Source organism: Zingiber officinale, chromosome 9A, assembly GCF_018446385.1.
Source record: "Zingiber officinale cultivar Zhangliang chromosome 9A, Zo_v1.1, whole genome shotgun sequence".
NCBI lineage: Eukaryota > Viridiplantae > Streptophyta > Magnoliopsida > Zingiberales > Zingiberaceae > Zingiber > Zingiber officinale.
Window position 1 is genome coordinate 112,646,584 of NC_056002.1, and position 72,089 is coordinate 112,718,672.

The window sequence follows — 72,089 nt, forward strand, 5'->3', positions numbered from 1 at the left end:
AACAAATGTTGTTCCGTCTATTTAAACGATCTGTTCTATTGTAGTGCACCTCTGATAAACGGACTCTATATTCTAGACCTTGAGAGCTCTATCTATAACATAAATACCAAGAGGTTCAAATCAAATGACATGAACCAAACCTACCTCTGGCACTGTCGCTTAGGTCATATAAATGACAAGCGCTTATCCCAGCTCCATAAGGATGGTTTGCTGGACTCATTTGATTTTGAATCATATGAGATATGCGAGTCATGCCTACGAGGAAAGATGACCAAGACTCCCTTTAGTGGGCACAGCGAGAGAGCGACTGATTTGTTAGGACTTATACATAGTGATGTATGTGGCCCTTTCAATATCGCTGCTAGAGGTGGTTATAGGTACTTCATCACATTTACTGATGACTTCAGTAGATATGGTTATGTGTACTTGATGACACATAAGTTTGAATCCTTTGAAAAGTTTAAAGAATTCAAGAATGAAGTATAGAACCAGCTTGGCAAGAGTATTAAGATACTTCGATCCGATCGAGGTGGAGAATACCTTAGCCATGAGTTCCGTGACTATCTAGCTGAGTGTGGGATTCTATCCCAACTCACTCCTCCTAGAACACCACAGTGGAATGGTGTATCCGAAAGGAGGAATCGTACCTTATTAGATATGGTACGATCTATGATGAGTCACACAGATCTTCCAACATACTTTTGGGGCTATGCTTTAGACACGGCAGCTTTTATACTCAACCGAGTTCCATCCAAGGCCGTGATAAAGACACCATATAGGATATGGATTGGGAGAGATGCCCAGGTGTCTTTCATGAGGATTTGGGGTTGTGAGGCTTACGTTCGACGTCAAGTCTCAGACAAATTAGGACCCAAATCCGACAAGTGCTTTTTCATTGGATAACCCAAGGAAACTAAGGGATATTACTTCTACATTCCCAGTCAGCACAAGGTAGTTGTGGCAAAGACTGGGGTCTTTCTAGAAAGGGACTTTGTTTCTAGAAAGACTAGTGGGAGCGCGTTCGATCTTGAAGAAGTTCAAGATGCGAACAATAGCACTGATGCCTCGATGGAAATTGAACTGGAACCACAAAGTGTTGTAGATGATGTTGTTCCACAAGGAGTTGAGGAACAACAACTAGTTCAAGTAGACATACCTCTTCGCAGGTCTGATAGGGTACGTCGTCAGCCTGAGAGATACTCATTTCTCTTGTCTGACCATGATGAAGTTATGCTCATAGAGGATGAGCCTACCACCTATCAGGAAGCTGTGATGAGACCAGATTCCAAGAAATGGCTAGAAGCCATGAGATTCGAAATGGAATCCATGTACACCAACCAAGTATGGACTTTGGTTGATCCACCTGAAGGGGTAAAACCCATTGGGTGTAAGTGGGTCTTTAAGAGAAAGACTGACATGGATGGACTTATCTATAAGGGTCGCTTGGTAGCTAAAGGTTTCAAGTAGATTCATGGTATTGACTATGATGAAACCTTTTCTCTAGTAGCGATGTTTAAGTCCATTCGGATCATGCTTGCTATTGCAGCCTACCATGACTATAAGATATGGCAGATGAATGTCAAAACTCCGTTTCTGAATGGAAACCTGCTCGAGGATGTGTACATGATACAACCTGAGGGTTTTGTAGATCCACAACATACTAGCAGAGTATGCAAGCTGCATAGGTCCATTTATGGACTAAAGCAAGCTTCTCGGAGCTGGAATCTTCGATTCGATGATGTAATCAAACAGTTTGGTTTCATCAAGAACGAAGATGAGCCTTATGTCTACAAGAAGGTTGTAGGGGATATAGTTGTCTTCCTCATATTGTATGTGGATGACATACTACTCATTGGGAAGGACATCCCTATGCTTCAGTCTGTCAAGACCTGGCTAGGGAGTTGCTTCTCAATGAAGGACTTAGGTGAGGCATCCCGCATTCTAGGGATACAGATCTATAGAGATAGATCTAAGAGATTGCTTGGCCTAAGTCAGAGTACATACATTGACAAGGTACTGCTACGGTTTGCCATGCAGAACTCCAAGAAGGGATTTCTGTCGATGTCACATGGCGTGAGTCTTCAAGACTCAAGGTCCCTCTTCTAGAGAGGAGAGACCGCATGGATCAGATCCCTTATGCCACCCATAGGATCGATCATGTACGCCATGTTATGTACTCGACCCGATGTCTCGTATGCTTTGAGCATGACGAGCAGATACCGATCAGATCCAGAAAGTCATGGATAGCGGTCAAGAATATTCTTAAGTACTTAAGAAGGACTAAAAATATTTCTTGATATATGGAGGCGATGATAAGCTAGTTGTAAAGGGTTACAGTGATGCTAGCTTCCGACCGATCGTGATGACTATAGATCGCAATCGGGGTTCGTATTTTGCATTAATGGTGGTGCCACACCGGTGGAAGAGTTCAAGAAGGATACGAGTCGATTCTACAAAGTACATTGTCGCATCGAGGCAAAGAAGGAGGCAGTTGGATCCGCAAGTTCATCACTGAACTTGGGGTGGTTCCTAGCATTGCTGATCCCATTGAGCTCTATTGTGACAACAATTGAGCTATAGCACAGGCGAAAGAACCTCGCTCACACCAGCGGACCAAACACATACTACGGCGCTTCCATCTCATTCGAGAGATCATCGCGAGAGGAGATGTGAAGATTTGCAGAGTACCTACAGAGGCTAACATCGCAGATCCCTTGACCAAGGCTTTGGCACAGAGGAAGCATGATGGTCACACTAGGTCATTGGGGCTTAGAGCCTATACTGATTGGCACTAGTGCTAGTGGGAGATTGTTAGCTAGAGCCCTAGAGCTAATCATTTGATGATTGTATTTTGGACTTGTTGTATCATATTCTATATAAATAAAGGCATTTGGTTTTTGGTTATTATACTTACTTGTATTGGTGCGAAATAAACTAAGTATAATAACGTCCTTGAGTAAACGGTTCTCACCTATATCAATCGGTTAGTTGAACCGATAGTGAGATAATATAGGGAACACTACTCTAAATCATTCCTAGTCAAGTATTAACATTTAGGGACAATGTTAATGTAATAAGACTAGCATGTAGTGTTAGGATCCATGGATTGCGGCTAGAGAGGGGGGGTGTGAATAGCCGCCCCCAAAACGTTCGTTTCGTTCTACAAGTCAAGGTTAACGCAGCGGAAATAAAAATAATAGAAACAAAACCGGAGATATCAAACCTCAACACGCGTCGATGTAATGAGGTTCGGAGATATACTCCTACTCCTCGGCGTGTCCGTAAGGTGGACGAAGCCTATCAATCCGTCGGTGGATGAGACCCCGGAAACCCGGCTAATAATCACTCCTTCTGGGTGGAGAAACCTCGCCACAATGTCTTGCAACAGCAAGATAAACAGGAGTACAAGAATACAGCAGGAAACTAAGTACAATACAAAAATGTAATAACCCTAGCTTGCCTTCTTGTCGACTGGATGAAGCAGCAACTTCACGGGAATCCAACCACAGCACCAACTGTCCAGTTGAAGTCCCAGCCGAGGGAAGCTCACGCGAAGCTTCAGCGAAGAAGAGCTCAACAAAGCTCAAGCAGAAAATACTTCAGCAGTCAGTAGGAAGAAGAGGAAGAAGTAGATCTGTAGAAGCCCTCAGCCTCTTTTATACCTGCATCCACTTGCGAAGAAGAAGCCAGAAGACAGCAGAAGACAGAAGACCGTTGTGAGCCAACGGATAGTTCTGGACCGATCAGGCTCCAACCTGATCAGTCCACACTGTCCCTGATCGGTCTTGGGGACCGATCAGGCTAAGCCTGGACCGATCAGTCTATGCTCTTCTTAGAGAGGGCACTCCTCAGCAGTACTCAACCTAGTCCTTCCTTTTCTCCCGAACTTCCTTTCGATAGGCGTTATTCTTCCTGAAGAAGAACCAGACCATACTGAGTTTGTTTTTATTCAAACTCCGAATATATGTATACCGATCTGACTCTGGATATTCTTGCCAAGTGTACCTTAAATTCAAACATCCGTCAACCTTGACTTGTTGGTACATCATGCTTAGCATCCGGTCACTCCCTTGACCTGCTAAGACTCCCCACCAAGTGTCCGGTCAATCCCTTTGACCCACTTGGACTTTTCTCTTCGTGCCAAGTATCCGGTCACTCCCTTGACCTTCTTGACCTTCACAACACCAGATGTCCGATCAGCCTTGATCCATCTGGATTTTTCCTTGCCCGGCTTCACTCACCAGGACTTCCCAACTGCCTGGCTTCACTCACCAGGACTTTCACCAACTGTCTGGCTTCACTCACCAGGACTTTCACTTTCACCTAGCTTCACTCACTAGGGTTTTCACCTGGCTTCACTCACCAGGATTTCCAATCTGCCTGGCTTCACTCACCAGGACTTTTCCGTCTGCCTGGCTTCACTCACCAGGACTTTCCATCTGCCTGGCTTCACTCACCAGGACTTTCACCTGCGGTCCAGAGAACGAGCTACCGAGCCCTCTCTGACCACAGTTCGGGGAATGAGCTACCGAGCCCTTCTCCGACTTCCATCCGGTCCAGAGAACGAGCTCCCGAGCCCTCTCTGACCACAGTCCGGAGAACGAGCTACCGAGCCCTCTCCGTCTTCCCATGTGCCAAGCTCCCATACTTGGACTTCTCCGTGCCAAGTCTCCATACTTGGACTTTTCCCGTGCCAAGCTCCCTGCTTGGACTTTTCACCATGCCAAAACTTCCTGCTTGGACTTTTCCGAGTCAGGTCAACTCACCTCGGGTCAACCAGGTCAACCTTGACCACGAGTTGCACCCACAATCTCCCAAGCTTGTATCCTTGTAAAACATCAAGATACAACTTTTCTGTTCACGTCAAACATTGTCAAACATAACTCGTCAAACATCAAAACACAACTCGAGTCAAGTCAACTCGAGTCTGGTCAACCAGGTCAACCTTGACCTAAGGTTGCACCAACAATCTCCCCCTTTTTGATGTTTGACAATACCTTTAAGTTAGACTAATCCAATAGTCTCTTCATGCCACTAGGTAATGAAACATAAGTTACAACCTTACATTCTTCTTCTAAGAAGGCAACCTCCTTCTTAGATAATGAAGGCCTAACTTAAACCCTTCATTCTTCCCCTATTGGCACACATCAACAAACTCTCCCCCTGAAGAGTAAGTTATCGTTGTTCACAACTTCACTCGTTGTGATCAACAAACTCTCCCACTAACTCCAATGTTCTTCCTTGAACATTCTCTAGACATTCTCCATTCTCCCCCTTTTTGACACACATCAAAAAGAGTGAATCAAGGTCAAAAGTTTCTTCCTAATGAAAGTCTCATACCTTTCATTGAAACCCTTAATTTCCCCCTTGATACTAATGTCAATAGTCAATTTAGTGATAATCCCATATCACTCATGACAACTCCCCCTAAAGGTCAACTCCCCTTGACCAATAGGTAAAACTCCCCCTAAAAGTCAACTTCCCCTTGACCATTGCACCAACAATGTCTTGGAGAGTTTCAAACCTTTAGAAACCTAAAACACCACTTCCCGAGCTGAAATTTCAGACAACCAGTCGAATTTCAGCAAGTTGGCACGCCCTGATCGGTCACCAGACCGATCAGCTCCTGGATCAGTCCCAGATCGATCCACGCAGTCTGGACCGATCACTGATCGGTCACCAGACCGATCCGATTTCTCTTGATTTCTTCTCCCGAAATTCAGAAACCTCTAGAAAATCACAGAAAATTTCAAAAATTGTAAAATTTTGAGGATACATTCCTCATAACATATACTATCATGGAAAAATAGTTTTCTATGAAAATAACTTCCATTTTCAAATCTTGATACAAAGTTCAAACGTCTTTGAAATAGCTCAAAGTTAACTCATCTTTGTATCACTTTGCTCAATGATGAATGCTATCACTAGAAAAGCTTCATCAAGGTTTTTCAAATCAATTTTGAAATGATTTTAAACCATTTAATTTAGGACCACAATCTTAAGGCTAAATGTACATGACTTGTACACAAGCTTTCCATATGATCCCCAATTAGAATTAGGCTCATCTAGGTACAAGAACTATGCACCTTGATCCTAACTCACAATCCTAATATCTCACACACATCTAAGGTGTGTCAAACACATCCAAGTCAATTTTGATGTGAGATATGGGTTTAGGTTAGCTTAATCTAAGTTCTCATGCATTTTTCTAATTAACAATTTGATCTCCATATCAAATTGTGTTTTAGTCCTTAAATCAATTTCATTGATCATTAATGCACAAGATGATGACATGGCATATAATTGTATCATAAATGGAAACATGTGCCAATGTCATGATGTCATGGCATAAAGTATGAAACTTAAATAAAGCATGACATTTAACTAACCTAAGCATTATCATGACATTTTAAATGATCATAAAATAAATATGATGTCATGACATGGCATATGGCAAACAATATATGGCAAATAGCACATAAAGGTATAGAAAATACCTAATTCTAGCCTTAGTTGCCATTTTTGATAATTTTGATCATTTTACCATAGGTTTTATATTCCTAAGAGTAATAGTCCTAAAATCATATACCAAGAATGTTTAGATCACTATGTGCCAATTAAACTGACCTAAGAGAACTCCTCAAATGTAGTTGGCACATTCTAATCACCTTAGGAATAATTCTTAATTTCATTTTCAAGGCTTGATCACACCTTGAAAATTCCTAAAGTGCCACCTTTTGCCATGATTAGGTTAACTACCTATTCAAGTAAGGTTGGCACACCCTAATTCATCTAGCGTGATGAAATCACGCTCCTAGGAACCCAATACCTATTGGAGCTCATTGGGTTCACTAAGTATTCACTAGGGATGACTTCCCTAGCAACCCTTCTAATGACCCTCCTAGGCTTTGAAGCCTTGGTCATTTGGGACTCATCAAGATCAACTCTAGGGGTGACTCCCCTTGTGACCTTGGTGATGGTCTTCCTTGCCCTAGATTTTGTTCCATAATCTAATGGAACATTGTGATAAGTGGGCTTGACCACTTGTGACTTAGGTTTGTGACCCAAACCTTTCATGTCCTTGGGCTTTGGTTTTTGCCCCTTAGACCCTATATTTGACTTTTCCAAATTTTTAAGGGTCTTTTCTAACATGTCAAGTCTTGACCTCAAGACTTGATTTTCCTTCTTTAATATCTCAAGACTTGATTTGTCATTTTTCTTTGAGGCAATCCTAGGCATGTGTCTAGTTGATTTGGGATTCCTACCTAGGTTTTCCTTAGCCTTAGATGGGTTAATTCTAGGGTTGGCTTTCCTAGTGTTATCCTTATCTAGGCTCACATGTTTGGCACCTAAGCATGTGTATCGATTTCTAATGTTATCATGCTTACCATTATTAACAATAGCAATAAGGCTACTAGCATGTGTCTTATTATTATTGCAATAATGTGCCTTAGAGATTACCTTAGGGTTTGCCTTAGCTCCCCCTATCGATGTGCTCGTCTTCTTGTCCTTGTGAGGTTGCCTCCCCCTCGGACATTGGCTCCGATAATGTCCCCTTCGCTTGCATTGGAAGCACACCACGTGCTCCTTGCTCTTGCGTATCGGGACTCTGGCTTCCTTGATCTTTGGCGTCGGTGGAGTCTTCCTAACCCTCTTTGGACATTTACTCTTGTAATGTCCAAATTCCCTACACTCAAAGCACATTATGTGTAATTTTCTAGAAACTAAATGACTTGAGTTACCTAGAGTTGAGGATGGATGAACGCTCTCTCCTTCATCCCTTCCGGAGGTAGAAGCTTCTTCTTCTTGCTCTGAACTTGAAGAAGAACTCTCCTCCTCTTCTTCTTTAGATGTTGAGTGGCCCTCAACTTCTAAATCCATTCCTCCATGAAGTGAGCTACTTGGCTCACTTGACTCCTCTTCATGGCTTGAAGTGGAGTTCCCCTCATGGAACTTAGCCAAGTTGTTCCACAATTCCTTGGCATTGTTGTATCCACCTATCTTACATAGAATGTCATTAGGTAATGAGAATTCAAATACTTTCATTACCTCATCGTTGATTGTGGAATGGTGGATTTGTTCCCTTGTCCACTTCTTCTTCTCGAGTGGTTTTCCTTCCTTATCCATTGGAGGCTTGAAACCTAATTGAACACAACTCCAATTTTCAAGGTTAGTCATAAGAAAATACCTCATTCTTACCTTCCAATACGCGAAGTCGTCGCGGTCATAGAAAGGTGGAATGGTGATGTCTTCTCCGAGTTGATCCATCTCTAGCTTGTGCTCCCCCGGGAGTTGATCCAACGAAGAGCGACCTAGCTCTGATACCACTTGTTAGGATCGATGGATTGCGGCTAGAGAGGGGGGGTGTGAATAGCCGCCCCCAAAACGTTCATTTTGTTCTACAAGTCAAGGTTAGCGCAGCGGAAATAAAAATAATAGAAACAAAAGTGGAGAAATCAAACCTCAACACGCGTCGATGTAACGAGGTTCGGAGATATACTCCTACTCCTCGGCGTGTCCGTAAGGTGGACGAAGCCTATCAATCCGTCGGTGGATGAGACCCCGGAAACCCGGCTAATAATCACTCCTTCTGGGTGGAGAAACCTCGCCACAATGTCTTGCAATAGCAAGATAAACAGGAGTACAAGAATACAGCAGGAAACTAAGTACAATACAAAAATGTAATAACCCTAGCTTGCCTTCTTGTCGACTGGATGAAGCAGCAACTTCACGGGAATCCAACCACAGCACCAACTGTCCAGTTGAAGTCCCAGCCGAGGGAAGCTCACGCGAAGCTTCAGCGAAGAAGAGCTCAACAAAGCTCAAGCAGAAAATACTTCAGCAGTCAGTAGGAAGAAGAGGAAGAAGTAGATCTGTAGAAGCCCTCAGCCTCTTTTATACCTGCATCCACTTGCGAAGAAGAAGCCAGAAGACAGCAGAAGACAGAAGACCGAAATAGTTTGTTAGAATTTCGTGTAGCTATTCTTGAAGCACGTCTCAACTTATTAGAGACGAACTTGCTCTTCTTCGAGAGGGCACTCCTCAGCAGTTGACTCAACATAGTCCTTCCTTTTCTCCCGAACTTCCTTTGGATAACGATTGTTCTTCCTGAAGAAGAACCAGACCATACTGAGTTTGTTTTTATTCAAACTCCGAATATATGTAATACTAGTCTTATTTTGCCCAAACCAAGTCCCAAGCCTTCCAAACCAACATCCGGTCAACCTTGACCTGTTGGTACATCATGCTTAGCATCCGGTCACTCCCTTGACCTGCTAAGACTCCCCACCAAGTGTCCGGTCAATCCCTTTGACCCACTTGGACTTTTCTCTTCGTGCCAAGTATCCGGTCACTCCCTTGACCTTCTTGACCTTCACAACACCAGATGTCCGATCAGCCTTGATCCATCTGGATTTTTCCTTGCCCGGCTTCACTCACCAGGACTTCCCAACTGCCTGGCTTCACTCACCAGGACTTTCACTGCCGCTTCACTCACCGGGACTTTCACTTTCACCTAGCTTCACTCACTAGGGTTTTCACCTGGCTTCACTCACCAGGATTTCCAATCTGCCTGGCTTCACTCACCAGGACTTTTCCGTCTGCCTGGCTTCACTCACCAGGACTTTCCATCTGCCTGGCTTCACTCACCAGGACTTTCACCTGCGGTCCAGAGAACGAGCTACCGAGCCCTCTCTGACCACAGTTCGGGGAACGAGCTACCGAGCCCTTCTCCGACTTCCATCCGGTCCAGAGAACGAGCTCCCGAGCCCTCTCTGACCACAATCCGGAGAACGAGCTACCGAGCCCTCTCCGTCTTCCCATGTGCCAAGCTCCCATACTTGGACTTCTCCGTGCCAAGTCTCCATACTTGGACATTTCCCGTACCAAGCTCCCTGCTTGGACTTTTCACCATGCCAAAACTTCCTGCTTGGACTTTTCCGAGTCAGGTCAACTCACCTCGGGTCAACCAGGTCAACCTTGACCACGGGTTGCACCCACAATCTCCCAAGCTTGTATCCTTGTAAAAAATCAAGATACAACTTTTCTGTTCACGTCAAACATTGTCAAACATAACTCGTCAAACATCAAAACACAACTCGAGTCAAGTCAACTCGAGTCTGGTCAACTAGGTCAACCTTGACCTAAGGTTGCACCAACATGTAGGTCAACTCGATGACTTGATCTCACAAGTCATGGATATAGAGATATCAAGTTGACACATGGGTATGCATTGGAGAATGTATACTGAATGACCCGCCACGAGAAAGTATCATGGATCGTTATATGAGTGTCATATAATTTCTCATGTGGCTATTAGTATGACTACTAGTCCTTAGACCTGAAGTCACCATGGATCCCTACATAAGGAGTTATGTACTTTGGTTTCGTTAAACGTCACCTGTAACTGGGTGGACTATAAAGGCGATTACTAGGTATGTAACGAATTATACACAGGGATGTGAGTGATGTAGATGGGATCTATCCCTTCTATATGACGGGAGCGACATCGATATTCTTGATAGAAAGACCACGAAGTGCATGGCCATGCCCAAATGAGTCAATATAGGATATTGAGCTCATTTGATTGAGTGAGTCTACTTGGAGTTCAAGATTTAGATTGATTAGAGGATGACACGATCTATGTCTCACATTGATCAATCTAGATATCTAGGATAGAAGGACACTTGTCATATTTTGTGAGGAGTCACAATTAGTAGTCACAAGGTGATGTTGGATCTCAACATTCTTGTAACTTGGGTAGTAATGATGTGTTGCTATATACCGCTCATTACTTATGCTCCTAAATGGGTTTAGGGGTATTGCTAACGTTACAAGAACCTATAGGGTTACACACTAAGGGCAATTAGATGGAGATTAGGTTCATTAGATGAACCTAAATGATTACGTTCATATGATGAACCAAATTGGATTAAGAGTAATCCAAAGTAGGCTAATTGAGTTGGACTCAATTTGGTTCATGTGTTAAGTGAGTCTAATTTGGACTTAGACCCATTTAATTAATTTAATTTAATGAATAGAGATTCATTAAATTAAAATTGACTTGAACTAATGGTTAGATTAGATCAACCAAGGGAGAGAAGTGGTCAAGTTTGACTTGACTTAAGTAGGAAGATGAAGAGTCAAGTTTTGACTTGACTTTGACTTGACCAATGCCACATCATCAAGGCTTCTTCATTTAGTCAAGTTTGACTTGACCAAATGCCACCTCATGGAGGAGATCAAGAGACTTGACTCTTGATATTCCATGGGGGTTACATGTCTTGAAGTGGCCGGCCACTTTTAGGTGGAATGAAAAAATTGATTTTTCATTCAAGTGGTTGTAACTCCATCTTCTTCTTCCTCTTGAGTTTTCTTCTTGCTCTCCCTCTCCTCCCTACTGATCTCTAAGGTTGCTAGCACATCCTTAGAGATTTTTCTCCATCTCTTGCTTGTGTGGATACACATAGAGAAGTGTCTACTTTGACACTTTCGAGATCCGGCGAACCGAGGACAAGCGGGATTGCGAAGGGCTTCGCATTAAGGGTATATTCTTTCTTCATGTAGATCTAGGAGTAGATCTAAGTTGTAAACTCGTACTCATAAATTTTGTTCTATACTCTTCGCACGGATCCGTTGGCTAGGGTGATTCGGGGTTTCCGCGAAAAAGCAATTTTCGCGGCCCGAAAAACCCAACAGTAAGCTCGGTCCAACTCTGCTTGAAGGGATCTGATGATGATCTGCTGCTGAGAGATGGTGTATTGTTTATCATCAAGGCACGTACGGAGGAGAGATAACTCGGCCTCATGTTCTCTCTGCAGACGATCCTGGAGGCTAAGTTGGTGTTGCAGGTCAGACTGGTATTTGTCTTTCATCGCCTTTTCGGCGTGAACCCGAGATTTAGCAAGGCGATACAGGGCGTCTGCGTCCCGCAATGAAGCAAGTTGACGGTCTCGCTCCGCTGTCATGTTTTTCAGCTCGCGCTCCTTCTCTGCAAGCTGTTGGGTGAGTTGATGTATCCGCATTTGGGGGGTTGGCTGATCAACTTCATCGGAAGAAGGCGAATGCATTGTGTCAAGGGGAAGCAGGGAGAAAGCAGAGTGACAAAAAGCAAGAAGAAGGCAGGGGAAGAGAAGGATAAGCAGGGGAAAAGAAGGATGCTAGAAGTGATCACCTTGAGGTCTTTTTATAGAGGAGAGTGAATACTCAAGATAAAGCAATTGCGCAGGCGCCGTACCACAAGCAACCACTAAAACAATTAGGTAGGCGCAGTACCCTAGACAACCACTAAAGCAATTGCACAGGTGTCGTACCACAAGCAACCACTAAAGCAATTATGTAGGCGCAGTACCCCAGGCAACCACTAAAGCAATTACGCAGGCACCGTACCCTAGGTAGCCACTAAAGCCATTATGCAGATAGGGTATCCCAGGCGACAGGACATAAAGGTGGGTAAGATAGGTAAAGCAGGAGGCAGAGAGCACAGAGGTGTGTATGGGTCTAGTAAGTCAGACTTGCATCTTCCTTCGACTAGACTTGAGGGGGAGGCTTGTGATACGGTGCATGGATGTGGGGTCTGTAAGATGATATGGCATGGAGTCAAAGCCATAGAAGGGTCAAGAGTTATGTCAGCCTGGAGGTCAGAAGTCTGGCCCTCGTGGCTGGTCAAAAGTTAAGCCAACCTAGAGGTCAGAAGTCTAGCCCTCGTGGTTAGTCAAAAGTTACACCATCGTGGAGGTCAAAAGTCAGAATTACAAGAAGGTCTAGATTCCGGCACACGTGGCTAAAGTCAAAGCTTCAGTTGAGGTACTGGTCAAAGGATAGTATTCACAAGTTGGGTTGTATCCGGGGCCAGATCTGATCTCAGGAGGGAATCGAAAAAAGGACCTGACCCCCAGGACCAAAGTCAATGAAGGGTTGGTCCCAAGGGTCAGGTGCAACCAGGGATTGGGGGTGACTCGGGATCAGCTTATTGATCAGACGTATATACCGAATATGATTGTCGTCATGGAGGCGGGTCATGGATCCGACCCAACGTGCAGGTCGGGACGATCATACGTGCAGGTCGGGACGTTCATACCATGGATAACAACATGCTTATACGGGTCAGGGATCCGACCCAGCGTGCAGGTCGTGACGATCATACCATGGATAACAACAGATGGACACAGGTCAGGAATCTGACCCAACGTGCAGGTTAGGACGATCATACGTGCAGGTCGGGACGATCATACCATGGATAACAACAGACGGACACAGGTCAGGGATCCGACCCAACATGCAGGTCGAGATGATCATACGTGCAGGTCGAGACGATCATACCAGGGATAACAATAGACAGACACATGTCAGGGATCCGACCCAACATGCAAGTCAAGACGATCATACGTGCAGGTCGGGACGATCATACCAGGGATAACAACAGACGGATTCAAGTCGTGGAGCGAACCCAGCGTGCAGGTCGGGGAGCCGACCCAGGGTGCAGGTCGGGACCTTCATACCATGGGTAACAACAAACAAATGCAGGTTGGGAAGCTGACCCATCGTGCAGGTCGGAAATCAGTAGATCGTCGAGAGGTACATACTTCGAATGACACAAACGAAGGTGGGTCAGGAGGCCAGACACTACATGACAAATAAGCCTGCAAGGAATCGTAACCACCTGTCAGAGAACAATCATCACATGTCAGGGAATATTCTAACAGTGAAAGGCTCATACCCCTCTTGGTTCCTCCGCCGGCCTATGAGAGAAAGCCACGTGTCGACCACCGCCAGACAGAGCCTGACACCCGACATTCCCTGACATTCGCCAGGTTCCAGAAGCCTCAGTTGCAGTATAAAAAGGGATGCTTTGTCCCTTACACAGGTACGATCTCTCGTCATTTTCTTACCAATCTTTTACTTTTTCTTGCTTTCTCTGTGATTTCTGGGGGAAAAGTACCTGACTTGAGCGTCGGAGGGCCTGACCCGGGGACTTTTTCCCTGGTCTCTGGTCTCTAACGACCGTGTGACTCATCTGAGTGTGTGCAGAGCAATAGTGTCATCATCCTGATCCTTTCTTTCCTTCGTACAACTGCTCGTGTGCACCTGTCTAGGGGGTACCTTGCAGACTCAGCATCTCGTCGACTCTTCGTCAACCTTTAGCACAACAAAATCCACTTTCATCTTATTTAGTTTCCGGACGGGATCAACGATCATTTTTGTTGGTTCCATGCATGAGGCAGATAAGAAAAGAAGTTCTTCCGCTTCTCTCTTTATGTTGATCTAAAGTGTAAAACTGTCAAAAATCTCACCACAACGACACGATGGCAGAAATTAATCTCACATTAAAGAGTGATCATAATGAAACTTTCTTCTAACTTGGTGTAGCCGACTCTGCGAAGCATAACACACGTCAAAAGACTTATTGGGAGTTACCTTTAATGCCTAAGTCATCATGAAACCCCAAAATAATATCATATAAAGAGATAAAAAGTGAAGTAATATAAAAACGGAGTAAAAGATGAGATCATAGAAAGAAATAAAAAGCGAAGTAATATAAAAAACGGAGTAAAAAGATGAGATAATAGAAAGGGATAAAAAGTGAAGTAATATAAAAATGGAGTAAAAAGATGAGATCATTGTATAATAGCTGGCGCAAAATACTTTTTTAGCATGTTGGGATCACCCCAAGGCTAAATATCCAAATATGTGGATATTTTAAAAAAATTATACAATCACACCTCAAATTTATATTAGGGGGCGTTTGATTCTCTCTTAGGAATCAGAATGGGAATGGGTATCATAGTATTATGAAATGGGAATGGGTATGAGCTTGGGTATCATTCTTAAAAATGATGTTTGGTTAGTTAAATATTTTCAATCGGAATGAACCTAAATTTCCTTTTTTACCCTTACAGGAAAATAAGAGAAAAAATTAGATGAGAGAGAAAGTTGAATGTGAGAGAAACATATGATGAGAGAAAATGATGAGAGAGAAAGTATAATGAGAAAGAAAGTGTGTTGGGAAAAAATGAAGAGAGAGGAAGTATGATCAGAGAAAATGAGGAGAGAGTGCATGATAGGAGAGATTGAGAAGAGAAAAAAGTATGATGAGAGAGAAAGTATGATGAGAGAAAGAGTGATGGGAAAAAAATAAAGAGAGAGAAAGTATTATAAGAGAAAATGAAAGAACGAGGAGAGAGAAAATATGATGAGAGAGAAAGTGGGTTGAGAGAGAAAGAGTGATGGAAAAAATGAAGAGAGAGAAAGTATTATGAGAGAAAATGAAAAAGTGAGGAGAGAGAAAGTATGATGAGAGAGAAAGTAGGTTGAGAGAGAAAGAATGATGGGAAAAAATGAAGAGAGAGAAAGTGTGATGAGAGAAAATGCGAGATTGGGATAGAGAAAATATGATGAGAGAGAAAGTGTGCTTAGAGAAAAAGTGTGATTAGAGAAAATAAAGAGAGAGTGTGTGATAAGAGAGAATAAAGAGAGAGAAAGTGTGATGAGAGAAAATGAGGAGAGAGCGTATGGTGAGAGAGATTGAGGAGAGAGAAAGTATGATGAGAGAGAAAGTACGATGAGAGAGAAAGTATGATGAAAAAATAAGTAGAAAATGTATAATGGGAGAGAAAGTGTGATAGAAGAGAGAGAAAATAAGGAGAGAGAGAGTATATGATGGGAGAGAATATAGAGAGAGAATGAGGAGAGAGAAAGTATCTTGAGAGAGAAAATGTTATGATAAAATAAGGAGAGAGAAAATATGATGAGAGAGAGTGTGTGAAATTAAAAAAAATGAACAAATATACTAAGGGTATTTTTGTCTAAAACTTAATTCACAATCTTATTCCATCAAAACCCAAGGGAGGGGGTGGGTTTCATCCATACCCAAATTTTTGGGTTTCATTCCAAAATCTTGATTCCATTCCCATTAACCAAACACAAAGTTTGAGAATGAATCCATTCCCTCATTCCCAAACCCATAAACCAAACGCTACCTTATACTATTTTTAGTAGAATTGCCATAAATCGGTTAAGAAAATCTAAATTCGATTCCTATTTGATTTACTTGTTCTTTCGGCATGATTTATAGTTTTCCTTAATTATGTACTTTTCAGATTTGATCAATGTAGTTCGTTTTATAAATATGGACGTAACTTTAAAATGAAAAATAATAAAGATTATTATGAGTGCTTTTTTTTCTTCTAATTTTCTTGATTATTCTGTGTGAATCAATAGATCAATCCTGTTTTCCTTGGAGCTATTCTATGTGAATCAACGAATTAATCTTCGTCGTCCTATTCGCTTCTGCCTCATCACACTACAAACATACCTATGATTAACGACAGGGGTACCGACCGAATCACAACTCCGTCGGAGTTTACCGACTGAATCTACTTCTGTCGGTAGGTTCCGACGGAAATTAAGTTAGTTGATATTTACCGACGGAATTATGGTTCCGTCGGTAAGTTCCAACGGAATTAATAATTCCGTCGGTAAATACCGACGGATTTGGATAATCAGCCGGTAATTACGGACGGACCTAATTTTAGTCGGAATGCCGCGCGATGAGATAACGGATTTACAATATCCGGGTTTAGGTTTTTGTATATTTCCGACGGAATTAATATTCCGTCGGTAAATAGGTACAGCTAACGGGTGCGGGCGTAAACATTACCGACGGAAATCTAATTCCGTTGGTGGATCCGGGTTTAGGGTTTATGTAATTTCGACGGAATTAATATTCCATAGGTATATAGGTAGAGCTAACGGGTGCGGGCGTAAAAATTATCGACGGAAATCTAATTCCGTCGGTAGACACCGACGGATGTATGTTTCCATCGGTGAGGTTCCGCCCGTACCCGTTATCTTTTAAATTCGCTAAACCTTGCCCGTTAACTAGGCGTAATCAACGACGGAAATAGTGCCCCGTCGGTAATTACCGACGGAATCATATTTCTGTCGGTAACTCACGATTTAGGGCACAGTTCGGCTTGGCTTTCCTCTTCGCGCGAACCTCTTTTTCCTCCGATTTTCCAGCGGCGGCGATTCTCTTGGCGATTTTGTAGCGGCTCTCTCCAGCAATCTAGGCGCCCTCTCCTCCCGTTCACCGCGATCCGACGATCTCTCAGGTATGCTCTTCTCCTCTCTCCTTTTGGTTTTCACACAGCCGGCAGTTGCGCCCTGCTCGCGGATCGCTGCCGGCGGCCTTCTCGCGAGCGGCAGGGTGCTCGCGGGCGCAGGGTGCTCGCGGCCGCCGATCTACTCGCGGTCGGCGGCTTGCTCGAGGTCGGCGGCCTGCATGCGGCTCGCGGCCGGCGGCCTGCTCGCGCCCGGCGGCCTGCTCGCGCCCGGCGGCCTGCTCGCAATTGTAGCTGTGCTTTGCTACTGTTCGTAGCTGAGCACAATCAAAACCCTAGAAAATTTAAGTGTCGTGACATATTTTGATCCATTTGGCTATTGTACTTGCATAAAATGTAGTGACCAACAGGTGTTTGATCGATGCTTCTCATGTATGATTATTTCATTTGATGATGCTATAAGGAACAACATGTTTATAATAGTTTCATTTATTTGCTTTAGTGTAGAGGAGATTTTCGGTAATATGATATAATGATCGTGAGATGAAATTGTGTACATAATTCTTTATTTAAGCTTATTTCAAGTGATACAACAAGTTTAATAATGTTTCAAATTATATTCTCTTTAGGTTATAACAATGTATATGAACAAAGCTTGGATGTACAATCGATTAGACAATGGTTTTATCAGAGATGATTTTATTGCTGAAGTTGAACAGTTTGTGAATTTTGCTAAAAGTCATCCAGAATGTATGAATGGTGCTGAGTTACGGTGTCCGTGCAATCATAAAAAATATCAAAATAGAGCATTTCGTGATGAGGATACTGTAAAAATGCACATATGTAGAAATGGTTTTGTGCCAAATTACTACAATTGGTATTGTCACGGAGAGCCTTATTTATATGAACTAATTGGGTCATCTGGTGGTTCATATTCTGGGACTATTGTTACAGCTCCTGAAGCATCAAATAATATTGATATTTCAATGCAATCAATGGTTCAAGATGCGATAAATGCAGTTGATTATTCGAATATAGATGAAATATCAACCCCTGAATATCAGCAACTATATGAAATGTTAAAGGCTAGTGAAAGAGAAGTGTGGGAAGGCATTCCTTCTGGTCATTCACAACTATCAGCTACAGTAAGGTTATTGAATATGAAAGCAGAACATCATTTCTCAGAAAGATGTTACGATGACATTTGTCAATTGATATCAGAGTTGCTCCCTACTGATAACATAATGACTGATAGCTTCTATGAAATAAAGAAATTGATCAGAGGTTTAGGTTTGCCTGTAGAGAAGATTGATTGTTGTATAAACAACTACATGATATTTTGGAATGAAGACAGTGATTTGAATGAATGTAAAATTTATACTCACCCTCGTTTTAAGCATCATACTCGCATACCAGGGAAGAAGAGGAAAAATATTGCTTGGAAAGTGATGTATTATTTTTCGTTAACTGCTAGACTTCAACGCTTGTATGCATCTGCAGCTACAGCTGACCACATGTTGTGGCATCATGAGTGATCCGGTGGTAAGGACAGGGGACCCACGTCGGCGGCGGTCAACGGCACGTGGAGGACAAAGGTCAATAGGAGCAACCCCGAGATCCTACCGAGTAGACAGGACCTCTGACCGACCGGCCGGATATCCCCTAAGCCGAACGGAGTATAGCTCGACCGCAGGTCGAGCTTCCGACGCTCAAGGTAAAATAGCTTATGGGCCGAGCGAACAGGCCGCTCGGTTGAAGCATAGATCACAGAGGTGTGATCCCATCCGAGCATGGAACCGAGGATCTTCCCGCTCGGTCCGATGCATACACATGCCCGAGTGCTAGGAGCGCCGAGCGGCAGGACCGCTTGGCCCTGAAACCGACAAGAGACTCAAAAGGACGAAAGAGACAGCTGATAACATCATCCTCGAGACGCCTATCGCTGACAAACAACATGGTTGGCGGCCGGACCAGACAGAGTATCGTACGGTGAAAGTTTCCACCGTCACGTCAGGGATATGCTCGGACGATTGTGAAAGGGTATCAGACATGTTTTTCTGACACACTCATTTGGAGGTATATTTGGGGAAGCGTGTACGCATCGAGAAGCGTGCCCGCGCCTCCCCGGGGTCCTATATAAGGACCCCAAACTTCGACGGAGGTATACAAAATTCTCATCATGTAGCCACAGTTACTCTGCCTCTTTTCTTCTTCACCTGACTTGAGCGTTGGAGGGTCGTCGCCAGGAACCCCTTCCCGGATCGGCTTCTTTGCGGGTTCGCCGGAGATCCACATCACCAGTCGGAGACAGCGGAGAGCGCCACGCCCCAGCATCTGTCGACTCAGCGCTCGGACAGGATCAATGAGCATGAGCATGAGCACGAAGGAGGTATAATGTGTCATCCTTGTGATTCTCCTGCATGGAAACATCTTGATACTGTGTTTCCCTCCTTTGCAATGGAACCACGAAATGTGAGATTGAGACTTTCTGCAGATGGATTTCAACCATTTGATCAGTCAGGACAACAATATTCATCTTGGCCAGTTATATTAACACCGTATAATTTACCACCATAGATGTGCATGAAAGATGAATTTATGTTCCTTACCGTGCTTATTCCTAGTCCAGCCAATCCAAAAGATAAGATAGATGTTTTTTCCAACCTCTAATTGTCGAGCTTAATGAATTATGGAATGCAGGGTCGGTTACTTATGATATTGCAAGTAAAACTAATTTTACATTGCATGCGGCCTTGTTATGGACGATCAGTGATTTTCCAGCATACTCAATGTTGTCGGGATGGAGCACGGCTGGTAAATTAGCATGCCCACATTGCATGACAAAGTCTGATGCATTTTCATTGCCTTGCAGTGGGAAGGTATCTTGGTTTGATAATTATCATAAATTTCTACCACTGGATCACCCTTTTAGGCAAAATAAGAAAAATTTTCTAAAGAATGTTGTAGTCAGAAAACCTCCCCCAGCAGTCCATGCTTCAAGTGAAGAAATCATTGAACAAATAGATAGTTATGGATTCCTCCCAGTATCTCAGCCTAATTCTGATGAGATAAATAAATATCTTGTGAGGATGTGCAAGTGTGGTTGGAAGAAAAGGAGCATATTCTGGGAGTTGCCTTATTGAAAGTATCTACTCATTCGACACAATATAGATGTGATGCATATTGAGAAAATTTCTTTGATAATATCTTCAACACTATGATGAATGTACCTGGAAGAACTAAGGACACTGCAAAATCACGTGAGGAATTAAAAGAACTAGTCAATAGACCAGAGTTGCATCAGAATGAAACAACCAATAAGTTTCCAAAAGCTTGTTATACATTGGACAAAGATGGTAAACAAGCTTTATGTAGTTGGTTAAAATAAATCAAATTTCCAGATGGATATGCTTCGAATATGGCTCGATGCTTTGACATGAACAAATTAAAGATGTTTGGAATGAAGAGTCATGACTGTCATGTGTTCATGCAAAGACTTATTCCAATAACTGTTATGATTTACTTCCCAATAATGTTTGGCAAGCACTTACAGAGTTGAGTCTTTTTTTCAGAGATTTGACAGCGAGGTGTATTATGACAGTTGATATGATTCAGCTAGAGACTGACATTTCTCTCATACTTTGTAAGTTGGAGCGCATATTTCCACCAAGTTTTTTTTATTCAATGGAACATCTACCGGTACATTTACCATATGAGACACGAATAGCTGGTCTTGTGCAGTACAGATGGATGTACCCATTTGAAAGGTTTTTGAGAAAATTAAAAAATAATGTTCGTAATAAAGCAAGAGTTGAAGGGTCAATATGTAATGCTCATCTGGTGGAGGAAGCATCTTCTTTCTACTCTTATTATTTTGCTGATAATGTTAAAACCAGACACCGCAAATGTCCTAGAAATTCCAATGATACTCAAAATATAGATCCATCAATGCTTTCTATTTTTAAATTTCCTGGTAAACCAATGGGTGCATCTGTTTCTAGATGGTTAACTCAACAAGAACACCATGCTGCAAGAACATATATACTCTTAAATTGTGATGAGGTCAAACCCTACATAAAGTAAGTTAACTTCTCTAATCAAGCTTTTATTTCGTTGTACTTAATTGCTTGATATCCTAATTTTCTTATAATTACCTTCTTTCAAAGCTTGTATGAGCAACAATTATATCTTTAAAATCCATCAATGACTGCAAGTGAGGTTGCTGAAAAGTTAGAGACCGAATTTGCATTATGGTTTCAAATATATGTGAGTTACAGAAATTTTCATAATTCTTTATTAAAATAAGTAAAGTCCTAATTTTTCTTATTACTATTTTGATAGGTGAAAGACCGAAGAATATCTAATGTACAAGATGATAGAATATTGAATCTTGCATCTGGACCCCTACGCCAAATAATGGTCTATTCGGGTTACTATGTTAATGGTCTCAAATTCCATGTGAGACAACGAGATTCGCAGAGATTAACTTTTAATTCTGGTGTCTGTACATGTTAAAGGATCTATTGACACCAATAACACTAGTTTGATTACTACGGTAGACTTGAGGAAATTATAGAGGTTGAGTCTCCTGTATTACCGATAAAAAGGTGTGTTGTTCAAATGTTCATGGTATGATCCAACCCCAAGAACAGGTACCAGAATACATCCAAATTATAATTTAGTAGAAGTTAATGCAAACAGAAGGTTCAATAAGTTTGAACCTTTCATTTTTGCAATAGAAGTGGGTCAGGTTGTTTATCTTGAATATCCTACAAAGAGAAGAAGAGCTAGTGAATGGTTGTCTGTTTGTCGATTGAAGTCTCGTTCTACCATAAAATGTCGAACACTATTACTGCCCAAAACCATGATGCATTTCAGAATGACGAAGTAGAGAGACATTCGGTTGATTCACAACTCCAATCTACATCACAATTACTTGTAGATGGTAATGTCACTAACGAGGAGATAGATGATGGAGAGAAATCCAACAGTGAGGATTTTGTTGAACTGACAGAGTCTAGCGATGACGACTTACAAACTGTTAATGTTGAGTGGAAATGCTTCCAGAGTCTAGCATTGATTAAATTTTAGCATTATTATTCATTTAGTAAGTTATGCTTTAATCATGTTTTGTTGCTTATTTATCATATTATTAAAGACTTATTATGATGTGTTGTAATATGTTTTTGTAGATATAAGGTATTATGGCAGATCTTCCAGCACCACTCCGTGGATCCACTGTCCTTAGGGTTGTTGGAGAGTCGTAAGTATTTTTTTATTATTAGTAATTCAAGTTCTTTATTTATAACATATATCTTATGCCATAATATTGCTTATATGTAGGTTTACTCCCAAGGCCATCGAGTATCCACATATATCACACGGAAATTTAAGGAAAGAGTCTGCATATCTGGGACTACATGGAGACATGTAGATGCTGCAACTAAGGATTTCTATTATCAAGAATTTGTGGTAAGTAAATTGAATATGTACATTATATTTATCCTTTAATATACTAAAATTTTATTTTTTTAATTGCAGAAAAAATATACATGGGAGGAGGGGCACGAGGTAGAATTTGCAAAAACTTGGAATATTTATTGTGCCAAGTTGTACAAAGACCTATTATACTATGTGAGAAAGGATGACACACGACCTGCTTATGTATCCGACGAGATTTGGAGTGCATGGACGACCACTTGGTCTACAGAAAGATGGCAGACAAAGGCTCTAAAAGCTCGAGCGAATAGAAATACAGAGACAGATGGCCCGAGTACCGGATCTGCTCGGCATACATCAGGATCTCGATCCATTGTTGAGCACGCTATGGATATGGTGATTTTAATTTAAAGTTATATAAATTAAATTTTTATTTATTAATGAACTTGTATAATTTTAGCCAAACTTATTTGTGCATGCAAGAGCGTTCTTTAGAAAGACAACCCACTTGCTTGGAAATCTTTCTCAAGACTCACCAGAGAAAGGATGACACATATGTTGATGATCGATCAAAGAACATTGGGGTTTGAATTATTAACTTGCAATTTATATTTAATCTTTAATAATGATATAAATTATATATTTTTTCTACACAGGAGGAAATGACGAGCAGGGTTGCTTATGCATCTCAGCCACCAGTAGAGGGAGGGGAGTCACAGGATCTATCCACCCAGGAAATAAATGAAATTTATTATGATGTTGTGGGTGGAAGGACAAAGAACTCCTCCCTCTACGGGCTTGGCTCCCAGGCCAAGGTGGTATTTGATCGCTTGAGGACTCCTAGGGGTCATGCGAGTTCCTCTTCTTCTTCTTCTGAGGTGGAGTCATTAAGAAAAGAAAACCAAGACTTGAAGACTCAGATGACTACCATGGATCAGAGGTGGGAGAAGAAGTGGGTTGCACAGGAGCAGGTATTGGCCCAGATGCAAGCAATCATTGCACGATGGGACCCATCACAGCAGTCCCAGTCAGAGGAGACCCGAGACCCATCAGACCCCGCTGATGATTAGATTTTTTTGAGCTATGTTTAACTATAACTTTATTTTTTTTAGAATTTTTTAGAAATTCATTAAGTCAAATATATTTATTCTATTGGGATATTATTAGATGCTTATCTTAAAGTGTTTTACATTTTTCAGGAGTTCATACTGATACATTCACCATCGCCATTATTATTGGTTATCCAAAATATAATCCAGGTATTTTTTTTACAAGTAAAATTAGTTATATATAACAATGTTTGAGTTATATTACATTTGCATCGATTTATTATAATCATAATATATTGTATTTGACTTTTACATGATTATATTCGGATATATGTATAGGTGATGTATCATGGTATGTATTTTGGATATTTTGTATTTGTCGTTCACTTATATATTTTTAGATACTTATGATTGTGAAAACTTGATACTTAGATTTTATTATATTTTGGAGATTTTCTATTTGTCGTTCAGTTATGTTTATGTATTTGTTGTATGTTGTATTTTGGAGATTGTGGATTGATTTATATTGTGATCTTGTTGTTGTATGTTGTTAATATATTGTGTGGATTGTGATATATGCATGAATTGTGTTTGTGATGTCATCGCTTGTGATGGTTTGTATTTGTATTAAAATTATATATGGGAAACGAGCAAAACAGGGGCTGGGTTTTAAATTTTTTTCAATTTTTTACCGACGGAATTATAATTTCCGTCGATAAAATATCGAAATAACAGTAGTTAACGTTTGCGATATATCGCCGACGGAATCACTGATCCCGTTGACCTATTCCCGACGGAATCAGTGATTCCGTCGAAAAATATCGACGGGTTCAGGGATTCCGTCGGGAATCTCCATTTACCACCGTTTGTTTTTTTACCGACGGGTAAAATATACAGTCGGTAATATACCGACAGAAAATATAATTCCGTTGGAAATTACCGACGGATATACTATTCTGTCGATAAAGTGAATTCCGACCAAAATACTTCCGATACCATGAATTCCGTCGGTAACGTCAAATATCGACGGAATACCGATGGAATATTCAGTCGGTAATAATAGTATTTTTTGTAATGTCATAATCGTTTTTCTTTTTTCTTTTTTCAGAAGAAAAGTACATAATTATTCCGTCGGTAACGTCAAATATCGACGGAATACCGATGGAATATTCAGTCGGTAATAATAGTATTTTTTGTAATGTCATAATCGTTTTTCTTTTTTCTTTTTTAAGAAGAAAAGTACATAATTAAGGAAAAAGATAAATCATGCCTAAAAGTAAAGAACAAGGAAATCAAAAAGGAATTGAATTTCAATTTTCTTACACTAATTATTGCAATTCTAATAAAAATAGTAAAACAAAAATTTGAGTTGTGATCTATAAAATTTTTAAAAATCCACTGATTTGGATATTTGGCATTGGTGGGATTCTAAGGTGCAAAAAGACATCTTGCGTCATATCATAGCTCGTTGAGAGTCCTCCTTTACATTATATAGGGAGAGAAACATATCTTACAGAGAAATGGGCAACGAGATGCACCTCCTTAAATAGTTTTATTGTTACCGTCGTGTCATTTGTGTTATAGTATATACCATGTTCCTTAGCACGTCGAGAGGTTGGACCAGCCACGAGTTAGTAAGTCGGCATCTCAGATTACTCATCAAGTCAATAGCTTGGTGAGTTGACAGCTCAGCGAGTCGGCAGCTTGAGAGGTCAAGAAGTTGAGAGATCGGTAGGTCGGGAAGTCGGGTGGCCGGCATGTCATAAAGTCGATAGGTCGGGAGGTTGTGTTAGAAATATGAATAGAAAATAAGAGGGGGAAAAAAAATAGATTTCATTGTGAATGAGTTTTAGTTTTTTTGAAAGTTTCATAATCTTAATGTTGGTTTTTATTGAGCTTAAAAGTATACTTTGACATCCTCTTTCCTACACTCAGACTCTTGACACTCGGATTCAATAGGCAAAAGTTTACACTTAAGCATACAAGACAGCGCAAGTTTTTAATCAACTTAATCATTATATGTAGCTCTTTTTTCCAACTTGATAGTTTCATATTCACTTAATAGATAAGTGAATTTAATTTTCTCTGGGTTACGTTGATGGGCCTTCAATGCTAGTTGGCGATCACGAGCTATCCAATCCAAATTGAAGTTGGAGGTACTGCAATTTATAAACACCACATTTTTTTTTTAAAAAAAAAAAACTAAGTATCCAATTCTACGTTACGCCGTAACTGGGATTCGAACAATAAATATCTTGATAAAGACATCACATTCGTTTAGATGAGTGGTTAGAGCGTGTATGAAGAGATTAAGGCGCAGAGATGCAGAGATGCGAGCGATGTGGATTATGCGGCTGTATGAATTTGATTGAGCTTATTCATTCACGATTGTATATTTTTTCTTGGGCATATATATTTACTTTTATTTTTATCAAAAAAAAAACTATTTCTCATGAAATTTATTGAACTTCTTAGCAAAAAGAAAACATTTTAACTTGCATTATGAACTACAAGTTGCCATGGGAAAGTGTAGCAGAAGGTAAGGAGCGCTAAAAACGTGTCCTGAGTTGACTATCGTACACAGATAGATTTGGAGTGCCAAAACCTGTGGCAATTACTAACTTCTGAGCAGAGCAGAGCAAAGCAATCGTCCTTGATGCAAAACTAGAAAAGAGAGCTAGTGCTGCCTGTGCTCAAAACACGGATCCTGTAATCTCATATGAGCTCTCCAATGATGAAGCAGTCTGTATGCTTGAAGGTGCAACCGTAGCTCTTCAACCACCCTTTTTGGCGTTTGGAGGAGACATGAAGGGACTTCCACTGCCGAACATAAAACATTTTATACAGGCTTGGTCTCTGCACCAAACGCCATATCCCATGATATTGTATTCTTTACTTAAACGCCATCCCACGGTATTATATTATAGACACTTCCGCACCAGGTTCTTGCATATTCTTTAGTCCATCACTCATGTTTAATCGACTACGCGGCATAAATTTTGGGATGAATAATTTGATAATGTTATTTAGTTAAAAAAAATTAATTTCATGTTTGTCTAAACTTGACGTATAGGTCTAGATGCTTTCACCAATTGAGTGTCTGGAGTTGCAACAACCAAGCCAAACTTACTTGGAACTTACCAATGGATGAATTATTCCTCGTTAAGTATTGTGGTGTTGATGTCATTAAGTTCCAAGAAGCCTAACTAGGATCTAGCTAGTCAAATAGATGGTCATCCCAAAAATGAACCATTAAATTCATTATTAACTAAAATAAAGTTTGTCGGTGGTAGAAGGAGAAAATTACATTTTCAGGTCTATAACTTACATCTTTTTCAATTTTAACTCTGTTATAAGTTAATTTACGTTCTTAGTCTTGTAACTTGTAATATTTTTTAATTTCAGTCCTTTTTCTTCTAAAATTGAAATTTTTTTAACAGAAAATGTCTAATTTGTGGTTGAAATATAAAAAGTACATGGATCATAAAAAAATCAAAATCCCCAAATTCAATTTACAAATCATCATTTTCTATTGAAAAATTTTAATTTTAAAAGAAAAAGAATTGAAATTGAAAAATATTATAAGTTAAAGTACTAAAAATATAAATTGACTCATAACATGATTATAATTTGAAAAAGTGTAAATTACATGACTAAAAACTTATTTTACAACATGTACAAACTAGTTGCTAGTTTTTACACAGTCAAATTAAATGATCATATAATGTATTGTAGACATTAGTTGATAGGTTTTAGTTATAAAAATTAGATGTTAATTTTTATAATTACAGAAATTAATTATTTTTACGCGGTCAAATGATCAACTAATATAAAATTATTTCGAATAGAGCACATTAAAAGGGGCATATATGTAAGTTCATTTGATTTTAATAAAAAATGGAACGTAAAAACGACTTGACCAACTAATACAAAATTATTTCGAATAGATCACGTTAAAAGGGGCATATATGGACATTCATTTGATTTTAATAAAAAATGGTAAAAACGTAAATGATGGGGCTCATTTAATTTTTGTCCAAATAGTATTTATAAAATTAAATCAGGTACTCATGATTTGATACCTAACTATGATGTATTTATAAAAAAATTTCTTCAATTAGAATGACGTAATTAAAAAATAGATTTCTAAATCTATCGTATGTATTTTTTGATTTATCCTGATAATTAATAAAAAAATTTTATGAAATCAAATTGACCAAGAATAATTAATAAAGTTAACTTGAGAATCTTGACTTTTTATTTTTTAAAATTTAATTATTTGTTGTTGTTGTTGTTTTTGTGAATTTGATTTTATTATAGTTTTTTTTGGCGACGCAGGATCCACGGCTTACACGGCCCCACCGGTTTCCCGGTTCGCCGTGCCGTTCAAACTAATAACCCTCCAGTCTCGCTCGGCCCGGCCCGTCCCGGCCCGGTCCCATCAGCCTTATTCCGCTACAAAGTCCCCCTTCGCCAGTTCGGTTCGCTTCCCAATTCACACCTCACTGCCTCCCTCCCTCCCTCCGTCTTCCGCTCGTCGCCGCCTCCGCCAATCCTCCTCTTCTACCTTTTTTATCGTCCTCATTCTGGCGGAGCTATGCCGGACGATCTCGTGGACGACCTCCAGAGCATGAGCTTCGGTTCTTCCGACCGCTCCGGCGTCTCCAGCTCCCTTTCTTCCTCCTCATCCTCCTTCTCCGCCTCCCTCCACAAGCCTCGTCTCGCCAGAGACCCCATCACCGACGCGATTCGCCGGCTTGGCTCTTCGGCTGGAGGCGGGCCAGGCGGGAACCCCCTCGCCATGTCGGATCTGAGGTTCGTGCGGCGCCTTGGAAGCGGGGACATCGGCAACGTGTACCTAGCGGAAATCAAGTGCGACGGGACTGAGGAGCTTCTGCTGGCGGCCAAGGTGATGGACAAGAAGGAGCTCGAGGGGCGGAGCAAAGAGGGGCGTGCTCGGACGGAGCGCGAGATCCTGGAGGCACTCGACCACCCCTTCCTCCCTCGCCTCTACGCCTGCGCCGAGAACGACCGCTATTTCTGCCTCCTCACCGAGTTCTGCCCCGGAGGCGATCTCCACGTTCTCCGCCAGCGCCAGCCGGGCAAGCGCTTCGACGAGGCCGCCGTCAGGTAAACCGTAAAAACCAAAACCAAGCATTATCATTTCCTAACTCGATCGGTGTCCACATCGTCATCTATTACCCGTCGAATCCCTCGGGCAATGCTCAATATATAAATTAGATCTTTTATCTTTCAAAACTGATATGCCTATGGGCCAAATCTTCCGGAATCATCTTTTTCGAGAAAATAAAAGGCGTAGATTAAGGAAGGAAAAGACGTTAACATATGATAATTGCATATATAGGATATGTACTGAGCAAGCAGCACTCAATTGATGGAAATAAGCTCTGGTTTCTGTGGCTTTGAGAGCTGAAAGGGGGGAATTGTCCTATCAATTGAAATCAATTGGTTAAATTTGGATCCTTGCGTTGGTGATTAGCTGTTGACGGGGACGCTGTCTGAGAGTGTGGGCGCATTGCTCGATCGTTCAGTGGCTTTGCTGGCCCACTTCAAGCCCCCTTCCTCTGCTTCTTCCTTCACGCGATCCAGAATAGCCATTTCTTTTGTGTATTTTAAAGTCCTCTCTTCGAGTCTCCAGGCCCTTCCGGTCCCCGGAGCACCTCACATGTACTCATGTTCATCGTCCACGCCAGCCTTCATCCCGCCCCATGCTGGGGGCGAGCAGTGGACCATGGCGTTACGAGTGGAGCAGTGCCCGGATCATCTCACCTGCTAATTTAATGCAAATGTTTGTTTATTAGTTAATGCAGCAGCTTCACGTGGGCTCAGGTCTCCCCTCTCCAGCATTTTGTGTCCTTTTTTATTTGTGCCGATCGATCCTCACGCGCTGCGTCTGCGTGCAAAGTAAAAGTAGTTTTTGTGCATGTTACAATTTGGATTAGTCGAAATAATTGCATTCAATGTGTGATTTGATGGGGGTGAACTAATTGAATAAGGATGCAGGTTCTACGCGTCGGAGGTGGTGGTGGCCATGGAGTACGTCCACATGATGGGCATTGTCTACCGAGACCTGAAACCCGAGAACATTCTCGTGCGCAGCGACGGCCACATCATGCTCACCGACTTTGACCTTTCCTTCAAGTGCGACTCTGCCGCCGCCCCCGCCGCGCAGATCGTTACCGACCAGATGCCGGTCCTGCCGACGTCTCACACCGGCATCGGCGGAAGAGGAATAACCGAGTTCTCTGCGGCCTCTTGCATCATCCCCAGCTGCATCGTGCCCGCCGTCTCCTGCTTCCACCCGGCCAGGCGCAAGCGCAGGAAGCAGCAGCCTGGGCGCCGCGGCCCGTGCCTGGAGTTCGTGGCCGAGCCGGTTGACCTCCGCTCCATGTCCTTCGTGGGGACGCACGAGTACCTCGCGCCAGAGATCGTCTCAGGGGAAGGCCATGGCAGCGCCGTCGACTGGTGGACGCTCGGCGTCTTCGTGTTCGAGATGCTTTACGGCGTGACGCCGTTTAAGGGCCCTGACCATGAGCTGACGCTGGCGAACATCGTCGCGCGGGCGCTGGAATTTCCCAAGGAGCCGACCGTGTCAGCAGCCGCCAGGGACTTCATCACCGGCCTACTGGTGAAGGACCCCGAGCGGCGGCTGGGCTCCACCATGGGCGCCGCAGCCATCAAGCGTCACCCCTTCTTCAACGGAGTCAAATGGGCCCTACTTCGGTGCGCCGTGCCGCCCTACGTGCCGCCTTCGTTCACCCTCAGTACCCATAGCGGCGATGGGTCGGACGACAGCTGTCCCGGCACGCCGGTGGACTACTACTAATACTTAGAACCCAATTGGACAATACGTCTGGTGAACGCAAGGAGACGGCGGTGATGGGATCGCCGGAAAGGCTCGACGGCCCGTGCCGCTGCATAGACGAGGAATTTTGACAGTATGATGATTAAAAAAATATATAATCAAGAATTTCAAGTAATATTAAAAATTATATGTAATTCGTAAGGATTAGTGCATGTACATTTGCTACTCATTTCCTAATGGCTTTCTAGGTCTTATAATTTGTTAGGCCGATCCTTTCAAATGCATGCATATATTACGAAAATGAATTAACAAATTTAATATCATATATTACGAATATCAAATCATCCTGCAAAATATGAATCAATGATACGAAAGCTATTTATGGATTGAAATTAATTATGTTCATAGTAAAAAGAAGCAATTGCTGCTGGTTATTCATAGTGAAATAATTATATTCCATACTAATTCACACTTATCAATGTATCAAAAGCAACTAATAATGCTATGAAAATATGGATAAAATAATTTCTAAATTTCATAATATTCAAATCGACTTAATTATTCAATCTTTCGTCGCCATCCATAGCATGCATGCCTTATCTTCATATCTCTCGACATCCTATTGCATGTGTTGTCCCGATATGACTAGAAATAAGATGACGAAAAATATGCTCTAGTGGTCGACTCAAGGCCCCGATAAGATTGTATTAGTGTGCATGATGATGATAATTAGTGGCTAATTAACAACCACTATGGGGTTAATATTGCATCGCTCGTGTATATAATATAGTCTCCAACAATGATAGGAATTCAGTCACATATGTCTCCCTGATTAAATAATTAATTAGCTCGACACTGAGAAAACTTGAGATCTCAGAATAATTATCATCAGAATAATTATCAAAGCCTGATCACCCACCGAGCAACTGGCCACCAGTTTGCATCAATAATTGTGTCGGTTCGGTGGAGATGGAGAAGATGCTGCTGCTGCTGCTGCAGCTGCATGAAACTAACGGCAAGTGGCAAAAATAAATTAAGAGATAGAGAGAGAGAGGATATGGTCTAGTGATAGGCTACTAGAAGCTAGAGACAGAGAGGGCGGAGAAGGGCCGGTGAATAAGCCGCAGAGTTCCGGCCATGCACATACGCAACTGTCGGATAAACAGCGTCGCTGGCTTGCCCACTGCCAGTCGCATCGTTGTCGATTGATCATTTCAGAAGGTATCGGGATTAGATTGTTGGAGACAGAGGCAGGGGGAGAGTAAGATAGGGAAAGAACAAGAATAATAATTGGGGACTTGCTTCTTATACAGTTCGCTAGCTAGCTTGATGTGGCAGGATTATATTGAAGCCGACCGTACCTCTCGACTTGTAGTTTCTGTTGCCATTTGTCTCTGCCGTTTGAATTGTAGTGAGCTGGGAATCAGAGAGAGAGAGAGCATTCGCTCGCAGCTGTCTGGACGGCCGTATCTGCGAATCTTCGGAATGCATGTCGATTTTAGGGCGGAAGATGAGAAAGTGATCAGAGGCCTAATTTGAAAGAACACTGCATTAACAGAAACATCCGATTAATAATAATAAAAAAAGTCAAAAGAGTATTTTTCTATATAATTTTATCATAAAAATATTTTTGGATTCAGACAAGTTATAAAGGTTACCGGTTAATTTCTACTGTCTAGGAGTTAGAAGATAACTGCTATATATATTGCAAAATTTATAGGTTTGATTTACTGGTTAAAATATTATTTTAATGAGGTTATTATTAGAAAAGAAAAATTAAAATGATATAAAGTTACTCGTTGTATACTTAAATAATAATTTGAATGTTCTGTCATTGTACCATAACTCTGGGGTTCACTAGCTTGTTGTATAAACTAGTAACTAGCTTCTGTAGCAACTAGCATCTACATGTCGTAGAAGCTAAATGCTAACTTTTAGATGATCGATCGTGATTAAATAATATTTATTTAAAATATAATAAGTGTCATGAAGTCTCAATCGTTTATTTTATTCCTTGAAATGTTATTTGTAAGTCCCGATGAGACCGATAAAAAGAAGATGAATTATCCTATAAATAAAATACACACTTTTTTTTTACTTCATTCTTAGCAAAGACATACTGTTAGTTTAAATAAAATTAATAACATAAAAGGGAGTAAGAGATAAGAAGTTTTTACTTGATTATAACTAGGATAATTGTTCATCCAAGAGAGTTGAAGCTCACTAAAAGTTCTCCTTGATGAAAGCGGAGTGACCTCTTACAATCATTGAAAGCGCAAAAACAAAATTTGAATGCAAGTGTGTCATTTTACAAGTGTTGTATTCGAAAGGAGGATAAAATCTCATTTTATAACCCTTTGGTCAGATTTGACCATTGGTTGACGTGGCAGCTCTCTGGGTGCCTGAAATGGATCCAAGTGCCCCGAGCGGTGCACCTTATCTACTTGCAATGGATTGAAGATAACACTTTATCGAAACTCGGGCACCTGGACTGGATCGGGCACCTAGAGTGTTGCTAACATGGACTCCGAATATCATTCGCAGCAACATTCGCGAAGAGGTGCCTGCTCTGGTCCAAAGTGGTTCGGGAGCTTGGAGTTTGGTCACTTGGATGATTCTCAGGCCATCCGGAGTTGAGCTCATTAGAACTCAATTCCGGTCTTTTTCTCGAGCAGTCTTTTACTCCGGCTTTTCGTCCCTCGGAAGCGCCGCACACATCCTTCTCACTCCACCGGTGTACTCTTCTATAGCTTCTCATCCCTCTGATCCACCAAACCCGTAAACTCACTACAAGAAAAAAGCTAATAGACAACGCTTTTAAAGCGTTGTCTTTGTGCCTGAAAAAGCGTTGTTAAAGGCACTGTTGTTAAAAGTCTGTTCAACGACAATGCTTTTAAAGCGTTGTCGTTTGTAGCAAAGACAACGCTTTTGCAACGCTTTAAAAGCGTTGTGTATTTTTTGCAAAAATATCATTATTACAACGCTTTAAAAGCGTTGTCTTTTTAAAATAAAAAAATAAAAAATTATATTTGATTTTTTATTTACAAAATCATTATTTTTATATTTACAAAACCATTATGTTTCTTTGACCCTACCATAGAAATGAAATCAACCATAAGTTAACAAAAAGAACAGAGTCATGACACATCAAAACCAGGTACACTATATATAATAGAGATAGATACACAGTGTACATAAAAATTAGGTACATGATTCCCAAAATGATGATACTATTGTCAACATGACGTGACTGTTCAATTTGCATAATGATCTAACATTGTATTTCCTTTGGTCTCTATTGAAGTTACAGATTACAGAATTCTCAAAGAAAATTGTTTGCACATGATTGGCAGACTTTGATTTAGAGCAACTAAATTTGTAACTTTACCAACTTTTGAATGCAACTTGAGCTTAAAGTTTCACTAATGTCCATCTGGGTTTCTGTTCCAAGATAAGTACGATGGATCTCCAAGGGTCCTGCAAGAACAAGTGAACCAATTTGTATGAGTTGTCACTAGGTAACATCGAAGTTGAAATCAATCTGAGCAACAAGTCTATTAGTTCCAAGTCAAACCTTGTTAACCTGATTTTTGCTTATCAACTATAGAAAAATGTATTCATTGTACTGCGTACCATAAATGCTAACGACGAGCAAGATACTTACCAAGGCTTGAGCAGATAAAGAACCATGAAGGCTACCACAAGAAATATGCAAAGGCTACCGATTGTAAGATATGCAACACCAATGAAACCATTCTTCCCACCTATCCATGAGGTAGTAGAAAGTACCAACCTCTTCTCCCCTTCAAAATTGTAAGTGTTGTAGTTGTTCTCTATTGTCATTGAGATTTGTTCATTGGCTGCGAGGTCTCTCTCAATTCTCCCATAGAGTTTTCTAAACTATGGCAAGGCAGCTATCCTCATCCAAACAATGAGATATTCTTGCTCGCTTAACTGCAAATTTTATTACAATGATTGCTACCAACTTGAATACAACATATGATATAGAAATGAAAGACAGAAAAACACTTACAGCTTGGCACCTCATATGAGACCTCCCTGCTGGAAATATTTAGGGTAGACATCACTGCCAAATTTGTGATCTTTGTCACTTTGCCAGGTGATGTTTTTTTTCTTGTTCACCTCGATGACTTTGCTTTGTGTTGCAAATGAGTATGTGTCATTGAACAAACTTACATCTAAATGTAGTAGTTAAATGTGAAAAATAAATACCAATCAACAAGTAAAACTCATAAGGACATTTCATCATACACCTAGTCGGCAATATTTAACATGAGTGGTTGAGCATACATACTTTTGATTCTTTTCCTTCTCCACCAAATGAACACAGACGCGATCAAGAACAAAAGGATGCCCAAAGTTGTAGCAATGACTATGATCTTCACGAACCTCTTAGATTACTTTTCGGAATTTGTTGTTCTGAAACCTTTTGATTCTGATAAAAACAAGAGGAAAGGAGAGATTTTGATGTGTGCTCACAGATGTCAGGAGCTACAACAAGGCTAACAAAAAGCTCGTCGCCGCCTTGTGAGAACGTCCTCATGTCGATGGAGCTTCTGTGTGAACATAAAATAAATGAAATGGCTTTCCTAAGACCAGGAAAACAAATGAAAATCAACTAAATTAAATAAAACTGTAATTGCCTCTAATTACTACTAAATCCTGTAAGTTGCATAGAAGCAAAAAATAATCAACGCTAAACATGATCGCCAACAGTGAAGCAAGAACAAAATCTATGATGGAAGAGTAACAGAAGAAAATGTACAGTCGGCTTACCCTGTGGTACTTAAGGAGCTCAAGGATGTCGAGGACAATGTCGTTGACGTAGCAGAAGTCAGAGGCCTCGCACTTCTTGGTGTGGTGTAGTCCGCCGGCCCAGTTGATGGCAATGTCGGCATCTTCGCGGTTGATCTTCACGGCGGTGCCGATGGAGCCGTCAGCAAAGGCCTGGTAGAACTCGAAGAGGCCTTCAAATACAAGACAACCTCTCCAATGTTGAACCACTTTAGCTGTCGAGCGGACGCAGAGGAGGAGGTGGAGTCGTACGTGAGTTGCCCTTGCGCGGAAATGAGGGCAGCGGTGGAAGGTGAGACGGAGGCAAGAGGGCGTGAGAGGAGGAGTTGGATGGAGAAGGCGAGAGATGAGAAGTTGTGAGAGGGGTTCGGGAGGTTTTCGGAAGATTGGTGGGTGCAAGCGAGTGAAACCTAGGGTTTTTCAACTCCTTACTTGATCCAACGGTTTGTATCATTTTAGATTTAATTTAGATGAGAACTTGATAATAGACAACACTTAAAAAATAGTAATAGACAACACTTTTCAAGAAGTGTTGTCGTTGACCCACAAAAATCGCTAAAAGACAACGATTTTTAAAAAAGCGTTGTCTATTAGTAAGAAAATAAAGAAATAGACAACGCTTTTCACTAAAAGCGTTGTTAAAAAAAAAATGACAACGCTTTTTAAAAAAAGCGTTGTCTTTTAAGTGTTGTAAAAGTCCAATTTTCTTGTAGTGACTCGTTTCCCGTGCCATCGTTCTCGTCTGTTGCATCTTCCACTTGACTTCTTGTATTCCTGAGTTCATGCACACTTAGACACAAGGATCAAATACAATATTACCTAACTTAACCCGGTTGATCACATCAAAACTTACCCGAGATACTTATATTATTTTAACTATGTTATCACTTAAATGGGAAAAATCAAAATATAAAGTCATTGTTGTATGATCTTGTCTGAGAGTTGCAGAGATGATGCGTTAAACACGACGGATCGATGGTTGACCGTAGAAGACCTTTTCCTTTGAGAAGAAGCTTGTTGGTGCAATATCTCTCAGGTCAAGGTTGACCTGGTTGACCAAGCTTGAGTCTTGGTTTGTGTTTCGATGTTTGACAATACAAGGTTGATTGAACAAGAGTCAAGTAGGTCAAGGATTGACCGGATACTTGACTGGGAAGTCCTAACTGGGATGTCAGGAAAAAGAGAAGTCTTGGTGAGTGAAGTCAGGCAGAAGGAAAGTCCTGGTGAGTGAAGCCAGGTGAAAGACCTAGCGAGTGAAGTTAGGCAGTGAGAAAATCCTAGTGAGTGAAGCTAGGTGAAAGTCCTGGTGAGTGAAGCCAGACAGAGGAAAATCCTAGTGAGTGAAGCAAGGTGAAAGACCTGGTGAGTGAAGCCAGGCACAAGAGAAGTCCTAGTGAGTGAAGCTAGGCAAAATGGAAGTCCTGGTAAGTGAAGCCAGGCACGGGGGAAAATCCAAATGGGTCAAGGTTGATCAGACATCAGGTGAAAGTCCAAGTAGGTCAAGAGAGTGACCGGATACTTGGCACGATGAAGAAAAGTCCAAGTAGGTCAAAGGAATTGACAGGATACTTGGTAAGAGGAGAAAAGTCCAAGTGGGTCAAAGGGATTGACCGGACACTTGGTGAGGGAGTCCTAGCAGGTCAAGGAAGTGACTAGATGCTAGGCATGACGTACCAACAGGTTAAGGTTGACCGAATGTTGGTTTGGGAGGCTTGGGACTTGGTTTTGGGTAAAAACCAAGAGCTAGATCAATCAGTGGATCAATCAGTGGATCGATAAGTGGATCGATCAGTGGATCGATAAGTGGATCGATCAGTGGATCGATCCAGGCAGTTTCCCAGCGCACAGAAAGCCTCTGGATCGATCAGTGGATCGATCCAGAGGTCCCAATCGATCAGTGGATCGATTGGGACGCTGCTGCTTCGCGCGATAAGCGTTGGATCGATCCGTGGATCGATCCAGGTATTTTTCCAGAGCACAGAGGCACTCTGGATCGATCCGTGGATCGATCCAAAGTCTCCCCGATCGATTGGGAGCATTCCAATCGATCGGGATTCGACCATTAGCGTCGATTTAAGCCGCATGTGTTCATTTCCTTCGATATCGCTTTCACGATAGAACTCAGATCTTCACCAGCGACTCCACAGAGCTCTCCACGCCAGTTCTTGAAGTTCTTGGAGGTTCTTCCAAGTCAAGAGGTGGATCTATAGTAAGAGGAAGAAAGCTAGGGTTAGGGTTTTCTTGTACTCATTGTAAGCTTTGTGCTTGTATTTTGTATTCTTTCCCCTTCTTCTTGTAGTGTGAACTTGTAGGGCTTCTCCGCCTTCGGTAGTTACCGAAAAGGAGGGTTTTATTAGTGGAGGGTGCGTGAGTAGGTGTGGATCCTTGGACTAGTCACCTCTTGTGAGGTGGATACTAAGTAAACCAACCTTGTTAGCGTTGTGTGGTTTGTTTCTTGTATTTCTGCTGCGCATCTTTGAAGAAACAAGCAACGACGAGCACCTAGCACGCGACGAGCTATTCACCCCCCTCTAGCTACTTTTCGGTCCCAACAAAGCTTCCCTCTGATCCTATGCACACAGAAACAATCTAATAAAATGTCAGTGCCAAGAAACTAGGGGGAGTCCCTGGCGAAGGCCCTCCGACACTCAAGTTAGTGAATGCTTGAGCGGGTGGAAGAAGAACAGTAACATACGCGTGCATAAGGATGAATTGCAAATGATCAGAGAGCATACCTTCGTCATGGAGAGGACTCTCCTTTATATACCACCTCACATAACCTCTGTAATCATGAGTGGCAAAGTGTTTCAGAGGTTATTAGGTAAAGGAGAAGGTATGACTAAGGCAACATGCAGTAATCATCTGAGGAATCTTCCATTTACTCATATGTATACCTCTTTTGTCATTTATAGTTTCTGTTATCATTACGGTTAATGAAGAAATATGTTGTTATAAGTGGTCGGCTAATGGGGGATAGGTTGGTCCCTAAAAAAGGTTTCAGAAGAATATTCTCTGACACATGGTTGTTATTATGACAGGTTCTTAAGATATTGCTTGCTAAAGATATCTCGGGTGGTCCTTAAGTTGACAACTGGTTGGGATGTTGTCTGTTGAATATATCTTGACCGATTCTTAAGCTGGCGGCTTGATTATGTTAGGACCCTTGGCGACCGGCTAGGGGGGGTTGAATATCTCCTGTACAAAAACAAAACAAAAAGACTTTTCTCATATTTACAGCTTTATAAATCTAACACTTGTATAAGTATAATAAAGAAATTAAAAGACAGGGGCACCGAGAATTTACTTGGTTACAACCGGGGAGGTTGTTAATCCAAGGAAGTAAAGCACACTAATTTTTCTTTCAGACAGAGAAACCTCTTTATAGCAATGATAACACAGAATCAGAGAGCTAAACAGAAAACTAAAAGCGTACAAGTGTTGTTTCACAGTTTCTTATTCTCCTTAGCTTATAGGAGCATGACTGTTTATATAACCCTGCTTGGGGCGTCTAGAAGCGTTCCAGGCACCTGGAATGGGATAGAAATCTATCCCTGACACAACGATCAAAAGTCATGTTTATCTGGATAAAAGTTGGGGTTCGGGCGCTCGGAATGGTTCCAGGCGCCCCGGACTGGTCCGGGCGCCCGACCTGGTCCGAGCGCCCCGACCTGGTCCGAGCGCCCCGACCTGCTCCGGGCGCCCGGCCATCAGAAGTCAGCCTTTTACTGACTTTTGGTCTGAGCGTCCTTCGGTTCCGCTAGCCTCCGTCCGGGTCTTCCACTCCGGCAATGCTCGCTTGAGTGATTTCGACCATCCGGAATAGAGCTCACCTGAACCCAACTTCCGACCTTCTCGAACAAACTTCCGCTCCAACTTCTCATCCCTCAGAATCGCTACTTGCTTCCTTCTCATCCATCAGTATACTCTTCCACAGTTTTTCGTCCTTCGGACAGTTGCATCTTTTGCTCCTCGAGTAATCTTTTGCTCCGGCTTCTTGTCCCTCGGAAACACTGTACACTCCATTCTCGTCCGCCGGTGTACTCTTCCATAGCATCTCGTCCTTCAGACACATCGAGCTCGTTGGCTCTCTCCCGTGTCGTCCTTATCGCTAGCTGTGCCTTTCGCTCGATGTCCTATGCTCCTAAGTTCCTGTACACTTAGACACAAGGTTAAACACAACAAGACCAAACTTAACTTGTTTGATCACATCAAAACTACCTTGGGGTACCAACAGATTGGAATGTTCAGTTTCATTTTGCATGATATGCTCTGTCGTATATTATACTGCATGTATCTTGATTGATCATTAAGTTGCTCTGTCATATTTTGCACAACCTTGAGACATTTGTTCGGAGAATGATATAGTGGCATAGTCATGATGGAAATCTACTCGAGAGATAATATAGTGCCTCATGCTTCTTGAAAATTCCTCTAGTAATCTATGCTTTGTTGGAATTCCATCCAGGTGGTAACATGAGGATAGGTGTTGTAGGCTCGATCGTCCTTTTACCCGACCAGGCATATGATAGGCCACCCAGAGAAAACCTACTTCGTTTTGAGAGGTTTGGTCAATATATTAAGCTGGGTTGTATTTATTCTGGCCAAATTTTTGTACGGCTGGGGCATATAAACTTATCCAATTTTGTGACCGGACGAGGAAACATGTATACTATCACCTACTATTGGTCTATTGCGAAGTGAGTCAGTCATTCTAGCCAACCCGTAGAGGTGTAAATGAACCAAGCCTCTGATGAGCTATTCGAAGCTTGATTCGATATAAAAGCTCGTTTGAGCTTGTTTAATGAGACTCGTTAAGATAAACAAACTGTTAGGACCCTTAGAGGTCGGTAAGAGGGAGAAGTGAATAACTTGAAAAAGAAAACAATACCTTTCCCATTTTTTCAACTCAAATAAAAAGCAACAATAATACTAGTTTATTATTGATGAAATTAAGTTGGGTGTTCGGGACGAACACGGGAAGCTTAATTTCATCGGGATACCAAAACCAATTCCTCCTCTCGGTCCCTATCGTAGCATTTTATTTATAAAGTATTATACCCACCCATACCCACCTTAAAGTGGTTGGCCAAGCCTAGCTTGGAGCCCAAGCTAGGGCTGGCCAAACCAAGGTGAGTTGGTTTCATTAGGTGGCCGACCCTAGCTTGAACCCAAGCTTAGTATGGCCGGCCACAATAAATTAAAAGGTTTTTATTTTTTTTAAATCTTTCTTATGTGGAAGTCATGGTTTTAAAAGAGAGTTTAAAATTTAAATCTTTCCTTTTATAGTTGTCTATAAAAGATTAAGTGAAAGGTTTGATATCTTTCCTTATTTGTAGTTAAAAGGAAGATTTTAATTTTTGATAAAACTTTCCTTTTTTTAACCATCCTCATGATTTAAAAGAGAGTTTTAAAATTAAATCTTTCCTTTTATAGTTTCTACAAAAGATTAAGAAAAGATTTGATATCTTTCCTTATTTGTAGATTGAAAGAAATATTTTAATTTTAGAGAAAACTTTCCTTTTTGTAAATCATCCACATGTTTTAATAGAGAGATTTTAATTTATAAAAGTTTCCTTTTATGACCAACCATGAAAACAAATTAGGAAACAAATTAAGATGGCCGACCAAAAGAGAAATTTTATTTAAAAATTTTTGGAAACAAATTAGGAAGTTTTAATTTTGTGTTGAAAACTTTCCTTATTTGGAGGGATTAAGATGACCGACCATATATAATTTGAAAGGGAAATTTTATTAAACTTTCCTTTCATTGGCAAAGAGAATAAGGAAGTTTTAATAAAACTTTCCTTATTTGCCAAAACCAAGGAATATAAAAGAGAGGGTAGGTGTCTCACCCCATAACAATATCTCTTCTTTGGTTCCTCTTTTCCTTGGTTGGTGGCCGACCCCTCTCTTCCTCTCCCTCTCCTATTCTTCTTCCTTGGCCGACGACATCTTCATCTCAAGGAGCTTAGTTGGTGGTCGGATCTTGCTAAAGGAAGAAGGAGAGATGGGAAGTCTTGTTTCTTAGCATCCCTTGGAGCTTGGTGGTGGCCGAACCCCATCTTCTCTTGGAGTTCTTGTGGTGGCCGAAACTTGCTTGGAGAAGAAGGAAGCTTGGGTGGTTCTCGTCTCGGTAGATCGTCACCCACACGGCGTCTGAGATAAGAAGAGGAATACGATAGAAGATCAAGAGGTTGTTGCTTACAAAGAAAGGTATAACTAGTAATTCTATTCCGCATCATACTAGTTTTCTTTGTATAGATTTTAAAACACCAAACACAAGAGGCATATGATTCTAGGTTTCGAATTTGTAATTCGAGTTTGTGTTCTTTTGTTTTTTTCGATTATGTGATTCGATTGTTCCTTTTGGTTAAACCTAGGATTACTATAAGGGAATTAAATATTAAATTTCGTTGAAAGGCTTTGTTTAGGAAGTGGTGGATGCTCCCATACCCAAGAAGGTCTAGTGCGTCGCCATGTTTAACCTGGAAGCCAATATCTGAAATTAATATTTAATTGAATTTGTAACATGGGTGGATTTAGATCAATAATGTTAAGTATCGTTTGCGATCCAAGTCTAAACCTCTAAGAATAGATAAGTTAAATTTGGAATCAATAATGTTAAGTTCCGTTTGCGATTCCTAATTTAATTTCTAAAGAACACAATAGGTTGTTAGGAATGGTTCAGAACTTGTACAAAAATTTTGTATAGGGGAACCGGTACGATATTCCGAGTATCAATCAACACAACGACCTTTCCAGGTCGGTGTCCCAGACTCTTGTCCCAGTGCGAGTTATAAGTGAGCATGCTCTCACGCCCAACGACCTTTCTAGGTCGGTGTCAAAGATTCTCTCCCCAGTGCGAGTTATAAGTGAGCATGCTCTCACGCCCAACGACCTTTCCATGTCGGTGTCCCAGACTCTCGCCCTAGGGCGAGTTATAAGTGAGCATGCTCTCACGCCCAACGACCTTTCCAGATCGGAGTCCCAGACTCTCGTCCCAGTGCGAGTTATAAGTGAGCATGCTCTCATGCCCAACGACCTTTCCAGGTCGGTGTCCCAGACTCTCGCCCCAGTGCGAGTAATAAGTGAGCATGCTCTCACGCCCAACGACCCTTCTAGGTCGGTGTCCCAGACTCTCGTCTCAGTGTGAGTTATAAGTGAGCATGCTCTCACGCCCAACGACCTTTCCCGGTCGGTGTCCCAGACTCTCACCCCAGTGCGAGTTATAAGTGATCATGCTCTCATGCCCAACGACCTTTCCAGGTCGGTGTCACAGACTCTCGCCCCAGTGCGAGTTATAAGTGAGCATGCTCTCACACCCAACGACCTTTCCAAGTCGGTGTCCCAGACTCTCGCCCCAGTGAGAGTTATAAGTGACCATGCTCTCACGCCCAACGACCTTTCCCGGTCGGTGTCCCGGACTCTCGCCCCAATACGAGTTATAAGTGAGCATGCTCTCACGTCCAACGACCTTTCGAGGTCGCTGTTCCAGACTCTCGCCCCAGTGTGAGTTATAAGTGAGCATGCTCTCACGCCCAACGACCTTTCCAGGTCGGTGTCCCAGACTCTCGCCTCAATGTGAGTTATAAATGAGCATGCTCTCACGCCCAACGACTGTCCAGGTCGGTGTCCCAGACTCTCGGCCCAGTGCGAGTTATAAGTGAGCACGCTCTCACGCCCAACGACCTTTCCAGGTCAGTGTCCCAGACTCTCGCCCTAGTGCGAGTTATAAGTGAGCATGATCTCACGCCCAACGACCTTCCAGGTCGGGTCCCAGACTCTCGCCTCAGTGCGAGTTATAAGTGAGTCTGCTCTCAAGACTAATGACTTTCTCAGTCGGTATCTCCTACTCTCGCCTCAATGTGAAGCCGCGAGGTATACTTTCATGCTCAACAGATCTGTAACCATACTTCTATTGCCAATATGAGATGCAAGCAGGCGGGTCCGTATGAACCACGACTTCCCACCCCTTATGGTAAGAAAATAGTGTGGTAAGTAAATTATCCTTTCTAAATTATCTTTTCTAGCAAATTCTCTTGGGGACATGTGCATATGGAACATGATAATAGGAAAGATAAGGAGATACATACCCACAACTTAATAGGCAGATAAGGTAGATCTAGAACAAGGTTTATTTAATAAGAGTTAGACAATATTTGTCAAGGGTTCACGCTATTACAAGAACAAGACGCCTGATTCCCCTTCGCTAGATGAGCCTGCGCTTTAGCCAGTTCTTCCTTGATACATCGAATATTGCTTTGCAGATGGGTGATGGTTTCATCTTTGATCTGGTTTTCCTCTTGTAGGAGGGTTATAGTATCCACATGCTTCAGTTTCAAATAGGTAATAAAATGAGTTAGACTCCTAAGGTCTGAATGAGCCTTATGCTTGAGAGCTACCTCGGCTCGAGTTCTGGATTTAGCCGCTAGCCAGAGTTCTTCCATTTTCCGACGGAGAGAGGACTGAAGGTCCCTACTCTACGTCATTTCAAGCAGAGTCTCATCTCTGTGAGTTAGCGGCTGGGTCAAATGAGCGAGTTGATGGTGCGGAGAAGATACCTCGTATGATTCCATGAGTACAAAGGGAGCCTGAGGAAAGTGAAGGCAACAGTATACGCGACCCCTCTTTTAAAGGAGGGGAATGTGAAGAGTTAACTTCGGAACATGTGAAGATATTTGGGAAATAGTGTGGCATTTATGGAAAAATAGCAGGATCGAGGATAGCGGAGTAAATGTGCAGGCAATAAAGACTCAATTAGGAAGGGTGATAAATTCTGAGTGGGATATCGGGAAAAGGGTCAGTAACTAAAGAGGCACAAAGGGCAGGTCAGGTGATGACAGGACTTGGGTCTAGTCAGTCGGACTGGAGCCTTCTTCGATTAGACTTGAAGGGGAGACTTGTGATACGGTGCATGATAGTGGGGTCGGACAGCAGACGTGGTCGGAAGTCAAGCCCTCGGGGTGGTAAGAAGTCAAGCCGACGAGGCAGTCAAAAGTCAAGCTCACGTGGCGGTCAGAAGTCAAGCTTACGTGGCGGTCAAAAGTCCGGCCTACGTAGAGGTCAAAAGTCCGACCTACGTGGGGTGCAAAGGGCCAGGTTACAGGGTGGTCCTGGTCGGGCACAAGTGGCAGACCGGAGTTAGGCCTACATGTCAAGTAGGAACTCGGAAGGTAGGATATACAGGTCAGGATTTATAGACTTACGGTACAGGATACATGGATCAAAGCGTACATGTCAGGATATGTAAACCAAGGATTACAGATCAGGACTTACTGACATGCGGGTTGGGATACCCGGATCAAAGTGTACAGATCGGGATATGCAAACCAAGGATTACAGGTCAAGACTTATGCACTTGCGGAACAAGATACGAGAACTAAAGCGTACAGGTCGGGATATGCAAACCAAGGATTACAGATCAGGACTTACGGACTTGCGGGTCGGGATACCCGGATCAAAGCGTACAGATCAGGACATGCAAATCAATGATTACATGTCAGGACTGTTGATACGGTCTGACCTGGCTGTTGTTTTGATGTTGACACTGATTTAAGTTTGTATCAGATATTAATTAAACTCGGATTGATTACTGATCAATGTTGATCAGGTGGAAGGGAAAAGTCCAAGTATGGAAACTTGGCACGCGAAGTCAGAGAGGGCTCGGTAGCTCGTTCTCCAGACTAGGTCAGAGAGGGCTCGGTAGCTCGTTCTCTAGACCGGACGAAGTCGGAGAAGGCTCGGTAGCTCGTTCTCTGGACTAGGTCAGAGAGGGCTCGGTAGCTCGTTCTCTGGATCGGACGAAGTCGGAGAGGGCTCGGTAGCTCGTTCTCCGGACTAGGTCAGAGAGGGCTCGGTAGCTCATTCTCTGGACCGAACGAAGTCGGAGAGGGCTCGGTAGCTCATTCTCCGGACTAGGTCTGAGAGGGCTCGGTAGCTCGTCCTCTGGACCGGACGAAGTCGGAGAGGGGTCGGTAGCTCGCTCTCCGGACTAGGTCAGAGAGGGCTCGGTAGCTCGTTCTTTGGACCGGACGAAGTCGGAGAGGGCTCGGTAGCTCATTCTCCGGACTAGGTCAGAGAGGGCTCGGTAACTCGTTCTCTAGACCGGATGAAGTCGGAGAGGGGTCGGTAGCTCGTTCTCCGGACTAGGTCAGAGAGGGCTCGGTAGCTCGTTCTCTAGACCAGGAAGACTTTAGGGTTTAGGGCTGCGAAGCTCTAAACCTACCTACATAGGCATTGGATCGGTCTGTTGACCGATCCAGTGATACTATGGATATCTGATCGGTCTGTTGACCGATCCAGTGATACTATGGTTATCTGATCGGTCACCAGACCGATCAGTAACCAATCAGTAACTCACTGTGAGAATTACTGATCGGTCTGTAACCGATCAGTAACCAATCAGTAACACTCTGTGAGATTTACTGATCGGTCTGGAGACCGATCAGGAGGCAATGAAGTTCAGGAGAGAGTATAGGGGATCGGTCTGTGGACCGATCCACCTATAGCCTGATCGGTCCACAGATCGATCAGAGCTCTCCTGGACCGATCAGGCCATAGCCTGATCGGTCCAACAAGCTGTGGATCGATCTATTGACCGATCCACAATACTGTTTGAAGTTTCTGCTGTTTCTCTGCAACTTCTGATCCATCTGATTTAACCATCTGCTATTAGCTTTTTAAGTTGCAGGTTGCAGGTATCATGCCAATGCTTAAATTCAAATTAAGCTCCATCAGAAGAATAAGACAAAGGGTTCTTTCTACTGTGTTTTGCTGCAAATGGTGCAATTGGAGCATCAACGGTTACTGGCTGCGATCAGGCTGTGATCTGGCTGCGATCAGTTGGGAATCAGCTTGACTCTTACTCATTGGTTCGAGCTCAGAGACCCCAGTGAAGACCATGGGTTCTATTGGTGTGAGTTCAGAGAACCAGAGGAGGAGGAAGAGTGATTGGCGACGTCGTAGCTTGCAACAGGGATTCGGTGCTGGTTGACAGCAATTCGGGACAGGCTGAACGTAGTGGAAGCAGAGGCATAAGAAGAAGGATGAAGAGAGGTTCGAAAAAAAAAAACCTCTCGGTCGATCAAGCAAGGGTGCTGAGCTTTGAGTTCTTGGCTGTGCTTCCTTATTGTGCTCTGTTTAACTGTTGTCTTCGCGTGGCTGTGAGCGTTTTTCTTCATTCTCTTTAGCCACTGATCTGTAAGTCTTGTTCTTTATTTACATATCTTCTGAGACTTTGTGGAGAGGTTACTCCACCGAGAAGGAGAAATCTTTAGCCGGTATCTATCCGGGGTGTGATCTACCGAAAGATCAAGGGATCGTCCACCTTACGGACACGCCGAGGAGTAGGGGCAAGTTATCCCTGAACCTCGTACATACTGGTGTTAGTGGTGTATGTCTTTCTTTTCCTTGTATTAGATTTTCATGTGCATATTTTCGCTGCGCTAACGATTTGATTGAAGATTTTAGTTAAGTTTTAGAGGAGGCTATTCACACCCCCCCTCTCTAGCCATCCGAAGATCCTAACAAGTGGTATCAGAGCAAGGTGCTCTTCATCCGGATTAACACCCTAAAGAGCAAGAAGATGGCTATGAAGGAAGGGTTTAGCACCAATCGTCCACCCTACTTCGACGGAGCAGACTTTCAATACTGGAAGAGCCGCATGGAATATTATCTCAAGACCGACATCTCAATGTGGTTCTCCGTCAAGGAAGGGTTTACACCTTCGAAGGACGAAGAAGGTAAGGAACTTGACTCATCAAGGTGGTCCACCGAGCAAACTCGCAAAGGACAAGCTGATGCCAAGGCAGTGGTCACTCTACAATGTGGGATAGCCAAGGATCAACTCGTCAAGGTAGGTCCATTCACGAGCGTAAAAGACTTGTGGAACAAGCTCATCGAGCTCCAAGAAGGAACTCGAGACTCTCGGATCGCCAAGAGAGATTTATTCTTAAATCAACTACAAAACCTCACCATGAAGGAGAACGAGACGGTAAGTGAACTACACGGAAGGTTCAAAGAAATTATCAATGGTCTTCATTTCGTAGATGAATGCGTAGAGAATCGCGATCTCGTAAGGTATGCTCTCAAAGCCTTTCCTAGGAATGCCCTGTGGTCATCTATGATAGATGCCTACAAGGTCTCCAAGGACCTTTCAATTGTTAAAGTAGATGAATTTTTTTGTGAAATGGAACTCCATGAGTTTGCTAACAAGGGTCAAAAAGAGAAAGTATTGCCTTAGTTGCAGGAGAAAAGAGCAAAGATGGAAGAAGGAAGAAAGAAAAGAAGAAGGAAAAAGAGATTCCTTCATCCTCATCCTCATCCTCATCCTCCTCCGAGTCCGATGATGAAGGTGGATCATCATCAAGCGAGATGACCAACTTTGTAAGGAGAATCATGAGAAGAAGCCGGAGATACAAAGGGAAAGGTAAACCTATCGATCAAAATGTTGATAAAACTAATGTTACTTGTTATGAGTGTAACAAGAAAGGACACTATCGGAGCGAGTGTCCAAAACTCAAGAAGAAGGAGGAAAGGGCCAAGAAGAAGAAAGCTCTCAAGGCTACTTGGGATGAATCCTCCTCAAGCTCATCGGAGGAAGAGAAGAAGGAGAAAAACACATGTCAATTAGCGTTCATGGCAAGGGAGGAACCGGATTCCGGGAGTGATGGTGACACAAGTGACACCTCAACCGCGGCTTCATCATCTTCGGATGATGAAGAGGTAACCTCTCCTCATTTAGAGAAATGTTATAAAACCATTGCACATTTATCTACTTTGCTTAAGAAATCAAAAACTCAAATTAAATCATTAAAAGATGAAGTAGAGCACTTGAGGGCCCTTAGGGAAGATGAGGTTGATGACCTACATCTAGAGGTCCTTGAGGATGAAAACAAAGCCTTAAAGGGTGAAGTTGAGAGACTCAAGAAAATGCTTGAAAAATTCTCAACTAGCTCTAAGACCTTAGATATGATTCTAAATGCCTAAAGGGTGGTCTACAACAAGGCTGGGTTAGGATATCAACCTAAGGAGTCTAGTTTCATTTCACTAGTGTCTAGAACCCAATTTCATAGATCACATGCTTCTAGGGTTCATGAGACTAGGAAGGTTGTGACCAAGGCATGGGTTCCTAGGTCTTTCATTGTAGATGCATTAGGTCCCAAGATTTGGGTACCTAAAACATCTATTTTTCGTGTCTTGTAGGCATTGGTCAAGGGGGAGCATCTATCAACTTGGTTTGTTGATAGTGGATGCTCCAAGCACGTGACCGGGGACAAGTCACTCTTTACCACCCTTCAAAATAAAAATAGAGGTAATGTATCATTTGGTAATAATGGTAGCCTTAAGGTTATAGGAGTTGGAGACATTCATATATCTGAATGTCTCCAAATCAAGAATGTCCTTCTAGTCAAGGGGATGACCTTTAATCTCCTAAGTGTCAGCCAATTGTGTGATACAGGTTACACAATTGAGTTTCATTCAAGTCAATGTCTGGTCAAACACATTGACACACTTGACACGGTACTAGTAGGCAAAAGGGTAGATAACATTTATCAAGTATCTTTTAAAAGTGCTACTAATGCCTCTGCTAAGTGCTTCATGTCAAAAGAAGAAGAATCATGGCTTTGGCATAGGAGGTTGGCCCACGTAAACATGAAGAATATTCGAAAGCTGGCCAACAAAGGATTAGTGCGAGGCCTACCAAGCATTAAGTACCAAAAGACAAAATTATGTGATGCATGTCAAAAGGGTAAGCAAACAAAAGTGTCTCATAAAGGTAAAAGCGCTGTAAGTACCTCTACTGCTTTAGCTTTATTGCATATGGACTTATTTGATTGTAGTAATGTCATTTCATTGAATGGAAGTAGATATTCTTAGTGATCATTGATGACTTTACTAGATATACATGGACTTTCTTTTTGAAAAATAAGGATCAAACCATAGATATTTTTGTTTCCTTTTGTAGAAGAATTGAAAATGAAAAATCAACAACAATTAAAACAATTAGAAGTGATCATGGTGGAGAATTTCAAAATCATAGATTTTTAGAATTTTGTCAAGAAAAAGGATATAGGCATGAGTTCTCTACTCCAAGGACCCCACAGCAAAATGGGGTTGTGGAGAGAAAGAATCGAGTCTTGCAAGAGGCTGCACGAAGCATGCTCAATGAGTACTCACTACCGAGCTACTTATGGGCTGAAGCTGTAAATACAGCTTGCTATGTGCAAAACCGAGTCTTGATACATAGGTTTTAGGAAAGACTCCCCATGAACTTTGGTTTGGAAAACCCCCTACAATTAAACATCTTAGGGTGTTTGGTTGTAAGGTGTTTATCTTGAACACCAAGGATCATCTTCGAAAGTTCACGGCTAAGGCTGATGAAGGGATACTGGTCGGGTACTCTCTCATCAGCAAAGCCTATCGAGTCTACAACAATAGGACTAAATTGATTGAAGAGTCCTCAGATGTAGCATTTGAAGAAATCCCTAAATCAAATGATCAATCGAGGGATGTAGGAGAAATTCAATTTGAACTTAGAAGTCTAAGTTTGAATGATTAAAATATAGAAAGAGTCGAAGTTAACTCCGATGATGATGAACAAAGGCAACAAAGGGCTCAGGCTGATCCTTTGCCTGATACTGAGTCCTTGCCTGTGTCCAGTGAGACCACTCATGAGACACCGCCAACACCAAGGCAGTCTAGGATAGCATCTAGTCATCCTCAAGACCAGATTGTTGGAGACATCCAACAAGGGGTTAGAACCAGATCATTCTTTAGAAATGAGTCTAATGAGGTCGCCTTGATCTCAGAAATCGAACCAAAATTAGTTGATGAGGCATTGCACGATCCTGACTAGATCATAGCTATGCACATTTAGAAATCTTAGTCACATTTATTGCAAAAATACTCTTAGGGATGACTTCCCTAGTATTCTTGGCTTGACCACTAGACCTAGGGTTTGTTCCATAACTATATGGAACTCTATGGTAAGAGGGCACATCCTTCTTAGCCTTTGGTTTGTATCCCAAACCTCTATGGCCATTGGATGACTTTTGTACTCCTAGACCTAGGTTATGCTCATTTTGCCCTAATAGGATATTTTCCATCCTTTTTAGGGTCTTTTCCATTTTATCAAGTCTTGACCTCAAGACTTGATTTTCTATCACTAAGTCCTTAGTTTTTGGTTTTTCATTTGATCCATGAGCATTTTTGTTTCTAGGCTTGTATCTTACATCCTTAGAGTTATCGCCTAGGTTTTTACCTACATTCCTAGCCTTAGGGATAGTAGTTTTGGCATGTAGGGCCACATGCTTTTCCTTAAAGCCCTCATGCTTCCTATTCTTATGGTAAATCGCATTAAAATGATAAAAGTTAGAACTATCATGCTTTTTACCATAATGTAAAGGGGTAGGCTCAATAAATGTTACCTTCTTCTTTACCTTGGAGGCTCCCCCTTGCCTAGTGCCTCCTTGAGCCTTGACCACCTTCTTCCCCTTGGGGCATTGACTTCGGTAATGCCCCTTTTGATTGCAAGAGAAGCATATAATATGCTCCTTGCTCTTCTTTGTGTTGGGAATGATCTCCTTGGGCTTCGCCTTGCCCTTTTGTGCCACTTGGCCCTTCTTCTTGGCCAATTTAGGGCACTTGCTCTTGTAGTGCCCATGTTCCCTACACTCAAAGCATATAATATGATTTTTATTATTAATTGAAATATTTATACCTTTGCTTGTAGGGGTGGCATCTTTTTCTTTGGATCCGGAGGTAGAAGCTTCTCTTGACCCGGATGTAGAAGCTTCTTCTTCTTCTTGATCCGGTGTCACCAAGGATTGCTCCCCCTCAATCCTAGAGGTGGAGGCTTCATCATCTTGAATATGAAACAAGGAGTATGCTCCCTCCTTGTTCCCTTCGTTGCATTCCCTTGAGGATGAAGCTTCTTGGATTTCCTCTTCTTCGGAGATTGAGTATCTCTCAACCTCGGAGTCCTCCTCTTGGTCTTGCTCCAAAGAGTCACCCTCTCTGGATTCTTGTTATGCTTGACCCTTCCGGCGATGATTCCGGTGAAGAGCGGCCTCGCTCTGATACCACTTGTTAGGACCAAAAGTAGCTAGAGGGGGTGAATAGCTCGTCGTGCTTCGTTGCTTGTTTCTTTAGAAGTGATGCGCAGCGGAATACAAAGAAACAAACTACAACAATGCTAACAATAGGATTTTACTTGGTATCCACCTCACAAGAGGTGACTAGTCCAAGGATCCACGCACACACACACACCTCCACTAATAAACACTCCTTTTCGGTAACTACCGAAGGCGGAGAAGCCCTACAAGACTCTCAATACAAGTAGAAGAAAGGGTAGTAAAGAATAAGCAAAAGCTTACAAGAGATGCAGTAAAAACCCTAGCTTCTTCTTCTTCTCGTTGCAACTCGCCTCTTGACTTGGATGAACCTCCAAGAACCTTCAAGAACTGGCGGTGAGGAGCTTAGAGAGTGCTGGGGAGGAGCTGTGATGAATCTGGAATGAATCGGTGAAGTTCTTACCGCAGCCATCGAACGCCTGCAGCTATAAACGATGTCAACGGTCGGATCCCGATCGATTCGAATGTTCCCAATCGATCGGGGAGGCTTTGGATCGATCCACGGATCGATCCAGAGCGCCTCTGTGCTCTGGAAACGCGCCTGGATCGATCGATCCAGCGCTTATCGCGCGAAGCAGCCGCGTCCCAATCGATCCACTGATCGATTGGGACATCTGGATCGATCCACGGATCGATCCAGAAGCTCTGTTGGGGCGGTGCGGATCGATCCGATCGATCCGAGCTGGATCGATCCACGGATCGATCCGACGCTGGTTTTGTCCAAAACCAAGTCCCAAACATCCCTAACCAACATTCGGTCAACCTTGACCTGTTGGTATGTCATGCCTAGCATCTAGTCACTCCCTTGACCTGCTAGGACTCCCTTACCAAGTGTCCGGTCAATCCCTTTGACCCACTTGGACTTTTCTCTGTGCCAAGTATCCGGTCAATCCCTTTGACCTACTTGGACTTTTCTTTCATGCCAAGTATCCAGTCAATCCTTTGACCTACTTGGACTTCCCAACACCAGATGTCCAATCATCCTTGATCCATCTGGATTTTCCCTTGCCTGGCTTCACTCACCAGGATTTTCACCTAGCTTCACTCACCAGGATTTCCATCTGCCTAGCTTCACTCACTAGGACTTTCACCTGGCTTCACTCACCAGGATTTCCATTTGCCTAGCTTCACTCACTAGGACTTCCTTCTGCCTGGCTTCACTCACCAGGACTTTTCTTCTGCCTGGCTTCACTCACCAGGACTTTCATTTAGCCTAACATCCCAGTTAGGACTTCCCAATCAAGTATCCAGTCAACCTTGACCTACTTGACTCTTCTTCAATCAATATCTTATTGTCAAACATCTAAACCCAAACCAAGACTCAGCTTGGTTACCCAGGTCAACCTTGACCTGAGGGATATTGCACCAACACCTCGTACATACTGGTGTTAGTGGTGTGTGTCTTTCTTTTCCTTGTATTAGATTTTCATGTGCATATTTCTGCTGCGCTAACGATTTGATTGAAGATTTTAGTTAAGTTTTAGAGGAGGCTATTCACACCCCCCCTCTCTAGCCATCCGAAGATCCTAACAAGGACTTACGGACTTGCGGGTCAGGATACCCGGATCAAAGCGTACAGATCGGGATATGCAAACCAAGGATTACAGGTCAGGACTTACAGACTTGCGGAACAAGATACGAGGACTAAAGCGTACAGGTCGGGATATGCAAACCAAGGATTACAGGGCAGGATTTATAGACTCGCGACACAAGATACACGGACCAAAGCGTACAGGTCGGGATATGCAAACCAAGGATTACAAGACAGAACTTATAAACTTGCGGTACAGGATACACAGACCAAAGTGTACAAGTCCGGATATGCGAACCAAGGGTTACAGGTCAGGACTTATAGAGTTGCGGAATATGATACATGGACGAAGGCTTACAGGTTAGGGTAATATACGGAACAGGGCCGTGCATACGAGACGAGACTTAAGGAACGATAAGCAAGGGCCTCGATTGACAGGCAGTAGGCGCAAATCTGGACCTACTGAGATAGACTGAATAGCAAATGTAGGGCGGGACGTACATATCTAGATTTGTGGGACAACAAACACAAGCCGGAGAATGCGCTAGGGAAGGCAGGTCTGGGCATACAGGTCAAGATTTACAGGTACGAAGACCCAGTCTAAGGTTAACATATCAGAGCGAATAGGCATTACGCAACAATTAAGCCATAGAATCGTAACAACCCGTCAGAAAATAATCACCATATGTCAGGGAATATGCTAACGGTCTATGACTCGTTGTCTCCTGATCCCTCCCCAGACCTATAGAAAGATGTCACATGTCATTCACCTCTAGACAAATCCTGACACCCGACATTCCTTGACACTCGCCAGATTCCAGAAGCATCCACTACCATATAAAAAGGGAGACTTTGTCTCTATGCAGGTACGCTCACTCGTCTTTTCATTCTCGTCTTTTACTTTTCGTTCTTTCACTGTGATTCTGGGGAAAAAATACCTGACTTGAGCGTCGGAGGGTCTGACCCGTAGACTTTTTCCCTGGTTCTTGGTCTCTAACGTAGAGGCGACTTGTCTAAGTGTGCGCAGAGCCCTCGCGTCGTCGTCCCCGTCATCACCCCTCGTCATCCGCTCGTGGTAACCCTTCCGGTAGGTGCTAGATCAACCAGGCGTCTCAGCGACTCTCCGTCAGCACCATCGATAGCACGATCAATCTTTGTCTGACTCAATTTTCAGACGGGATCATTTATCATTGTAAAAGCTAGTAACTAGATTTTACATGTAAAAATTAGTTCCTAACTTTTACTCTTGTTTGCTAATTTTTACGTGTAAAAACTAATTGTTAATTTCTACAAGACTGATCAACTAATACGAGGGTATTTCGGACAGATAACCTTAAGAAACACATAGGGATGTACATTTGATTTTAATGAGAAATGGGATGCCCGACGGTGAGCGTTTATTTGATTTGTGCCCTGTTTAAAATATATTATTTAACTCATCCGAATAAAATAATCAAATCTAATTATAAAACAAATATTATTATTATTCTAACAATATTATATAAGACTATTTCAGGGAGTTAGAGCAATTACTTTCTTTAAAAATGCGTCACAGTAAATCTGTAATATAAAAATTGACCCTTAAAATTATATTAATTAAAATATTTTAGTATTAAAGGGTTATTAGGGTAAAGTAACTTTTGAAAATTTAAATTATTGGAGTGTTTGAAAATCCGAATTATTTAAATTTTCGAGTGTCACCTTACGACTTCCCTATGAAAAAAATTAATTTAATTTAGTATTATACTTATCTTAGTAAAAAAATTAAGAAAATTATATTTTTTAACATTGTCGGTCTAAAATATTTATACAAGCTTCTTTGATTATAGTGTTGTCAATTCTAAGATGTGGGACTAAAGAGAACTATATTTTTTTTATATAAAATATCAGAAAAAATTAATAATGAGAAAAATTCATAATAATATGCAGAGTCTCGAACTCTAGATCACTGATTATTTCGTTTGTGGAATTACTAATAAATCTTGGAATTATTTTTAGTGTGAATAGAAAAAATGATATTAATATAAATTTATTTTAGGCTTCATTAAAATTAGTTAGTAAAGGAGGGAGATTTTTAATAAAATAGTAAGATAGTAAGATAATAATAATTATAATTATAATGTATCTGACTGATTTAAAATTTAGACGGAGATAATATTAAAAATAATATACTCGACTTGAATTACTAATGAGAGATAAAAAAAAAACCTCTCATTTAAAAAAAATAAAGACGTTCTTTTGTTTTTTAAATCCAAATTCTTTATGTTTGTTTTATCGTACCCAGCTCAATTTCCAGTCCACCGCCCGCCTTCCGTTTTTCTGATTCTAATATAAATTATGAATTATAAAAATTATAATTATAATTTATTTCCCCCATTTAATCCCTCTTTCCCTCTGCCACGATCCGGCATGGGCTCATCTGTTTCCATTTCCAGTCCCAAACGATAACCCAGCACCAAATCCATCGCCGCCGCCGCTGCCGCCACCGTCTTCCTTTCCCTTTTACTTTCTCAAGGTATTATTTCTTTTCTCATCTGTTCTCTGTGCGGTGTTGAATTTTCTATTGGGATTCAGTAGGCTTCCACCGAAAGCAACGGATTGATGAACCGTAACGCCAAAGATTTGATTTTTGCTGCTTCATTTTTTTTCCAAAGAAATAGATGAGGTACATCCATTGCTTGGATCTTTCTGTCGACTTTGATTTTACCTTTTTTGCTGCTCGTAGATTGATTGATCGGGAGAGGATCAGCGAGGAGGATGGCGGAGGAGCAGCGATTCGAGGAGGGTCACCGCCTCTGCGCGAACAACTGCGGCTTCTTTGGGAGCCCCGCGACGCTCGACCTCTGCTCCAAGTGCTACCGCGATCACTGTGTGGAGGAGGAGGAGCGGCGGCCGCGTCGGCAGATTCAAGATTCTGCCGCCGGTAAGGTCGCCGCCGAGAACTCCAGCCCCAAAACCTCCGCGACCCGAGCCGCGATCGCGGCGGTGGCAGATCAGGTAGAAGAGGTGGAGACGAAGGAAGACAGGGCAACGGTGGGACCGAGACGGTGCGCTAGTTGCCGTAAGCGAGTAGAGCTGACGGGATTTCAGTGCCGATGCGGCGCCACCTACTGCGGCACCCACCGCTACGCAGAGCAGCACGGGTGCAGCTTCGATTTCAAGGCGGCCGGCCGCGCCGCCATCGCCCGCGCCAACCCTGTCGTCAAGGGCGACAAGCTCCGGAAGATCTGAAACAATTTCCTTACCTCTGCCTCTCCCGAATCGACGGCTGCGAGATCGCCGTCCCGACGCGATGATCGATCATTGATGGTTCATCGGTGGATGTGCTCCCTGTTTTTTTTTTTTTTTTACTTTTATTATTAATTTAGTGGTTGTGAGTGGTGATGGAACGTCTGATCGACTTGTGCTATTATTAGATTTTTTTTTAAATTTAGTGCCTTAATTATATATAATTTTTATATTAGACATTATTTAATGCTAATAAAGATGATGGTAAAGTGGATGTTGCCGTTTACGCGTGGTTGGAGTGGATCGTGGTGTTATACAGAAGCTCTCCCACGGACATAGCGACGTGGAAAGTGAATGGTTATTTGTGACGTAAGGTTTCGGGGTTGAATCTTAAGGTTGGGGGTGTAAATTTTTGTAAAATTTTTGCATCCTGTATAACTGACTCCTCATCTATTTATTTGTTTAGTCATCATAAATTATCTCTTTTATACAGTTCTTGAACGAATTGATCAATCACTTATGTATTTATGTTTGTAAGATTTTTTTTTTAAATGGGAGACATAATCCGTTTGAACCCCAAGTATAATATGTTTGTAGGAATTTTTTCTCTAAATGAAAAGTGTAATTAAAAAATGTTGGACTTTTATATTAATCAAAGTGTGTGCTTAATTTGTTTTTGATAATTTATGAAAAAATTTTATTAGATGGAGATCATCTCTTAATTAATAAAATTAATTGAAATTATATTTTTCGGATTTGACAGAGATACTAGAAATTAGTAACCATCATTAACTAATTGATCAGATCATTAAGGTGGAGTGTTCCACTTTTGCCACGTGATGTTATACCGAATTGATTTGGGATGACAGGATGAACGATTCTATTAAAAATTGAGTAAAAATGATAATAGAGCGTTTTGGAACATGATAGGATATACTCGGTTTGTTTACTCTTCGTCTCTCGCCGTCTTCTTGTAAAATTTCTGGATGACGTAAAGGTTGTAGCTGTATGAAATAATGTATTATGCGTGATCCTAAATATAATGTGGAATTGATAATTAAGATAATAATATGGTCAAATTAAAGTTAGGCAATAGTCAAAGTTTAGGTATATATATCCAATTGAATCACCTCTTAAAAATAAAGTTTTCAATATAAATTCGGGCGGTTACATAGCCGGTCAGATTTACGGGACCCAGCTCCCTACTCTTTCAATATAAGGTTCTTAGCATAAGCCTTGTCAGCTCTAGTGCTGGTCGAACTTATATACCGAGGGAAAATTAGATTTACGGGGTCCAACTCCCTACTTCTCCAATATAAAATTCTCAGAATAAATCCGGCCGACTCTAGAGTCGGCCGAGCATACGTGCTTAACAACCCACTCATAAACAAAAGCTTCAAACTCAATTTCTCATCTCTCTTGGGTGTAGTTCCTAGTTACATCTACCTGGTCTTAAAACCGATCGGATCTTCTATAGGAGACAACATTGTTAGGAAATCGTAATAATTTGTCGGAGAATAATAGTTACTCATCAGAGAATATTCCCATATTCTAGCATGAGGAAGGCTGTCGTACATTATCCACCACTTGACATATTTTGATACCAGACATTCTCTACCACTTCATTATTACAGAGGTTATAAGAGATAATATAAAAAAGGGGGGGGGGGGGGGGGGGGGGCCTCTTTGTTGGCCGAGGAGGCAGAAACGCTCACACTCACGTATACTCTCACGCGTACGCTCACGCGTACGCTCATGCATACGCTCACACACACACATCCATACTATTGTTCTACTATTACTCTTCTTCTATATTTTTTTAGCTGGCTACTGTTTTGACTTGAGCGTCAAAGTTCCTACACCAGTGACCTCCTCCCTGGTTCTTGCTCTAACATTCCCATTGGCTCTGTCTGTGATATGCACAGACCCGCAAGTCCCAACTTTAGGCCCGTAGCTCCCAGCTCGAAGTCTCTCCTTGGTCAACATCCCAGCCACCTCATCGGCCCCTCCGTCTACTCAGCTTCTAGACGAGATCAAATTTGACATTCACCTGTTCTGAAACGTAAAGATGGACGTAGCCGGTACAATCAACATTGCCATGACTCTTGAGGACTTCGACAAATGCATCACCGCTACAATGCAGGAGTAGTGAACTGGAATTTCTTGGTCTCTCCCCGATTCCATGAATATTTGGGAATTGAGAAATTGAGACAAATATTTCAAAGCACAGTACAATCTGATCCGTTCGCAGTCCCCATCAAAGATGGAATTAAATTTAAACCCGAGCAGATTCATCCAAGCTCTAAATGATAATTCAATTATCCCGAGCAGCTCATTCATTTGCTTGGTAGCTTGAGATTATCAGCTCAAGTCATCTCGACATATAAGTCTAAAAATTAAATTTTAGAGTTTAAATTTAGACTATATCCCTATACTTATCAAGTAGGAGGCTCATCCCTCAATGGCTACTCGATACCTGTTATTTCTAAATAGTCACTCAACCGGTATTTCTAAATGACCACTCGACCATTATCTCCAAATGGCCACACGGTCGATATCTCCAAATGGCCACACGATTGGTATCTCCAAATGGCCACATGTCGGTATTACTAAATGATCACTCGACTCAAAGGTAAATTTCAAATATGTTAGTTCTGGTGCGGTCGGTAAGAGAGAGTGAATTTGCCTGTTAATAAAATACACACTTTCTTTTGCTTTCCGATTTTAGCAAAGATAGAAAATATTAGTTAATCAAAATAAATATGAAAAAGAGTAAGAGACAAAATCGATTTACTGGTTTATAATCAGAAGATTGCTAGTCTAATACTTTGAAACTTTATTAAAAATCTTCTTTTGGCGGAGTAGCTCTTACAACAACTAAGTAAAGAAAACTTGGAAAGCAGTAGACAATTGAAAACAAGTGTTGTTCTTAACTCTTATGACTAGAGCTCTATTTATAGTCTATTGGTCGAACTAACCGTTTTGCTGACATGACATCTCTGGGCATCTGAACGATGTCCAGACACCCCTAGTGGTGTGCCTTATCTACTCGCAACGACTCTTCAACGGCCTGATGATAACGTTTTATCCTTGGTCAGGCGCCTAGACCGTTTGGGCACCTAGATTGGTGCTGACGTGGACTCCAGGTGTTATCCTCGTCGCAATGGTTCCAAAGGGTGCTTGTTCTGATCGAAGATGGTCCAGGCACCTGAACTCTGTCCGGGCGGTTGGACAAGTCAACACAGAGTTGACTTGTCCGGTTGATGCTCCAGTCGAATGAGTGATTCTCCGACCATCCAGAGTTAGGCTCACCCGAACCCAACTCCGACCTTCTTCTTGAGTAGGCTTTCTCCCCTACTTCTTGTCCCTCGAATGTCGCGCACGTCCTTCTCATTTGTCGGTGTACTCTTCCATAGCATTTTGTTCCTCAGATGCACCAAATCTATCGACTTCCTTCTCATGTCATCATTCTGGCAAGCTGCGTCTTCCACTCGACTTTTTGTGTTCCTAAGTTCCTTGATACTTAGACACAGAGATCAAATACAATAGGACGTAACTTAACCTAGTTAATCATATCAAAATTTACCCAGAGTACTTACAATCTTTGCTTTTTTATATACATTAACCTAGTTAAGTTAGGGTTAATAAAAGCAAACAATAACATAAGTAAATATTGATTTTGTAATTATAACAAAAAATTATAAAACCTAAAACCTATAATTTAAAACCTACATCTCCCCTAAACATAATCTTCTCCTCCTTTGATCACATCAAAAAATTTGGACATGCATCGAAAAAAATCTGTAAATTTTTCTAAGGATGTCTAAAATAGTTACCAAATTTGAGAAAAATTTTCAAGAATTTTCTGTAGAATATCTAAATTTCTAAAAATTAAAACTCAGATTTGGAAATTTCATTTTAGTTTCAAAAAATATTTAAAAATTTTCTTGTGGTCAAACAGAAATAGAAAGATCTGTGTAAAAATTTATACGATAAATAAATATTTATTTTGACCAGTATTAATATTTTAATAAAAAATAATAATTTTTGAAGTTAAATGTTTTAAAAATAGAATCTTATATTTAAAAATCATGATAATTTTTCTGAATATATAAAATTTAATTTTTATCCAAAAAATTAAAATTTTTAAAAATAATCTCAGAGAAAATTAAAAAAATTAAAATTTCATAATTTGATTAAAAATTAAAAAAATCAGATAATTATAAAAAAATCTCAAAAAATTTTATACTAATTGTTAATTCATTTATACATTACAAAAAGAAATTTCAACCAAGATTATCAACAATAAGTGTACAAAACAATTAAATTTACATAAATATTCTTATTTGACAAATTTATTATTAATTTGAATGAAATCTAGATTATGCATATTTTTGGAACCCAATATACATTCCGAGCTACTGGATTAAATAAGAATTTTCTTGGAATTATATTTCTTGGAATTTTTCAATTTGACTCTTGTGATATCTAAAAAACTAATTTAATCCTATATTATTTCTAAGGTTTGAAACATATGGATCATTTGAACATATATGATCCTTTTTCATTTTTTCTATTTGAGTTTTCAATTTTTCATTTTCAACTTTTAACTTATCGAAATGTTCTCGACGACATGCATTAGCTAAGGTAACTGTTAATTTAGTATTTTCTTCTTTTAATTATGCGTATTTTGATTTTAGTTTACATGAACTTCTAGAAAGCATTTTTATAAATCCATACAATTTATCAGAGAGGTAGAGAACGTACCTTACTTACCGTGTCAGTCTCGTGATTTGACGCTTCCCCTTCATCGTTGCTTTTTTCTACAATGTATCCCCCTTCATCGATGCTCATTCGGAGAAGATTATGTTTGGACTTGATCATGGTGTATGGACAAGCAAACATAGAGTTGACTTATCCATTTGTTGCTCCAGTCGAATGGGTGATTCTTCGACCATCCAGAATTAGGCTCAATCGAACTCAACTCTGAACTTCTCCTCAAGTAGGCTTCCTCCCTGACTTCTCATCCCTCGAACATCGCACACGTCCTTCGCGCCCCCCGGTGTATACTTCAGCAGCACCTTATCCCTCGGATGCACTCAGCCCATCAACTTCCTTCCCGTGCCATTCTTCTCACTAACCGCGTCTTCTGCTCGACTTCTTGTACTTCTAAGTTCCTTCATACTTAGACACAATGATCAAATATAACATAACCTAACTTAACCTTGTTAATTATATCAAAACTTACCCGAGGTACTTACAAAGTCAACAATTAACTAGATTCTCATTATAGTTAAAATAAGTCAGGTCAAATTATCCATGGAAATGAAAGTGACAGTGGCTAACTGGCTCCAAGAAATTTAAGAAATTTCTATCAAAATTATCTTAGCTTCAATCGACCATTTAGCAGTTCAATTAGTAGTGTTTAAAAACTTTATTAGCATCAATCAACAATTCTTAGTCAATGAATTCTGACTTATGAAATTCGAGACGCTCATAATCATCGCGAGTAATAAGCAAGCATGTCTCTCGTGTCCAACGACCATCCGGTCGGCTGCCCCAGACTCTCACCCTAGCTACAAGTTATAAGTGAGTTTACTCTCACACTTGTCCTAGACTCTTATGCTGCTCGACCGAGTTATAACTGAGTCATTGCATATGATTCAATTGATTTATATTGTAGATAACATGGTGTGTGGTGTCACACACAGAAAATCATGTTATCAATTCCTTATAAATTATAAACAGTAGCTCACGACTAAGATGGAAAGGAACAAACCATTAGAATAGTCGTAGTGTAATTAGATATTAGTTTATTTTGACTAATAAATTATACTAATACACTATGAGTGTATTGAGTAGGACCATTTAAGGTAAGTTCTTTTATACTGACTTAATAAAAGAACAAGACCTTAGTTATTATGGAAGTGTGTACTCTTAATCCTAATATAATAACAAACACATATATTTAGTATTTATTTCTTTAACTTATCAAAGGGTGAGATTTAGCTCGATAAATCAATAGGCCCGATAAGTTGGGAAATGATATTACTTAAAGTGTGTGTTGTTGATTATAGAAGGAAACTGTGTCCTAGTAATCTAGGTTGAGAATGCCCCCAAGAGGAGCTCATAAGGATTGTCATGTTAAACCTTGCAGGTGGACTTAGTCCGACATGATGATAAGGTTGAGTGGTACTACTCTTGGATTAAGAAATTAATTAAGGTGAGTTGTCAGTAACTCATTTAATTAGTGGACATTCGATACCTTAAACACAGGAAGACTAACACACTCATAATAAGAAGGAGCCCATAATGTAATTTGGGATTGGTGTGGTAGTGTAATAATAACTCTCTAGTGGAATGAGTTATTATTGATGAACTTGAGTTGTGTGTTCGGGGTGAACACGGGATACTCAAGCTCATCGGGAGGCCAAAATCAATTTCTCCTCTAGGTCCCTGTTGTAGCCTCAATGAAGCCTTAAATCCACTCATGAAAAGCCCATCTTGGTGTCCAAGAGGGGGTCGACCCATGGCTTGGTGACCTAGCCATAGGGGCCGGCCACTTCCTTCTCAAAGGGGCCGACCCCTTGCTTGGTGCCAAAGCAAGAAGGGGGCCGACCACATAATTCAAAGTTTAGGGGGCGTTTTGAATTTGTTTTTAAAATCTTCTCTTTGTAGATATCTACAAGTTTTAAAAGAGAAAATTTAAAATATAAAACTTTCCTTATTTGAATTAGGCCACATGGTTTAAAAGAAAGTTTAAAAGTTTTAAAACTTTCCTTTTTTTAACCATCCTCATGGTTTTAGAAAAAAGGAAAGGAGTTTTAAATTTGAAACTTTCTATTTTTGTAAACCATGTTAAAAAAGGAAATTTTAGAAGAAAAGTTTTAAATTTTAAAACTTGGTTTTAATTTTTAAAACTTTCTTTTTTTAACATCCACTTTAGGGAATTAAAAGAGAGGTTGTAAAATTTTATAAGAGTTTTTCTTCATTGCTTATAAATTTTTTACAAAAATTATTTTCTTCCTTTTTAAGGGGCCAGCCACCCTTGCTTGGTGCCCAAGCAAGGGGTCGGCCAATCAATGATTGAACCAATCAATGATTGAACCAATCAATGATTGAATCAATCAAAAGGAAAGAAAAGGAAAAATAATCTTTAGAGGTGATGAAGATCTAGGTGAAGGTCACTAGACAATAGTCAGATCTAGGTGAAGGTCACTAGACAACAGTCAAGAATATTCTTAAGTACTTGAAAAGAACTCAAGATTATTTCTTAATCTTTAGAGGTGATGAAGAGCTTGCTATAAAGGGTTACATCGATGCTAGCTTTCAAACTGACAAGGATGATTCCAGATCACAGTCAAGGTATGTATTTTACTTAAATGGTGGTGCTGTGAGCTGGAAGAGTTCAAAGCAAAATACAGTCGCTGATTCTACAACAGATGTCGAGTACATTACTGATTCAACTGCAGTAAAAGAGGCTATTTGGATTAGGAAATTTATTACATATCTTGGTGTTGTTCCTAGTATAGTAAACCCAATAGACCTCTATTGTGATAACAATGGAGCTATTGCATAGGCTTAGGAACCTCACTCTCATCAACTATCCAAACACATACTACAGTGTTTCCATCTCATTTGAGAAATCATCAATAGAGGAGATGTGAGGATATGCAGAGTACCAACTGATTCTAACATTGTGAATCCTTTGACTAAGACTTTAGTGTTGGGGATCATATGGTCAGCTAGAAGAGGGGTTGGATAGACAACACCCCCAAATTGATCACTTCCTATAATTGTTAGTTTGTTCAGCAAAAATACAAACTAATATAAATACAAAGAAAGCTAAAGACAAAGAAATAAAAAGGCAAACTGCTAACACATTTCCTTTAACGTGGTTCAGAGATTAGGGCTCCTACTCCACGGTTGTTCGTAAGGTGGACGATCCCTCAATTCTTTGGTGGATTAGCCCCCGGTAAACTCTGGCTACTCAAGTAACTCCTTGTGGGTGGAGAAACCTCACCACAATACCAACCAAGAACACTTGGAAATAAAGGAAACCTTGAGTACTTGTTGACTACTAATTAGGCTTTAACTAAGTCTAATTTCGTCACATTGGCTAGTCATCCCAAACTCCATCTTATAGAGCTTGGGGAGAAACAACCTTGCTGTTTACTATTACCAGTCGACTGGTCCTTGCACCAGTCGACCGATGCCTGGCCAACGACTCTTTACCAGTCAACTGGTCCTTGTACCAGTCGACTGGAGCCTGCCGTTCGGACTTAGAAACTCTCTATGCTTACCCCCAGTCGACTGGTCCCACTACCAGTTGACTGACATAACCCTAAACCTAGGGTTTTCCTTCCCGAGTACATTTCTCTCGCACTCGGACCCTCACGACTCACTTGACTCTTCTTTGTAGCCTTAACCTCTTGCCTTCAAGCCTACTTCCTTTTGGCTCTCGTTCCTCGAATGCATCCAAGCCCGCGACTCATCCCAATGTTATCCTTCGCGTATGCCTCGAAGTTGCTTCCCTCAGCCTTTGTCCTTGCTGCCTTGTCCATGATCCCTCGAATGTTTCATCCTTCACCGGACCCGAAGTCATCAAGCTGAGTCATATGTGTATCCTACAAACCTGCACACTCACATACACATATCAAATAACAAGGGTAAACCTAACTTAAACTTTTTGCCCAAACACTAAAACACATTGTCACATGAACCATTGAGATTGCTCCAACATTTAGCATAGAGGAAGCATGATAGTCACACAAGGTCATTGAGTATTAGATATTTTAGAGATTGACACTAGTACTAGTGGAAGATTATTAGTATTAGCCCTAGTATCAATTATAAGATGATTGACAAGGGCATTTTTGTATTATATTTTATTAATTAATTAAAAGACAAAGTTGGTTATTATATTTACTTTAATTCAGTGTTGAATGAATAAGTATAATAATGTCCTAAGATAGTAGGTTCTAGTCTACAACATATCAATTGGTTGAATTGATTATGAGATATTGTAGATATATATAGAATGCTTCTCTAAACTATTTCTATTCAAGCATTAATATACAAAGACAATATTAATGCGTTCAGATTGGCATGTAGGTCAATGGATGAGTTAATCTCACAAGTCATGGATATGAGATATCTGATTGACATATGAGCATATATTAGAGAATATGTACTGAATGACTCGTCATGAGAATATTTCGTGAATCATTATATGAGTATCATAAACATTCTCATAATGACTATTAGTATGAATAGTCCTTAGACCTGGAGTCACTACGGTTTCCTACATAAGGAGTTGTGTATTTTAGTATTGGCAAACATCACCTGTAATAAGGTGAACTATAAAGTCGATAACTGGGTATACAATAAATTATGTGGAGGGATGTGAGTGTGAGATCTATCCCTTCCATATGATGAAAGCGATATCTGTAAATCTCTTGATTAGTAGGACATAAGAATGTATGACCATACTCAAATGAGTCAATATACGATATTGAGCTTATTTGATTGAGTGTGTCTACATAGAGATCAAGAAACATAAAGATTGATAAAAGGATAATACAGTCTATAACTCATTGATCAATTTTGATATCAAAGATAGAATGATTGAGTTATACAAGATAATAGATATGGATAGGTTATGTTGGATCTTGACATTTTCATCACTTTGGTAATAATGATGCATTACTAGGTGTTACTCATTGCTTATATATCAAAAATGGTTTTAGATACATTGCCAACGTTATGAGAGCCTATTGGGTCACACACAAAGAACATGTTGATTTGGAAATGGACTATAGGGTTAAGTCTAATCCAAATTATACACATTGAGTTAGACTTTAATGAATTCGGATTAAACTCATTGAGTAATGGGTTAGACTCATTGGTTTATTGGGTGACTTATTAGGTTAATGGTTAATCTGATATACTAAATCCAACCCATTAAGATTAATGAATATTAATAGAGATTAATACATTATTAATCAAAAGAAAGATCCAGAGATAAAAAACTTTTTGTATTAATTGGACGAGTACAAAAGTCATTTGTAAAAATAACTTTTAGGTGAAGTAATCTTTTAGTTAAGTAACCTTTTTTGGTAAAGTAACCCTTTTATGAAGTAACTTTATATAGGTGAAGTAACTTCTTGGGTGATGGTGATCTTCTTGGTTTTTGCTCTTCTTCTCTTGGCCAAAAACAACCTTGTGTAGTTGCTAGCACAACAAAGGTTGCTTTTTTCTTCATGTCGTGAGTTCATGAGACGGACGGAGAACGCGTTCGTATGGATACCGTAGAGGTGCGGACGTGCTGATCGCGCTAAGATCTGCATCCGAATCAAAGTTACTGTCGAGAGTACCAGTCACACAACAAAGGTAATTATTTTATTTGATAGAATATGAAAACGTAGTATAAGTATTCGTAAGGATCTCTAGAGGGATCTTTTTTTTCGCTGTGTTACGTGTTGTTTTATGCATAATATCCCTACAGCTACTAACCATTAGTGTATGTAACCAAGGTATGAGGAATGTATGCTTGCACGCGTCAAGTTTTGGCCCTAAAATCTCATATGGTAGCATCCTATATATGTTAACCATCACACCGTCCCAAGAGGATAATCCATTGTGGCAAAAGGCGAATACGCTCGCCCCCAGCGCCCCTGCCAATCCACCCCAGGGCTAACATGGAGAAGGTAAATCACGGGCAGCTACTAGCCTTTGGAATAGTGACTAGTACATAAGGGAGGTATTTACCTCGACTTTGCCAAGATTCGAACCCTAGACCTCATTATGACAACACCTCATGTGCTAGTCACTAGACCCATCTAAAGGGACCCCAAGAGAAAAATCCATGCACGATATCAAAGAGGTATGAATCTATGTAATCATCCCGTGCTTGAGCTCTCTACCATGTCCAATGTCTACATTCCATCATCTATATCTGACTGTCTGCCATCAAAATGCAAATTGAAAACTAAGGGCTAACCAAGTGGGTATGTTAAAATTTTATACTTGGATATATAGATAAGAGATTATTAGAGTTTACCAACTTTCAAAGTGATTACCAGATAATTTGCTCGTAAATTTACATTATTCTCTATATATTTTATAATATCTTTACATTTATATTTCACATAGCAAATTGAAAACTAAGGGCAAACCAATTGGGTATGTTAAATTTAAATATGCGAACTGGAATATCATAATTTTTATAAAAACCTTCCGTGCAAATCAAATAAGTCTTAGTAATTGGCTACAGGGCACACCTAAAGTTTGGAATCGACCAAACGTTATCTCAAATATTGAAAATGTCCAAAAGTATATCTTTTTCCCATTTTACTCCTCTACCGAATCTGAATTTTTCTTTTTTTTTTTTCTCACTTCTCTGTTTTTTCACTTTTGTGTTCTCTGTTATGCATATAATTTATTTTTTCTTTCTTCTCGCTTTTACACATGCATAATAATTATGGTGCTTATCTTTGACAATCATCGCCGATAATTGCATTATCATGGACCTAATTTCTTAGATATCAGAATTACATTTTAGTTAATTTTTATAATAATATTTTAATATATTCGAAAAAATTGAAATAAACAATGGAGAACATTGTTGGACTCCTTGTAACCTTAGAAATCCCAATAATCTAAAATAAGTTCAATCAAACTTATCTAGATCCATTAGTAGATTTCGATTAAAATCCACTGATAGATATAGACAAGTCTGATTGGATTCATTTATGGTTTTGTAGATTTCTAAGGTTACTAGGAGTCTAACGGTGCCCTCATTATTTATTTCAATTTCTTTGGTAGGTTATAAATGAACTGAATATTCGTGAACAAATTTAGTATTCGGCTTGATAAAAGTTTGTTTATGTTTGTTCAATATACATAAGATTAATTAAATAAATAAGCTTAACAGCTCATTAAACTAAATAAATAAACTTAAACATATATGTGCTCATCTCGTTAATGTTTATAAATAATATTCATGAATAATGTTTATGAATATTGTTCACAAACTACATGACCATGCATGTTTATTAATCAAAGTCACATCAACATACTAAATAAATAAAAAATATATATATTAAAATTAACCTACAAGTATGAATTATCAAGCTTAATAACCAATTAAATAAGCAAAAATTTTAAACAAAAAAATATTGAATTGAGAGTTCGATAATATCTAAACAAACCAAGCTCAAGTCAAACTCGAATCAAACTCAAGCTCATAAAAAATAAACTAAGCTAAGACTGAACAATCATTTCTATGGCTTGGTTCATTTTAGGCTTGTCTTGACTTGACTCGGTTACTTTATTAAACAAGCTTAAGCACCCCAAAACTTGATTCGGCTTGACTTGTTTACATCGCTATTGTCCGAAGGTATTAAAATGTTATTGGAAGTACAAAAAAATTAGGATTTTGCAATACTTAAAAGACAACACTTTTTTTAAAACGCGATGTTTTTTACACGCTTTTAGTGAAAATCGTTGTCTATATTTTTTATTTCTTAATAAAGATAATACTTTTTTCAAATAAGCGTTATCTATTGATTTTTTTTTTATCAAAGACGACGCTTTTCAAGTATTCAAAATAAGTATTTTTTTTATATCTATAACAATGATTTTTTTAACAAGTATTGTTTATGTCTGCGACCTAACCTCCTCTACTAAAACCTCCCCTTCATGAAAAATCCATGAAAAACTCATCTCCGCAAAACCCTTCACGAAAAACATAGCCTCCAAAACGCATGTTCACTGACAAAAACCCAAAGATTCATCTCTTCTCCACTACTACCAAGGGTCAGTGGCCTCCTCCACTTCATCGTCGCCAGCCTCCCTCATTCTCTTCCTCTACCCGATTGGGAGAGGAGAGGCTCCCTCTTCTGCCTCCATCTCATCTACCACTAAAAAAAATGGGATTATCGACAGAATATTCTGTCATGATTCCGTCAGTGCAATGGTTTAGTGATGAAATTATGATGGAAAATTATTTATCAGGAGATAATTTGTTGGAAATAATTTTACCGACGAAACTTAAATTCCATTGGTATACACTGGCTGAATCTAAATTCTGTCAGTAATATTTCCAAAGTAAAATAAATTTTGTAGTAAGTTTTATCGACATAAACACTATTCCTGTCGGTAATCTCAAAATAACATTCCCAACGAAAATAGTGTGTTCGTCAGTGTTTAGCAATGGTATCAGTGTTTCCATCGGCAATTCTTCAAGGGGTTTATTGATGAAAACAATGTTTTCATCAATAAACTATATCATTATTTACTGACAGAAACACTTTTTCAGTCGGTAAACCGTTTTGATATTTACCAACAGAATATTGATTCCATCGGTATTCTGTCGATAATGAAAAAAATTCCATAAATCATTTGTATTCAAGATTTACTTTGTTTACAATTTTCATATATACAAGAAACCATCATAGACGATGTCATTTCATACAAACAAATAATCATATTCATACAATCACATTTCACAATCCACACATACAAACACATTTCATAGATCTTAACAATCGATATATACATGTCATACAATCTATAATATCACAAACACAAATAAATAACATCCATACAAACAAACATCCATTTAAACTAACGGATAGAAAGTATCTAAATATCCAACAATCACAATCATCTTAAACAAACAAAATCTAAACAAATCACAATAATAGAAAAAAAACTAAACTATCCAAATATTCATATCTAAATACACACCATGATAGAAATTATTCCAAATAATACATCCATATATAAGATAGTAATAGAAAATCCTACAGAAAGTCAAATACGATAGATTTATATTAGATTTATATATATTTAAAAATTTTACATATCTGTATAACTAATTTTGATTCCTAGATAGAAATGAGTAGATGATGATCATCATCAATATGCCAATAGGTTAGGACTCCTGAAATATATAGTAATACAATAATTAGAAATGAGTAAATTAGAATATTAAAATAGAATAAATATATTTTACATGGTTTATGTGTGATAAAAAAACTAAGTTGTACTTGAATATGTTGGTGTTGGAAGCACCAAATGATCAAACCCAAATTTTAATAATGGAAAACGGTTCAAAGTTAAGAGTTATTGTGGTTCTAATAAGTCTGACTGAGTGTGCAGAAAAATCTTAAGTGAGTTTAAACAAGGTAAAAGTTCTAGTGAATACTACGCAGGTGGAAAGCCCTAGTTGCGGTTAGGCAAGGAAGTCTTAGTCTGAGGAACTGGGTAGAAGTTTTAGCAAGTCGAGAACATCGAACGAAAAATTCTACTGGTCGAGGATAGTAGGTGAAAGTCCTGGAGGTCACAAACACAGGCAGAAGACTGGATGGGTCGGGAATTGGATGTCCAGCAGAAAGTCTTGAAGTCTTAGATGTTGAGTAAAAGTTCAAACGATCTAGAGGATCGATTTGACATCAGGTAAATCCTTCTAAGAGGAGTAGGTGAGGACGCGTTCCCGTAAAGGGGAGAGTAGGCATTAGTTTGACCTAAGATTTCATGAAAATCTAAAAGTCAGAATCGGACAGTCCGAAGGCTATCAAATATTTTATTTCCTTATTATTATTTCTTGTGCTAACCTTGTGATATAGGAAATCCTGTGGCTGGAAAATAGGGCTCCAAGCGCCCAAACATTGTCTAGGCGCCCGAAGGTCTGGGCCCGGGAGTTAGTCCAGGCGCTCGAGAAGTAACTAAACGGGCAACTAGCAAGAGCTGAGGTGGCACATGTTGATTGACTAGCATATGTCATAGTCCAGGCACTCGAACGGGTCCGGGTACTGGAGATAGATAAAATTCACCGAATAGAGCTTCGCTGAGGTCACTCCACGTCAACCTTATGGGGGTGCCCGGGACTGGTCCAGGTGCCCGGACAAGGCTATAAAAGGAGGATTTGACCAGAACATCAAGGACAAGAATTCCAATGATTCACTCTCTTGCACGCTGCTCCGAAGGTGACCCGACGACGTTGTAATGCTGCTCCAATCATCGAAAGCACAAATCTTTGAATCTTTAGTTGTCAAAAAATTTTGTATTCGTATTTACATTGTAATTGAGATCTCTTTTATAATCCTTCGAATTATTAGTAGATTGCCCAATGAAAGTGATAGACGATTGTGAACCTTAGAGTAAGAGTCGTTACAGGCTCCGAACTAAGTAAAAATAACATGTTAGTATTATCTTCTTTATTCTTCGCTTAACTCTTTATTTCCTCTGTGATTCCTTAATAGTTTTAATGAAAAACATAAAAAATTCACGAGCGTTATTCACCCCCTCTAATGCTTTCGATCGTGTTGAACAAATCTCAAAAAAAGTTAATCACCATGGTCTATGGGTCTTGAGTCTCCTATGACTCAAAACCATATGGTGTCTGGTTTTGAGTGAAATTAGCTATGGTCGCTCCCATATGGGCCATGAGAGCCTCATGATTGGCTCTCCTCTGATCATCCTTGACTCTCCTCTATTCATCAGCAGCCCTCCTATATTCCTCAGTGACCATCCAGTAATTCATCCTCTGATCCATTGAGGCAACTTGAGCTTGCAGTTCTTGATTTTCTTGTTTTAAAGACTGTACCTCAATAGAAGAAGAGGAAGAGGAACTATCACGACCTTTAGAAGTCTTCAAACGATCAAAATATAATTTTGGCCTAGGAGCCAAGGCCGTAAAAGGTGAAGTTTTTTATCCGTCCACCGAGAATATCATAATAAATCCCATTTAGCCCCTCAGTGGATAGAGATTGTGACTCCTTCCCTCTTTATTGGTGGATGAAATACTTGAGTCACTCTATTTGTCATTTGATCCTATGTGAAAAAATATAATATGATTAATATTTAATCTGATCATAATTACTAAAGTTAATCAAGATAGAAATGATTAAATGTAATAAAGTTAATAATTTTACATATATAGCCTGGGATCGAGGATCGACAAGTACGGCATCCTTCTTCTTGTGGGTCTTTTGAAACACC

At 40.6% G+C, this 72,089-nt stretch overlaps 2 protein-coding genes across 2 annotated transcripts; both read left to right on the plus strand.

The window, feature by feature from the left end:
* Positions 1-28,034: 28,034 nt before the first annotated feature.
* On the plus strand, positions 28,035-30,603 carry LOC122021248 (serine/threonine-protein kinase D6PK-like). The gene is made up of 2 exons (XM_042579341.1): positions 28,035-28,678; positions 29,573-30,603. Exons 1-2 carry the CDS (start codon positions 28,146-28,148, stop codon positions 30,393-30,395), a joined length of 1,356 nt encoding a protein of 451 aa, XP_042435275.1. The 5' UTR covers positions 28,035-28,145; the 3' UTR covers positions 30,396-30,603.
* Positions 30,604-55,161: 24,558 nt separating this feature from the next.
* LOC122021959 (zinc finger A20 and AN1 domain-containing stress-associated protein 5-like) lies at positions 55,162-56,242 on the plus strand. Its single transcript, XM_042580147.1, has 2 exons — positions 55,162-55,368; positions 55,579-56,242. Exon 2 carries the CDS (start codon positions 55,611-55,613, stop codon positions 56,082-56,084), a length of 474 nt encoding a protein of 157 aa, XP_042436081.1. The 5' UTR covers positions 55,162-55,368; positions 55,579-55,610; the 3' UTR covers positions 56,085-56,242.
* The last annotated feature ends 15,847 nt before the right edge of the window (positions 56,243-72,089 follow it).

Excerpts from the sequence above, each read along its gene's own strand:
- LOC122021248 (XM_042579341.1), top strand. The coding sequence starts at position 28,146 with ATGCCGGACGATCTCGTGGACGACCTCCAGAGCATGAGCTTCGGTTCT. Across the intron at positions 28,679-29,572 it reads TTCGACGAGGCCGCCGTCAG|GTTCTACGCGTCGGAGGTGG; the intron begins GTAAACCGTAAA and ends ATAAGGATGCAG.
- LOC122021959 (XM_042580147.1), top strand. The coding sequence starts at position 55,611 with ATGGCGGAGGAGCAGCGATTCGAGGAGGGTCACCGCCTCTGCGCGAAC.